Source organism: Heterodontus francisci, chromosome 16, assembly GCF_036365525.1.
Source record: "Heterodontus francisci isolate sHetFra1 chromosome 16, sHetFra1.hap1, whole genome shotgun sequence".
Taxonomy (NCBI): domain Eukaryota; kingdom Metazoa; phylum Chordata; class Chondrichthyes; order Heterodontiformes; family Heterodontidae; genus Heterodontus; species Heterodontus francisci.
In genome coordinates this window covers 12367015-12438090 of record NC_090386.1, presented here as the reverse complement: position 1 = coordinate 12438090, position 71076 = coordinate 12367015, and positions in this window count along the sequence as shown.

The following is a 71076-nucleotide window of genomic DNA, read 5'->3' as shown; positions in this document are numbered from 1 at the left end:
CGGAAACAGGGTGGTCAGTTACCCCGGAAACAGAGTGATCAGTTATCCTGGAAACAGGGCAGTCAGTTACCCCGGAAACAGGGCAGTCAGTTATCCTGGAAACAGGGCATTCAGTTACCCCGGAAACAGGGTGATCAGTTACCCTGGAAACAGGGAGATCAGTTACCCTGCAAACAGGGCATTCAGCTACCCGGAAACGGGGAGATCAGTTACCCTGGAAACAGGGCTTTCAGTTATCCTGGAAACAGGGTGGTCAGTGACCCTGGAAACAGGGTGGTCAGTTACCCCGGAAACAGGGTGATCAGTTATCCTGGAAACAGGGCGGTCAGTTACCCGGAAACAGGGTGATCAGTTACCCCGGAAACAGGGAGATCAGTTACCCTGGAAACAGCACTTTCAGTTATCCTGGAAACAGGGTGGTCAGTGACCCTGGAAACAGGGCGGTCAGTTACCCCGGAAACAGGGCAGTCAGTTACCCCGGAAACAGGGTGACCAGTTATCCTGGAAACAGGGCAGTCAGTTAGCCTGGAAACAGGGCAGTCAGTTACCCCTTAAACAGGGTAAGTCAGTTACCCTGGAAACAGGGCAGTCAGTTATCCCGGAAACAGGGCAGTCAGTTATCCCGGAAACAGGGTGATCAGTTTCCCTGGAAACAGGGCAGTCAGTTACCCCGGAAGCAGGGCAGTCAGTTACCCTGGAAACAGGGCAGTCATTTCTCCCGGAAACAGGGTGATCAGTTACCCTGGAAACTGGGCAGTCAGTTACCCCGGAAACAGGGCAGTCTGTTACCCTGGAATCTGGGCAGTCAGTTATCCCGGAAACAGGGCAGACAGTTATCCCGGAAACAGGGTGATCAGTTACCCTGGAAACAGGGCAGTCAGTTATCCCGGAAACAGGGCAGTCAGTTATCCCGGAAAAAGGGTGATCAGTTACCCTGGAAACTGGGCAGTCAGTTACCCTGGAAACAAGCCAGTCAGTTACCCCGGAAGCAGGGCAGTCAGTTACCCAGGAAACAGGGCAGACAGTTTTCCCGGAAACAGGGCAGTCAGTTACCCTGGAAACAGGGCTTTCAGTTATCCTGGAAACAGGGTGGTCAGTGACCCTGGAAACAGGATGGTCAGTTACTCCGGAAACAGGGTGATCTGTTATCCTGGAAACAGGGCGGTCAGTTACCCCGGAAACAGGGCAGTCAGTTACCCTGGAAACAGGGCAGTCAGTTAACCTGGAAACAGGGCAGTCAGTTATCCTGGAAACAGGGCGGTCAGTTACCCCGGAAATAGATAGGTCAGTTATCCTGGAAACAGGGCGGTCAGTTAGCCTGGAAACAGGGCAGTCAGTTACCCCGGAAGCAGGGCAGTCAGTTACCCTGGAAACAGGGCAGTCAGTTACCCGGAAACAGGGTGATCAGTTACCCCGGAAACAGGGAGATCAGTTACCCTGGAAACAGCACTTTCAGTTATCCTGGAAACAGGGTGGTCAGTGACCCTGGAAACAGGGCGGTCAGTTACCTCGGAAACAGGGCAGTCAGTTACCCCGGAAACAGGGTGACCAGTTATCCTGGAAACAGGGCAGTCAGTTAGCCTGGAAACAGGGCAGTCAGTTACCCCGCAAACAGGGTAAGTCAGTTACCCTGGAAACAGGGCAGTCAGTTATCCCGGAAACAGGGCAGTCAGTTATCCCGGAAACAGGGTGATCAGTTACCCTGGAAACAGGGCATTCAGTTACCCCGGAAGCAGGGCAGTCAGTTACCCTGGAAACAGGGCAGTCATTTCTCCCGGAAACAGGGTGATCAGTTACCCTGGAAACTGGGCAGTCATTTACCCTGGAAACAGGGCAGTCAGTTACCCCGGAAACAGGGCAGTCAGTTACCCTGGAAACTGGGCAGTCAGTTATCCCGGAAACAGGGCAGACAGTTATCCCGGAAACAGGGTGATCAGTTACCCTGGAAACAGGGCAGTCAGTTATCCCGGAAACAGGGCAGTCAGTTATCCCGGAAAAAGGGTGATCAGTTACCCTGGAAACTGGGCAGTCAGTTACCCTGGAAACAAGCCAGTCAGTTACCCCGGAAGCAGGGCAGTCAGTTACCCAGGAAACAGGGCAGACAGTTTTCCCGGAAACAGGGCAGTCAGTTACCCTGGAAACAGGGCTTTCAGTTATCCTGGAAACAGGGTGGTCAGTGACCCTGGAAACAGGATGGTCAGTTACTCCGGAAACAGGGTGATCTGTTATCCTGGAAACAGGGCGGTCAGTTACCCCGGAAACAGGGCAGTCAGTTACCCTGGAAACAGGGCAGTCAGTTAACCTGGAAACAGGGCAGTCAGTTATCCTGGAAACAGGGCGGTCAGTTACCCCGGAAATAGATAGGTCAGTTATCCTGGAAACAGGGCGGTCAGTTACCCCGGAAACAGGTCAGTCAGTTACACTGGAAACAGGGGAGTCAGTTATCCTGGAAACAGGGTGATCAGTTATCCTGGAAACAGGGCCGTCAGTTAGCCTGGAAACAGGGCAGTCAGTTACCCCGGAAACAGGGCAGTCAGTTACCCTGGAAACAGGGCAGTCAGTTATCCCGGAAACAGGGTAGTCAGTTATCCCGGAAACAGGGCAGTCAGTTACCCTGGAAACAGGGCAGTCAGTTATCCCGGAAACAGGGCAGTCAGTTACCCTGGAAACAGGGTGTTCAGTTACTCTGGAAACTGGGCAGTCAGTTACCCTGGAAACAGGGCAGTCAGTTACCCCGGAAACAGGACAGTCAGTTACCCTGGAAACTGGGCAGTCAGTTACCCTGGAAACAGCGCAGTCAGTTATCCCGGAATCGGGGTTATCAGTTACCCTGGAAACAGGGCAGTCAGTTATCCCGGAAACAGGGCGGTCAGTTATCCAGTAAACAGGGCAGTCAGTTATCCCGGAAATAGGGCGGTCAGTTATCCTGGAAACAGGGCGGTCAGTTACCCCGGAAACAGGGACATCTGTTACCCCGGAAACAGGGCAGTCAGTTACCCTGGAAACTGGGCAGTCAGTTACCCTGGAAACAGGATGGTCAGTTACACTGGAAACAGGGTGATCAGTTATCCTGGAAACAGGGCGGTCAGTTACCCCGGAAACAGGGCAGTCAGTTACCCCAGAAACAGGGCGGTCAGTAACCCTGGGAACAGATTAGTCAGTTACCCCGGAAACAGGGTGGTCAGTTACCCCGGAAACAGAGTGATCAGTTATCCTGGAAACAGGGCAGTCAGTTACCCCGGAAACAGGGCAGTCAGTTACCCTGGAAACAGGGCAGTCAGTTACCCCGGAAACAGGGTGATCAGTTACCCTGGAAACAGGGAGATCAGTTACCCTGGAAACAGGGCATTCAGCTACCCGGAAACGGGGAGATCAGTTACCCTGGAAACAGGGCTTTCAGTTATCCTGGAAACAGGGTGGTCAGTGACCCTGGAAACAGGGTGGTCAGTTACCCCGGAAACAGGGTGATCAGTTATCCTGGAAACAGGGCGGTCAGTTACCCCGGAAACAGGGCAGTCAGTTACCCCGGAAACAGGGTGATCAGTTATCCTGGAAACAGGGCAGTCTGTTAGCCTGGAAACAGGGCAGTCAGTTACCCCGGAAGCAGGGCAGTCAGTTACCCAGGAAACAGGGCAGTCAGTTACCCCGGAAACTGGGCAGTCAGTTACCCTGGAAACAGGGCAGTCAGTCACCCTGGAAACTGGTTAGTCAGTTACCCCGGAAACAGTGTGATCAGTTACCCCGGAAACAGGGCAGTCAGTTCCCCTGGAAACAGGGCAGTCAGTTACCCTGGCAACAGGGCAGTCAGTTAACCTGGAAACAGGGCAGTCACTTATCCTGGAAACAGGGAGGTCGGTTACCCCGGAAATAGGTAGGTCAGTTATCCTGGAAACAGGGCGGTCAGTTATCCCGGAAAGAGGGAGATCAGTTACCCCGGAAACAGGGCAGTCAGTTACCCCGGAAACAGGGCCGTCAGTTACCCTGGCAACAGGGCAGTCATTTCTCCCGGAAAAAGTGCAGTCAGTTATCCCGGAAACAGGGTGATCAGTTACCCTGGAAACTGGGCAGTCAGTTATCCTGGAAACAGGGCGGTCAGTTACCCCGGAAACAGGGAGATCTGTTACCCCGGAAACAGGGCAGTCAGTTACCCTGGAAACAGGATGGTCAGTTACACTGGAAACAGGGTGATCAGTTATCCTGGAAACAGGGCAGTCAGTTAGCCCGGAAACAGGGCAGTCAGTTACCCCAGAAACAGGGTGGTCAGTAACCCTGGAAACAGATTAGTCATTTGCCCCGGAAATAGGGTGGTCAGTTACCCCGGAAACAGAGTGATCAGTTACCCTGGAAACAGGGGAGTCAGTTATCCCGGAAACAGGGTGATCAGTTACCCTGGAAACAGGGCAGTCAGTTATCCCGGAAACAGGGCAGTCAGTTATCCCGGAAAAAGGGTGATCAGTTACCCTGGAAACTGGGCAGTCAGTTAACCTGGAAACAGGGCAGTCAGTTACCCCGGAAGCAGCGCAGTGAGTTACCCAGGAAACAGGTCAGTCAGTTACCCCGGAAACTGGGCAGTCAGTTACCCTGGAAACAGGGCAGTCAGTCATCCTGGAAACTGGTTAGTCAGTTAGCCCGGAAACAGGGTGATCAGTTACCCCGGAAACAGGGCAGTCAGTTCCCCTGGAAACAGGGCAGTCAGTTAGCCTGGAAACAGGGCGGTCAGTTACCCCGGAAAGAGGTAGGTCAGTTGTCCTGGAAATAGGGCGGTCAGTTACCCCGGATACAGGGCAGTCAGTTACACTGGAAACAGTGGAGTCAGTTATCCTGGAAACAGGGTAGTCAGTGACCCTGGAAACAGGGTGGTCAGTTACCCCGGAAACAGGGTGATCAGCTTTTCCTGGAAACAGGGCGGTCAGTTATCCCGGAAACAGGGCAGTCAGTTACCCCGGAAACAGGGTGATCAGTTATCCTGGAAACAGGGCAGTCAGTTAGCCTGGAAACAGGGCAGTCAGTTACCCCGGAAACAGGGCAGTCAGTTACCCTGGAAACAGGGCAGTCAGTTATCCCGGAAAGAGGGCAGTCAGTTATCCCGGAAACAGGGTGATCAGTTACCCTGGAAACAGGGCAGTCAGTTACCCCGGAAACAGGGCAGTCAGTAACCCTGGAAACAGGGCAGTCAGTTATCCCGGAAACAGGGCAGTCAGTTACCCTAGAAACAGGGTATTCAGTTACTCTGGAAACGGGGCAATCAGTTAACCTGGAAACAGGGCAGTCAGTTACCCCGGAAACAGGGCAGTCAGTTACCCTGGAAACTGGGCAGTCAATCACCCTGGAAACAGGGCAGTCAGTTATCCCGGAAACAGGGTTATCAGTTACCCTGGAAACAGGGCAGTCAGTTATCCCGGAAACAGGGCAGTCAGTTACCCTGGAAACAGGGCAGTTAGTTATCCCGGAAACAGGGCAGTCAGTTAACCTGGAAACAGGGCGGTCAGTTATCCAGTAAACAGGGCAGTCAGTTATCCCGGAAACAGGGCAGTCAGTTATCCTGGAAACAGGGCGGTCATTTACCCCGGTAAATGGGGCGGTCAGTTATCCTGGAAACAGGGAGATCTGTTACCACGGAAACAGGGCAGTCAGTTACCCCGGAAACTGGGCAGTCATTTACCCTGGAAACAGGATGGTCAGTTACCCTGGAAACAGGGTGATCAGTTATCCTGGAAACAGGGCGGTCAGTTACCCCGGAAACAGGGCAGTCAGTTACCCTGGAAACAGGTGAGTCAGTTATCCTGGAAACAGGGTGGTCAGTGACCCTGGAAACAGGGCAGTCAGTTACCCGGAAACAGGGTGATCAGTTACCCCGGAAACAGGGAGATCAGTTATCCTGGAAACAGGGCTTTCAGTTATCCTGGAAACAGGGGAGTCAGTTATCCTGGAAACAGGGTGGTCAGTGACCCTGGAAACAGGGTGGTCAGTTACCCCGGAAACAGGGTGATCAGTTATCCTGGAAACAGGGCGGTCAGTTATCCCGGAAACCGGGCAGTCAGTTACCCCGGAAACAGGGTGATCAGTTATCCTGGAAACAGGGCAGTCAGTTATCCTGGAAACAGGGCAGTCAGTTACCCCGGAAACAGCGAAGTCAGTTACCCTGGAAACAGGGCAGTCAGTTATCCCGGAAACAGGGCAGTCAGTTATCCCGGAAACAGGGTTATCAGTTACCCTGGAAACAGGGCAGTCAGTTACACCGGAAACAGGGCAGTCAGTTACCCTGGAAACAGGGCAGTCAGTTATCCCGGAAACAGGGCAGTCAGTTACCCCGGAAACAGGGCAGTCAGTTACCCAGGAATCTGGGCAGTCAATTACCCTGGAAACAGGGCAGTCAGTTACCCCGGAAACAGGGTTATCAGTTACCCTGGAAACAGGGCAGTCAGTTATCCCGGAAACAGGGCAGTCAGTTACCCTGGAAACAGGGCAGTTAGTTATCCCGGAAACAGGGCAGTCAGTTAACCTGGAAACAGGGCGGTCAGTTATCCAGTAAACAGGGCAGTCAGTTATCCCGGAAACAGGGCAGTCAGTTATCCTGGAAACAGGGCGGTCATTTACCCCGGTAAATGGGGCGGTCAGTTATCCTGGAAACCGGACGGTCAGTTACCCCGGAAACAGCGAGATCTGTTACCCCGGAAACAGGGCAGTCAGTTACCCTGGAAACTGGGCAGTCATTTACCCTGGAAACAGGATGGTCAGTTACCCTGGAAACAGGGTGATCAGTTATCCTGGAAACAGGGCGGTCAGTTACCCCGGAAATAGGGCAGTCAGTTACCCTGGAAGCAGGGGAGTCAGTTATCCTGGAAACAGGGTGGTCAGTGACCCTGGAAACAGGGCAGTCAGTTACCCGGAAACAGGGTGATCAGTTACCCCGGAAACAGGGAGGTCAGTTATCCTGGAAGCAGGGCTTTCAGTTATCCTGGAATCAGGGTGGTCAGTGACCCTGGAAACAGGGTGGTCAGTTACCCCGGAAACAGGGTGATCAGTTATCCTGGAAACAGGGCGGTCAGTTACCCCGGAAACAGGGCAGTCAGTTACCCCGGAAACAGGGTGATCAGTTATCCTGGAAACAGGTCAGTCATTTAATCTGGAAACAGGGCAGTCAGTTACCCCGGAAGCAGGGCAGTCAGTTACCCAGGAAACAGGGCAGTCAGTTACCCCGGAAACTGGGCAGTCAGTTACCCTGGAAACAGGGCAGTCAGTCACCCTGGAAACTGGTTAGTCAGTTACCCCGGAAACAGGGTGATCAGTTACCCCGGAAACAGGGCAGTGAGTTCCCCTGGAAACAGGGCAGTCAGTTACCCTGGAAACAGGGCAGTCAGTTAACCTGGAAACAGGGCAGTCTGTTATCCTGGAAACAGGGCGGTCAGTTACCCCGGAAATAGGTAGGTCAGTTATCCTGGAAACAGGGCGGTCAGTTACCCCGGAAACAGGGCAGTCAGTTACCCTCGAAACAGGGGAGTCAGTTATCCTGGAAACAGGGTGGTCAGTGACCCTGGAAACAGGGTGGTCAGTTACCCCGGAAACAGGGTGATCAGTTATCCTGGAAACAGGGCGGTCAGTTAACCCGGAAAGAGGGCAGTCAGTTACCCCGGAAACAGGGCAGTCAGTTACCCTGGAAACTGGGCAGTCTATTACCCTGGAAACAGGGCAGTCAGTTATCCCGGAAACAGGGTTATCAGTTACCCTGGAAACAGGGCAGTCAGTTATCCCGGAAACAGGGCAGTCAGTTACCCTGGAAACAGGGCAGTTAGTTATCCCGGAAACAGGGCAGTCAGTTATCCTGGAAACAGGGTGGTCAGTTATCCAGTAAACAGGGCAGTCAGTTATCCCGGAAACAGGGCAGTCAGTTATCCTGGAAACAGGGCGGTCATTTACCCCGGTAAATGGGGCGGTCAGTTATCCTGGAAACTGGGCGGTCAGTTACCCCGGAAACAGGGAGATCTGTTACCCCGGAAACAGGGCAGTCAGTTACCCTGGAAACTGGGCAGTCATTTACCCTGGAAACAGCATGGTCAGTTACCCTGGAAACAGGGTGATCAGTTATCCTGGAAACAGGGCGGTCAGTTACCCCGGAAACAGGGCAGTCAGTTCCCCTGGAAGTAGGGGAGTCAGTTATCCTGGAAACAGGGTGGTCAGTGACCCTGGAAACAGGGCAGTCAGTTACCCGGAAACAGGGTGATCAGTTACCCCGGAAACAGGGAGATCAGTTACCCTGGAAGTAGGGGAGTCAGTTACCCTGGAAACAGGGTGGTCAGTGACCCTGGAAACAGGGCAGTCAGTTACCCGGAAACAGGGTGATCAGTTACCCCGGAAACAGGGAGATCAGTTATCCTGGAAACAGGGCTTTCAGTGATCCTGGAAGCAGGGTGGTCAGTGACCCTGGAAACAGGGTGGTCAGTTACCCCGGAAACAGTTGATCAGTTATCCTGGAAACAGGGCGGTCAGTTACCCAGGAAACAGGGCAGTCAGTTACCCCGGAAACTGGGCAGTCAGTTACCCTGGAAACAGGGCAGTCAGTCACCCTGGAAACTGGTTAGTCAGTTACCCCGGAAACAGGGCGGTCAGTTACCCCGGAAATAGGTAGGTCAGTTATCCTGGAAACAGGGCGGTCAGTTACCCCGGAAACAGGGCAGTCAGTTACCCTGGAAACAGGGGAGTCAGTTATCCTGGAAACAGGGTGGTCAGTGACCCTGGTAACAGGGTGGTCAGTTACCCCGGAAACAGGGTGATCAGTTATCCTGGAAACAGGGCGGTCAGTTAACCCGGAAAGAGGGCAGTCAGTTACCCCGGAAACAGGGTGATCAGTTATCCTGGAAACAGGGAAGTCAGTTAGCCTGGAAACAGGGCAGTCAGTTACCCCGGAAACAGGGCAGTCAGTTACCCTGGAAAGAGGGCAGTCAGTTATCTTGGAAACAGGGCAGTCAGTTATCCCGGAAACAGGGTGATCTGTTACCCTGGAAACAGGTTATTCAGTTACTCTGGAAACTGGGCAGTCAGTTACCCTGGAAACAGGGCAGTCAGTTACCCCGGAAACAGGGTGATCAGTTATCCTGGAAACAGGGCAGTCAGTTATCCTGGAAACAGGGCAGTCATTTACCCCGCAAACAGCGAAGTCAGTTACCGTGGAAACAGGGCAGTCAGTTATCCCGGAAACAGGGCAGTCAGTTATCCCGGAAACAGGGTTATCAGTTACCCTGGAAACAGGGCAGTCAGTTAACCCGGAAACAGGGCAGTCAGTTATCCCGGAAACAGGGACGTCAGTTAGCCTGGAAACAGGGCAGTCAGTTACCCCGGAAACAGGGCAGTCAGTTACCCTGGAAACAGGGCAGTCAGTTATCCCGGGAACAGGGCAGTCAGTTATGCCGGAAACAGGTTGATCAGTTACCCTGGAAACAGGGCAGTCAGTTACCCCGGAAACAGGGCAGTCAGTTACCCTGGAAACAGGGCAGTCAGTTATCCCGGAAACAGGGCAGTCAGTTACCCTGGAAACTGGGTATTCAGTTACTCTGGAAACTGGGCAGTCAGTTACCCTGGAAACAGGGCAGTCAGTTACCCCGGAAACAGGGCAGTCAGTTACCCTGGAAACTGGGCAGTCAATTACCCTGGAAACAGGGCAGTCAGTTATCCCGGAAACAGGGTTCTCAGTTACCCTAGAAACAGGGTATTCAGTTACTCTGGAAACGGGGCAGTCAGTTACCCTGGAAACAGGGCAGTCAGTTACCCCGGAAACAGGGCAATCAGTTACCCCGGAAACAGGGCAGTCAGTTACCCTGGAAACTGGGCAGTCAATTACCCTGGAAACAGGGCAGTCAGTTATCCCGGAAACAGGGTGATCAGTTACCCTGGAAACAGGGCAGTTAGTTATCCCGGAAACAGGGTGATCAGTTATCCTGGAAACAGGGCGGTCAGTTATCCCGGAAACAGGGTGATCAGTTATCCTGGAAACAGGGCGGTCAGTTATCCCGGAAACCGGGCAGTCAGTTACCCCGGAAACAGGGTGATCAGTTATCCTGGAAACTGGGCAGTCAGTTATCCTGGAAACAGGGCAGTCAGTTACCCCGCAAACAGCGAAGTCAGTTACCCTGGAAACAGGGCAGTCAGTTATCCCGGAAATGGGGTTATCAGTTACCCTGGAAACAGGGCAGTCAGTTACCCCGGAAACAGGGCAGTCAGTTATCCCGGAAACAGGGTTATCAGTTACCCTGGAAACAGGGCAGTCAGTTACCCCGGAAACAGGGCAGTCAGTAACCCTGGAAACAGGGCAGTCAGTTATCCCGGAAACAGGGCAGTCAGTTACCCTAGAAACAGGGTATTCAGTTACTCAGGAAACGGGGCAGTCAGTTATCCTGGAAACAGGGGAGTCAGTTATCCTGGAAACAGGGTGGTCAGTGACCATGGAAACAGGGTGGTCAGTTACCCCGGAAACAGGGTGATCAGTTATCCTGGAAACAGGGCGGTCAGTTATCCCGGAAACCGGGCAGTCAGTTACCCCGGAAACAGGGTGATCAGTTATCCTGGAAACAGGGCAGTCAGTTATCCTGGAAACAGGGCAGTCAGTTACCCCGGAAACAGCGAAGTCAGTTACCCTGGAAACAGGGCAGTCAGTTATCCCGGAAACAGGGCAGTCAGTTATCCCGGAAACAGGGTTATCAGTTACCCTGGAAACAGGGCAGTCAGTTACACCGGAAACAGGGCAGTCAGTTACCCTGGAAACAGGGCAGTCAGTTATCCCGGAAACAGGGCAGTCAGTTACCCGAGAAACAGGGTATTCAGTTACTCAGGAAACGGGGCAGTCAGTTACCCTGGAAACAGGGCAGTCAGTTACCCCGGAAACAGGGCAGTCAGTTACCCCGGAAACAGGGCAGTCAGTTACCCTGGAAACTGGGCAGTCAATTACCCTGGAAACAGGGCAGTCAGTTACCCCGGAAACAGGGTTATCAGTTACCCTGGAAACAGGGCAGTCAGTTATCCCGGAAACAGGGCAGTCAGTTACCCTGGAAACAGGGCAGTTAGTTATCCCGGAAACAGGGCAGTCAGTTAACCTGGTAACAGGGCGGTCAGTTATCCAGTAAACAGGGCAGTCAGTTATCCCGGAAACAGGGCAGTCAGTTATCCTGGAAACAGGGCGGTCATTTACCCCGGTAAATGGGGCGGTCAGTTATCCTGGAAACCGGACGGTCAGTTACCCCGGAAACAGCGAGATCTGTTACCCCGGAAACAGGGCAGTCAGTTACCCTGGAAACTGGATGGTCAGTTACCCTGGAAACAGGGTGATCAGTTATCCTGGAAACAGGGCGGTCAGTTGCCCCGGAAATAGGGCAGTCAGTTACCCTGGAAGCAGGGGAGTCAGTTATCCTGGAAACAGGGTGGTCAGTGACCCTGGAAACAGGGCAGTCAGTTACCCGGAAACAGGGTGATCAGTTACCCCGGAAACAGGGAGGTCAGTTATCCTGGAAGCAGGGCTTTCAGTTATCCTGGAATCAGGGTGGTCAGTGACCCTGGAAACAGGGTGGTCAGTTACCCCGGAAACAGGGTGATCAGTTATCCTGGAAACAGGGCGGTCAGTTACCCCGGAAACAGGGCAGTCAGTTACCCCGGAAACAGGGTGATCAGTTATCCTGGAAACAGGTCAGTCAGTTAATCTGGAAACAGGGCAGTCAGTTACCCCGGAAGCAGGGCAGTCAGTTACCCAGGAAACAGGGCAGTCAGTTACCCCGGAAACTGGGCAGTCAGTTACCCTGGAAACAGGGCAGTCAGTCACCCTGGAAACTGGTTAGTCAGTTACCCCGGAAACAGGGTGATCAGTTACCCCGGAAACAGGGCAGTGAGTTCCCCTGGAAACAGGGCAGTCAGTTACCCTGGAAACAGGGCAGTCAGTTAACCTGGAAACAGGGCAGTCTGTTATCCTGGAAACAGGGCGGTCAGTTACCCCGGAAATAGGTAGGTCAGTTATCCTGGAAACAGGGCGGTCAGTTACCCCGGAAACAGGGCAGTCAGTTACCCTCGAAACAGGGGAGTCAGTTATCCTGGAAACAGGGTGGTCAGTGACCCTGGAAACAGGGTGGTCAGTTACCCCGGAAACAGGGTGATCAGTTATCCTGGAAACAGGGCGGTCAGTTAACCCGGAAAGAGGGCAGTCAGTTACCCCGGAAACAGGGCAGTCAGTTACCCCGGAAACAGGGCAGTCAGTTACCCTGGAAACTGGGCAGTCTATTACCCTGGAAACAGGGCAGTCAGTTATCCCGGAAACAGGGTTATCAGTTACCCTGGAAACAGGGCAGTCAGTTATCCCGGAAACAGGGCAGTCAGTTACCCTGGAAACAGGGCAGTTAGTTATCCCGGAAACAGGGCAGTCAGTTATCCTGGAAACAGGGTGGTCAGTTATCCAGTAAACAGGGCAGTCAGTTATCCCGGAAACAGGGCAGTCAGTTATCCTGGAAACAGGGCGGTCATTTACCCCGGTAAATGGGGCGGTCAGTTATCCTGGAAACTGGGCGGTCAGTTACCCCGGAAACAGGGAGATCTGTTACCCCGGAAACAGGGCAGTCAGTTACCCTGGAAACTGGGCAGTCATTTACCCTGGAAACAGCATGGTCAGTTACCCTGGAAACAGGGTGATCAGTTATCCTGGAAACAGGGCGGTCAGTTACCCCGGAAACAGGGCAGTCAGTTACCCTGGAAGTAGGGGAGTCAGTTATCCTGGAAACAGGGTGGTCAGTGACCCTGGAAACAGGGCAGTCAGTTACCCGGAAACAGGGTGATCAGTTACCCCGGAAACAGGGAGATCAGTTACCCTGGAAGTAGGGGAGTCAGTTACCCTGGAAACAGGGTGGTCAGTGACCCTGGAAACAGGGCAGTCTGTTACCCGGAAACAGGGTGATCAGTTACCCCGGAAACAGGGAGATCAGTTATCCTGGAAACAGGGCTTTCAGTTATCCTGGAAGCAGGGTGGTCAGTGACCCTGGAAACAGGGTGGTCAGTTACCCCGGAAACAGTTGATCAGTTATCCTGGAAACAGGGCGGTCAGTTACCCAGGAAACAGGGCAGTCAGTTACCCCGGAAACTGGGCAGTCAGTTACCCTGGAAACAGGGCAGTCAGTCACCCTGGAAACTGGTTAGTCAGTTACCCCGGAAACAGGGTGATCAGTTACCCCGGAAACAGGGCAGTCAGTTCCCCTGGAAACAGGGCAGTCAGTTACCCTGGAAACAGGGCAGTCAGTTAACCTGGAAACAGGGCAGTCTGTTATCCTGGAAACAGGGCGGTCAGTTACCCCGGAAATAGGTAGGTCAGTTATCCTGGAAACAGGGCGGTCAGTTACCCCGGAAACAGGGCAGTCAGTTACCCTGGAAACAGGGGAGTCAGTTATCCTGGAAACAGGGTGGTCAGTGACCCTGGTAACAGGGTGGTCAGTTACCCCGGAAACAGGGTGATCAGTTATCCTGGAAACAGGGCGGTCAGTTAACCCGGAAAGAGGGCAGTCAGTTACCCCGGAAACAGGGTGATCAGTTATCCTGGAAACAGGGAAGTCAGTTAGCCTGGAAACAGGGCAGTCAGTTACCCCGGAAACAGGGCAGTCAGTTACCCTGGAAAGAGGGCAGTCAGTTATCTTGGAAACAGGGCAGTCAGTTATCCCGGAAACAGGGTGATCTGTTACCCTGGAAACAGGTTATTCAGTTACTCTGGAAACTGGGCAGTCAGTTACCCTGGAAACAGGGTGATCAGTTACCCCGGAAACAGGGCAGTCAGTTACCCCGGAAACAGGGTGATCAGTTATCCTGGAAACAGGTCAGTCAGTTAATCTGGAAACAGGGCAGTCAGTTACCCCGGAAGCAGGGCAGTCAGTTACCCAGGAAACAGGGCAGTCAGTTACCCCGGAAACTGGGCAGTCAGTTACCCTGGAAACAGGGCAGTCAGTCACCCTGGAAACTGGTTAGTCAGTTACCCCGGAAACAGGGTGATCAGTTACCCCGGAAACAGGGCAGTGAGTTCCCCTGGAAACAGGGCAGTCAGTTACCCTGGAAACAGGGCAGTCAGTTAACCTGGAAACAGGGCAGTCTGTTATCCTGGAAACAGGGCGGTCAGTTACCCCGGAAATAGGTAGGTCAGTTATCCTGGAAACAGGGCGGTCAGTTACCCCGGAAACAGGGCAGTCAGTTACCCTCGAAACAGGGGAGTCAGTTATCCTGGAAACAGGGTGGTCAGTGACCCTGGAAACAGGGTGGTCAGTTACCCCGGAAACAGGGTGATCAGTTATCCTGGAAACAGGGCGGTCAGTTAACCCGGAAAGAGGGCAGTCAGTTACCCCGGAAACAGGGCAGTCAGTTACCCCGGAAACAGGGCAGTCAGTTACCCTGGAAACTGGGCAGTCTATTACCCTGGAAACAGGGCAGTCAGTTATCCCGGAAACAGGGTTATCAGTTACCCTGGAAACAGGGCAGTCAGTTATCCCGGAAACAGGGCAGTCAGTTACCCTGGAAACAGGGCAGTTAGTTATCCCGGAAACAGGGCAGTCAGTTATCCTGGAAACAGGGTGGTCAGTTATCCAGTAAACAGGGCAGTCAGTTATCCCGGAAACAGGGCAGTCAGTTATCCTGGAAACAGTGCGGTCATTTACCCCGGTAAATGGGGCGGTCAGTTATCCTGGAAACTGGGCGGTCAGTTACCCCGGAAACAGGGAGATCTGTTACCCCGGAAACAGGGCAGTCAGTTACCCTGGAAACTGGGCAGTCATTTACCCTGGAAACAGCATGGTCAGTTACCCTGGAAACAGGGTGATCAGTTATCCTGGAAACAGGGCGGTCAGTTACCCCGGAAACAGGGCAGTCAGTTACCCTGGAAGTAGGGGAGTCAGTTATCCTGGAAACAGGGTGGTCAGTGACCCTGGAAACAGGGCAGTCAGTTACCCGGAAACAGGGTGATCAGTTACCCCGGAAACAGGGAGATCAGTTACCCTGGAAGTAGGGGAGTCAGTTACCCTGGAAACAGGGTGGTCAGTGACCCTGGAAACAGGGCAGTCTGTTACCCGGAAACAGGGTGATCAGTTACCCCGGAAACAGGGAGATCAGTTATCCTGGAAACAGGGCTTTCAGTTATCCTGGAAGCAGGGTGGTCAGTGACCCTGGAAACAGGGTGGTCAGTTACCCCGGAAACAGTTGATCAGTTATCCTGGAAACAGGGCGGTCAGTTACCCAGGAAACAGGGCAGTCAGTTACCCCGGAAACTGGGCAGTCAGTTACCCTGGAAACAGGGCAGTCAGTCACCCTGGAAACTGGTTAGTCAGTTACCCCGGAAACAGGGTGATCAGTTACCCCGGAAACAGGGCAGTCAGTTCCCCTGGAAACAGGGCAGTCAGTTACCCTGGAAACAGGGCAGTCAGTTAACCTGGAAACAGGGCAGTCTGTTATCCTGGAAACAGGGCGGTCAGTTACCCCGGAAATAGGTAGGTCAGTTATCCTGGAAACAGGGCGGTCAGTTACCCCGGAAACAGGGCAGTCAGTTACCCTGGAAACAGGGGAGTCAGTTATCCTGGAAACAGGGTGGTCAGTGACCCTGGTAACAGGGTGGTCAGTTACCCCGGAAACAGGGTGATCAGTTATCCTGGAAACAGGGCGGTCAGTTAACCCGGAAAGAGGGCAGTCAGTTACCCCGGAAACAGGGTGATCAGTTATCCTGGAAACAGGGAAGTCAGTTAGCCTGGAAACAGGGCAGTCAGTTACCCCGGAAACAGGGCAGTCAGTTACCCTGGAAAGAGGGCAGTCAGTTATCTTGGAAACAGGACAGTCAGTTATCCCGGAAACAGGGTGATCTGTTACCCTGGAAACAGGTTATTCAGTTACTCTGGAAACTGGGCAGTCAGTTACCCTGGAAACATGGCAGTCAGTTACCCCGGAAACAGGGTGATCAGTTATCCTGGAAACAGGGCAGTCAGTTATCCTGGAAACAGGGCAGTCAGTTACCCCGCAAACAGCGAAGTCAGTTACCGTGGAAACAGGGCAGTCAGTTATCCCGGAAACAGGGCAGTCAGTTATCCCGGAAACAGGGTTATCAGTTACCCTGGAAACAGGGCAGTCAGTTACCCCGGAAACAGGGCAGTCAGTTATCCCGGAAACAGGGACGTCAGGTAGCCTGGAAACAGGGCAGTCAGTTACCCCGGAAACAGGGCAGTCAGTTACCCTGGAAACAGGGCAGTCAGTTATCCCGGGAACAGGGCAGTCAGTTATGCCGGAAACAGGTTGATCAGTTACCCTGGAAACAGGGCAGTCAGTTACCCCGGAAACAGGGCAGTCAGTTACCCTGGAAACAGGGCAGTCAGTTATCCCGGAAACAGGGCAGTCAGTTACCCTGGAAACAGGGTATTCAGTTACTCTGGAAACTGGGCAGTCAGTTACCCTGGAAACAGGGCAGTCAGTTACCCCGGAAACAGGGCAGTCAGTTACCCTGGAAACTGGGCAGTCAATTACCCTGGAAACAGGGCAGTCAGTTATCCCGGAAACAGGGCAGTCAGTTACCCTAGAAACAGGGTATTCAGTTACTCTGGAAACGGGGCAGTCAGTTACCCTGGAAACAGGGCAGTCAGTTACCCCGGAAACAGGGCAATCAGTTACCCCGGAAACAGGGCAGTCAGTTACCCTGGAAACTGGGCAGTCAATTACCCTGGAAACAGGGCAGTCAGTTATCCCGGAAACAGGGTGATCAGTTACCCTGGAAACAGGGCAGTTAGTTATCCCGGAAACAGGGTGATCAGTTATCCTGGAAACAGGGCGGTCAGTTATCCCGGAAACCGGGCAGTCAGTTACCCCGGAAACAGGGTGATCAGTTATCCTGGAAACAGGGCAGTCAGTTATCCTGGAAACAGGGCAGTCAGTTACCCCGCAAACAGCGAAGTCAGTTACCCTGGAAACAGGGCAGTCAGTTATCCCGGAAACAGGGCAGTCAGTTATCCCGGAAATGGGGTTATCAGTTACCCTGGAAACAGGGCAGTCAGTTACCCCGGAAACAGGGCAGTCAGTTATCCCGGAAACAGGGTTATCAGTTACCCTGGAAACAGGGCAGTCAGTTACCCCGGAAACAGGGCAGTCAGTAACCCTGGAAACAGGGCAGTCAGTTATCCCGGAAACAGGGCAGTCAGTTACCCTAGAAACAGGGTATTCAGTTACTCAGGAAACGGGGCAGTCAGTTACCCTGGAAACAGGGCAGTCAGTTACCCCGGAAACAGGGCAGTCAGTTACCCTGGAAACTGGGCAGTCAATTACCCTGGAAACAGGGCAGTCAGTTACCCCGGAAACAGGGTTGTCAGTTACCCTGGAAACAGGGCAGTCAGTTATCCCGGAAACAGGGCAGTCAGTTACCCTGGAAACAGGGCAGTTAGTTATCCCGGAAACAGGGCAGTCAGTTAACCTGGAAACAGGGCGGTCAGTTATCCAGTAAACAGGGCAGTCAGTTATCCCGGAAACAGGGCAGTCAGTTATCCTGGAAACAGGGCGGTCATTTACCCCGGTAAATGGGGCGGTCAGTTATCCTGGAAACCGGACGGTCAGTTACCCCGGAAACAGCGAGATCTGTTACCCCGGAAACAGGGCAGTCAGTTACCCTGGAAACTGGGCAGTCATTTACCCTGGAAACAGGATGGTCAGTTACCCTGGAAACAGGGTGATCAGTTATCCTGGAAACAGGGCGGTCAGTTACCCCGGAAATAGGGCAGTCAGTTACCCTGGAAGCAGGGGAGTCAGTTATCCTGGAAACAGGGTGGTCAGTGACCCTGGAAACAGGGCAGTCAGTTACCCGGAAACAGGGTGATCAGTTACCCCGGAAACAGGGAGGTCAGTTATCCTGGAAACAGGGCTTTCAGTTATCCTGGAATCAGGGTGGTCAGTGACCCTGGAAACAGGGTGGTCAGTTACCCCGGAAACAGGGTGATCAGTTATCCTGGAAACAGGGCGGTCAGTTACCCCAGAAACAGGGCAGTCAGTTACCCCGGAAACAGGGTGATCAGTTATCCTGGAAACAGGTCAGTCAGTTAGCCTGGAAACAGGGCAGTCAGTTACCCCGGAAACAGGGTGATCAGTTATCCTGGAAACAGGTCAGTCAGTTAGCCTGGAAACTGGGCAGTCAGTTAGCCAGGAAACAGGGCAGTCAGTTACCCCGGGAACAGGGCAGTCAGTTACCCTGGAAACAGGGCAGTCAGTTATCCCGGAAACAGGGCAGTCATTTATCCCGGAAACACGGTGATCAGTTACCCTGGAAACAGGGCAGTCAGTTATCCCGGAAACAGGGCAGTCAGTTACCCTAGAAACAGGGTATTCAGTTACTCTGGAAACGGGGCAGTCAGTTACCCTGGAAACAGGGCAGTCAGTTACCCCGGAAACAGGGCAATCAGTTACCCCGGAAACAGGGCAGTCAGTTACCCTGGAAACTGGGCAGTCAATTACCCTGGAAACAGGGCAGTCAGTTATCCCGGAAACAGGGTGATCAGTTACCCTGGAAACAGGGCAGTTAGTTATCCCGGAAACAGGGTGATCAGTTATCCTGGAAACAGGGCGGTCAGTTATCCCGGAAACCGGGCAGTCAGTTACCCCGGAAACAGGGTGATCAGTTATCCTGGAAACAGGGCAGTCAGTTATCCTGGAAACAGGGCAGTCAGTTACCCCGCAAACAGCGAAGTCAGTTACCCTGGAAACAGGGCAGTCAGTTATCCCGGAAACAGGGCAGTCAGTTATCCCGGAAATGGGGTTATCAGTTACCCTGGAAACAGGGCAGTCAGTTACCCCGGAAACAGGGCAGTCAGTTATCCCGGAAACAGGGTTATCAGTTACCCTGGAAACAGGGCAGTCAGTTACCCCGGAAACAGGGCAGTCAGTAACCCTGGAAACAGGGCAGTCAGTTATCCCGGAAACAGGGCAGTCAGTTACCCTAGAAACAGGGTATTCAGTTACTCAGGAAACGGGGCAGTCAGTTACCCTGGAAACAGGGCAGTCAGTTACCCCTGAAACAGGGCAGTCAGTTACCCTGGAAACTGGGCAGTCAATTACCCTGGAAACAGGGCAGTCAGTTACCCCGGAAACAGGGTTATCAGTTACCCTGGAAACTGGGCAGTCAGTTATCCCGGAAACAGGGCAGTCAGTTACCCTGGAAACAGGGCAGTTAGTTATCCCGGAAACAGGGCAGTCAGTTAACCTGGAAACAGGGCGGTCAGTTATCCAGTAAACAGGGCAGTCAGTTATCCCGGAAACAGGGCAGTCAGTTATCCTGGAAACAGGGCGGTCATTTACCCCGGTAAATGGGGCGGTCAGTTATCCTGGAAACCGGACGGTCAGTTACCCCGGAAACAGCGAGATCTGTTACCCCGGAAACAGGGCAGTCAGTTACCCTGGAAACTGGGCAGTCATTTACCCTGGAAACAGGATGGTCAGTTACCCTGGAAACAGGGTTTTCAGTTATCCTGGAAACAGGGCGGTCAGTTACCCCGGAAATAGGGCAGTCAGTTACCCTGGAAGCAGGGGAGTCAGTTATCCTGGAAACAGGGTGGTCAGTGACCCTGGAAACAGGGCAGTCAGTTACCCGGAAACAGGGTGATCAGTTACCCCGGAAACAGGGAGGTCAGTTATCCTGGAAACAGGGCTTTCAGTTATCCTGGAATCAGGGTGGTCAGTGACCCTGGAAACAGGGTGGTCAGTTACCCCGGAAACAGGGTGATCAGTTATCCTGGAAACAGGGCGGTCAGTTACCCCAGAAACAGGGCAGTCAGTTACCCCGGAAACAGGGTGATCAGTTATCCTGGAAACAGGTCAGTCAGTTAGCCTGGAAACAGGGCAGTCAGTTACCCCGGAAACAGGGTGATCAGTTATCCTGGAAACAGGTCAGTCAGTTAGCCTGGAAACTGGGCAGTCAGTTAGCCAGGAAACAGGGCAGTCAGTTACCCCGGGAACAGGGCAGTCAGTTACCCTGGAAACAGGGCAGTCAGTTATCCCGGAAACAGGGCAGTCATATATCCCGGAAACACGGTGATCAGTTACCCTGGAAACAGGGCAGTCAGTTACCCCGGAAACAGGGCAGTCAGTTACCCTGGAAACAGGGCAGTCATTTCTCCCGGAAAAAGGGTGATCAGTTACCCTGGAAACTTGGCAGTCAGTTAATCTGGAAACAGGGCAGTCAGTTACCCCGGAAGCAGGGCAGTCAGTTACCCAGGAAACAGGGCAGTCAGTTACCCCGGAAACTGGGCAGTCAGTTACCCTGGAAACAGGGCAGTCAGTCACCCTGGAAACTGGTTAGTCAGTTACCCCGGAAACAGGGTGATCAGTTACCCCGGAAACAGGGCAGTCAGTTCCCCTGGAAACAGGGCAGTCAGTTACCCTGGAAACAGGGCAGTCAGTTAACCTGGAAACAGGGCAGTCTGTTATCCTGGAAACAGGGCGGTCAGTTACCCCGGAAATAGGTAGGTCAATTATCCTGGAAACAGGGCGGTCAGTTACCCCGGAAACAGGGCAGTCAGTTACCCTGGAAACAGGGGAGTCAGTTATCCTGGAAACAGGGTGGTCAGTGACCCTGGAAACAGGGTGGTCTGTTACCCCGGAAACAGGGTGATCAGTTATCCTGGAAACAGGGCGGTCAGTTAACCCGGAAAGAGGGCAGTCAGTTACCCCGGAAACAGGGTGATCAGTTATCCTGGAAACAGAGATGTCAGTTAGCCTGGAAACAGGGCAGTCAGTTACCCCGGAAACAGGGCAGTCAGTTACCCTGGAAACAGGGCAGTCAGTTATCCCGGGAACAGGGCAGTCAGTTATGCCGGAAACAGGTTGATCAGTTACCCTGGAAACAGGGCAGTCAGTTAACCTGGAAACAGGGCAGTCAGTTACCCTGGAAACAGGGCAGACAGTTATCCCGGAAACAGGGCACTCAGTTACCCTGGAAACAGGGTATTCAGTTACTCTGGAAACTGGGCAGTCAGTTACCCTGGAAACAGGGCAGTCAGTTACCCCGGAAACAGGGCAGTCAGTTACCCTGGAAACTGGGCAGTCAATTACCCTGGAAACAGGGCAGTCAGTTATCCCGGAAACAGGGCAGTCAGTTACACTAGAAACAGGATATTCAGTTACTCTGGAAACGGGGCAGTCAGTTACCCTGGAAACAGGGCAGTCAGTTACCCCGGAAACAGGGCAGTCAGTTACCCTGGAAACTGGGCAGTCAATTACCCTGGAAACAGGGCGGTCAGTTATCCCGGAAACAGGGTTATCAGTTACCCTGGAAACAGGGCAGTCAGTTATCCCGGAAACAGGGCAGTCAGTTACCCTGGAAACAGGGCAGTTAGTTATCCCGGAAACAGGGCAGTCAGTTATCCTGGAAACAGGGCGGTCAGTTATCCAGTAAACAGGGCAGTCAGTTATCCCGGAAACAGGGCAGTCAGTTATCCTGGAAACAGGGCGGTCATTTACCCCGGAAACAGGGAGATCTGTTACCCTGGAAACTGGGCAGTCATTTACCCTGGAAACAGCATGGTCAGTTACCCTGGAAACAGGGTGATCAGTTATCCTGGAAACAGGGCGGTCAGTTACCCTGGAAGTAGGGGAGTCAGTTATCCTGGAAACAGGGTGGTCAGTGACCCTGGAAACATGGCAGTCAGTTACCCGGAAACAGGGTGATCAGTTACCCCGGAAACAGGGAGATCAGTTATCCTGGAAACAGGGCTTTCAGTTATCCTGGAAGCAGGGTGGTCAGTGACCCTGGAAACAGGGTGGTCAGTTACCCCGGAAACAGGTTGATCAGTTATCCTGGAAACAGGGCGGTCAGTTACCCAGGAAACAGGGCAGTCAGTTACCCCGGAAACTGGGCAGTCAGTTACCCTGGAAACAGGGCAGTCAGTCACCCTGGAAACTGGTTAGTCAGTTACCCCGGAAACAGGGCGATCAGTTACCCCGGAAACAGGGCAGTCAGTTACCCTGGAAACAGGGCAGTCAGTTACCCTGGAAACAGGGCAGTCAGTTAACCTGGAAACAGGGCAGTCTGTTATCCTGGAAACAGGGCGGTCAGTTACCCCGGAAATAGGTAGGTCAGTTATCCTGGAAACAGGGCGGTCAGTTACCCCAGAAACAGGGCAGTCAGTTACCCTGGAAACAGGGGAGTCAGTTATCCTGGAAACAGGGTGGTCAGTGACCCTGGAAACAGGGTGGTCAGTTACCCCGGAAACAGGGTGATCAGTTATCCTGGAAACAGGGCGGTCAGTTAACCCGGGAACAGGGCAGTCAGTTATGCCGGAAACAGGTTGATCAGTTACCCTGGAAACAGGGCAGCCAGTTATCCCGGAAACAGGGCAGTCAGTTAGCTGGAAACAGGGCAGTCAGTTATCCCGGAAACAGGGCAGTCAGTTACCCTGGAAACAGGGTATTCAGTTACTCTGGAAACTGGGCAGTCAGTTACCCTGGAAACATTGCAGTCAATTACCCCGGAAACAGGGGAGTCAGTTACCCTGGAAACTGGGCAGTCAATTACCCTGGAAACAGGGCAGTCAGTTATCCCGGAAACAGGGCAGTCAGTTACCCTAGAAACAGGGTATTCAGTTACTCTGGAAACGGGGCAGTCAGTTACCCTGGAAACAGGGCAGTCAGTTACCCCGGAAACAGGGCAGTCAGTTACCCCGGAAACAGGGCAGTCAGTTACCCTGGAAACTGGGCAGTCAATTACCCTGGAAACAGGGCAGTCATTTATCCCGGAAACAGGGTTATCAGTTACCCTGGAAACAGGGCAGTCAGTTATCCCGGAAACAGGGCAGTCAGTTACCCTGGAAACAGGGCAGTTAGTTATCCCGGAAACAGGGCAGTCAGTTATCCTGGAAACAGGGCTGTCAGTTATCCAGTAAACAGGGCAGTCATTTATCCCGGAAACAGGGCGGTCATTTATCCCGGTAAATGGGGCGGTCAGTTATCCTGGAAACTGGGCGGTCAGTTACCCCGGAAACAGGGAGATCTGTTACCCCGGAAACAGGGCAGTCAGTTACCCTGGAAACTGGGCAGTCATTTACCCTGGAAACAGCATGGTCAGTTACCCTGGAAACAGGGTGATCAGTTATCCTGGAAACAGGGCGGTCAGTTACCCCGGAAACAGGGCAGTCAGTTACCCTGGAAGTAGGGGAGTCAGTTATCCTGGAAACAGGGTGGTCAGTGACCCTGGAAACAGGGCAGTCAGTTACCCGGAAACAGGCTGATCAGTTACCCCGTAAACAGGGAGATCAGTTATCCTGGAAACAGGGCTTTCAGTTATCCTGGAAGCAGGGTGGTGAGTGACCCTGGAAACAGGGTGGTCAGTTACCCCGGAAACAGGTTGATCAGTTATCCTGGAAACAGGGCGGTCAGTTACCCCGGAAACAGGGCAGTCAGTTACCCCGGAAACAGGGTGATCAGTTATCCTGGAAACAGGTCAGTCAGTTAGCCAGGAAACAGGGCAGTCAGTTACCCCGGAAACAGGGCAGTCAGTTACCCTGGAAACAGGGCAGTCTGTTATCCTGGAAACAGGGCGGTCATTTACCCCGGAAATAGGTAGGTCAGTTATCCTGGAAACAGGGTGCTCAGTAACCCCGGAAACAGGGCAGTCAGTTACCCTGGAAACAGGGGAGTCAGTTATCCTGGAAACAGGGTGGTCAGTGACCCTGGAAACAGGGTGGTCAGTTACCCCGGAAACAGGGTAATCTGTTATCCTGGAAACAGGGCGGTCAGTTAACCCGGAAACAGGGCAGTCAGTTACCCCGGAAACAGGGTGATCAGTTATCCTGGAAACAGGGCAGTCAGTTAGCCTGGAAACAGGGCAGTCAGTTACCCCGGAAACAGGGCAGTCAGTTACCCTGGAAACAGGGCAGTCAGTTATCCCGGGAACAGGGCAGTCAGTTATCCCGGAAACAGGTTGATCAGTTACCCTGGAAACAGGCAGTCAGTTACCCCAGAAACAGGGCAGTCAGTTACCCTGGAAACAGGGCAGTCAGTTATCCCGGAAACAGGGCAGTCAGTTCCCCTGGAAACAGGGTATTCAGTTACTCTGGAAACTGGGCAGTCAGTTACCCTGGAAACAGGGCAGTCAGTTACCCAGGACAGAGGGCATTCAGTTACCCTGGAAACTGGGCAGTCAATTACCCTGGAAACAGGGCAGTCAGTTATCCCGGAATCAGGGTTATCAGTTACCCTGGAAACAGGGCAGTCAGTTATCCCGGAAACAGGGCGGTCAGTTATCCAGTAAACAGGGCATTCAGTTATCCCGGAAATAGGGCGGTCAGTTATCCTGGAAACAGGGCGGTCAGTTACCCCGGAAACAGAGAGATCTGTTAACCCGGAAACAGGGCAGTCAGTTACCCTGGAAACTGGGCAGTCAGTTACCCTGAAAACAAGATGGTCAGTTACACTGGAAACAGGGTGATCAGTTATCCTAGAAACAGGACGGTCAGTTACCCCGGAAACAGGGCAGTCAGTTACCCCAGAAACAGGGCGGTCAGTAACCCTGGGAACAGATTAGTCAGTTACCCCGGAAACAGGGTGGTCAGTTACCCCGGAAACAGAGTGATCAGTTATCCTGGAAACAGGGCAGTCAGTTACCCCGGAAACAGGGCAGTCAGTTACCCTGGAAACAGGGCAGTCAGTTATCCCGGAAACAGGGTTATCAGTTACCCTGGAAACAGGGCAGTCAGTTATCCCGGAAACAGGGCAATCAGTTACCCTGGAAACAGGGCAGTTAGTTATCCCGGAAACAGGGCAGTCAGTTATCCTGGAAACAGGGCGGTCAGTTATCCAGTAAACAGGGCAGTCAGTTATCCCGGAAACAGGGCGGTCATTTACCCCGGTAAATGGGGCGGTCAGTTATCCTGGAAACTGGGTGGTCAGTTACCCCGGAAACAGGGAGATCTGTTACCCCGGAAACTGGGCAGTCATTTACCCTGGAAACAGCATGGTCAGTTACCCTGGAAACAGGGTGATCAGTTATCCTGGAAACAGGGCGGTCAGTTACCCCAGAAGCAGGGCAGTCAGTTACCCTGGAAGTAGGGGAGTCAGTTATCCTGGAAACAGGGTGGTCAGTGACCCTGGAAACAGGGCAGTCAGTTACCCGGAAACAGGGTGATCAGTTACCCCGTAAACATGGAGATCAGTTATCCTGGAAACAGGGCTTTCAGTTATCCTGGAAGCAGGGTGGTCAGTGACCCTGGAAACAGGGTGGTCAGTTACCCCGGAAACAGGTTGATCAGTTATCCTGGAAACAGGGCGGTCTGTTACCCCGGAAACAGGGCAGTCAGTTACCCCGGAAACAGGGTGATCAGTTATCCTGGAAACAGGTCAGTCAGTTAGCCAGGAAACAGGGCAGTCAGTTACCCCGGAAACAGGGCAGTCAGTTACCCTGGAAACAGGGCAGTTAGTTATCCCGGAAACAGGGCAGTCATTTATCCTGGAAACACGGTGATCAGTTATCCCGGAAACAGGGCAGTCAGTTATCCTGGAAACAGGGCGGTCAGTTATCCAGTAAACAGGGCAGTCAGTTATTCCGGAAACAGGGCAGTCAGTTATCCTGGAAACAGGGCGGTCAGTTATCCAGTAAACAGGGCAGTCAGTTATCCCGGAAACAGGGCAGTCATTTACCCCGGTAAATGGGGCGGTCAGTTATCCTGGAAACTGGGTGGTCAGTTACCCCGGAAACAGGGAGATCTGTTACCCCGGAAACTGGGCAGTCATTTACCCTGGAAACAGCATGGTCAGTTACCCTGGAAACAGGGTGATCAGTTATCCTGGAAACAGGGCGGTCAGTTACCCCAGAAGCAGGGCAGTCAGTTACCCTGGAAGTAGGGGAGTCAGTTATCCTGGAAACAGGGTGGTCAGTGACCCTGGAAACAGGGCAGTCAGTTACCCGGAAACAGGGTGATCAGTTACCCCGTAAACATGGAGATCAGTTATCCTGGAAACAGGGCTTTCAGTTATCCTGGAAGCAGGGTGGTCAGTGACCCTGGAAACAGGGTGGTCAGTTACCCCGGAAACAGGTTGATCAGTTATCCTGGAAACAGGGCGGTCAGTTACCCCGGAAACAGGGCAGTCAGTTACCCCGGAAACAGGGTGATCAGTTATCCTGGAAACAGGTCAGTCAGTTAGCCAGGAAACAGGGCAGTCAGTTACCCCGGAAACAGGGCAGTCAGTTACCCTGGAAACAGGGCAGTTAGTTATCCCGGAAACAGGGCAGTCATTTATCCTGGAAACACGGTGATCAGTTATCCCGGAAACAGGGCAGTCAGTTATCCTGGAAACAGGGCGGTCAGTTATCCAGTAAACAGGGCAGTCAGTTATTCCGGAAACAGGGCAGTCAGTTATCCTGGAAACAGGGCGGTCATTTACCCCGGTAAATGGGGCGGTCACTTATCCTGGAAACCGGGCGGTCAGTTACCCCGGAAACAGGGAGATCTGTTACCCCGGAAACAGGGCAGTCAGTTACCCTGGAAACTGGGCAGTCATTTACCCTGGAAACAGCATGGTCAGTTACCCTGGAAACAGGGTGATCAGTTATCCTGGAAACAGGGCAGTCAGTTACCCCGGAAAAAGGGCAGTCAGTTACCCTGGAAGTAGGGGAGTCAGTTATCCTGGAAACAGGGTGGTCAGTGACCCTGGAAACAGGGCAGTCAGTTACCCGGAAACAGGGTGATCAGTTACCCCGGAAACAGGGAGATCAGTTATCCTGGAAACAGGGCTTTCAGTTATCCTGGAAGCAGGGTGGTCAGTGACCCTGGAAACAGGGTGGTCAGTTACCCCGGAAACAGGTTGATCAGTTATCCTGGAAACAGGGCGGTCAGTTACCCCGGAAACAGGGCAGTCAGTTACCCCGGAAACAGGGTGATCAGTTATCCTGGAAACAGGTCAGTCAGTTAGCCAGGAAACAGGGCAGTCAGTTACCCCGGAAACAGGGCAGTCAGTTTCCCTGGAAACAGGGCAGTCAGTTATCCCGGAAACAGGGCAGTCATTTATCCCGGAAACAGGGTGATCAGTTAGCCTGGAAACAGGGCAGTCAGTTACCCCTGAAACAGGGCAGTCAGTTACCCTGGAAACAGATTACTCAGTTACCCCGGAAACAGGGCAGTCAGTCACCCTGGAAACTGGTTAGTCAGTTACCCCGGAAACAGGGTGATCAGTTACCCCGGAAACAGGGCAGTGAGTTCCCCTGGAAACAGGGCAGTCAGTTACCCTGGAAACAGGGCAGTCAGTTAACCTGGAAACAGGGCAGTCTGTTATCCTGGAAACAGGGCGGTCAGTTACCCCGGAAATAGGTAGGTCAGTTATTTTGGAAACAGGGTGTTCAGTTACCCCAGAAAAAGGGTGATCTGTTATCCTGGAAACAGGGCGGTCAGTTAACCCGGAAACAGGGCAGTCAGTTACCCCGGGAAAAGGGTGATCTGTTATCCTGGAAACAGGGCGGTCAGTTAACCCGGAAACAGGGCAGTCAGTTACCCCGGAAACAGGGTGATCAGTTATCCTGGAAACAGGGCAGTCAGTTAGCCTGGCAACAGGGCAGTCAATTACCCCGGAAGCAGGGCAGTCAGTTACCCTGGAAACAGGGCAGTCAGTTATCCCGGGAACAGGGCAGTCATTTATCCCGGAAACAGGTTGATCAGTTACCCTGGAAACAGGGCAGTCAGTTACCCCGGAAACAGGGCAGTCAGTTACCCCGGAAACAGGGCAGTCAGTTACCCTGGAAACAGGGCAGTCAGTTATCCCGGAAACAGGGCAGTCAGTTACCCTGGAAACAGGGCAGTCAGTTATCCCGGAAACAGGGCAGTCAGTTATCCTGGAAACAGGGCGGTCATTTACCCCGGAAACAGGGAGATCTGTTACCCTGGAAACTGGGCAGTCATTTACCCTGGAAACAGCATGGTCAGTTACCCTGGAAACAGGGTGATCAGTTATCCTGGAAACAGGGCGGTCAGTTACCCTGGAAGTAGGGGAGTCAGTTATCCTGGAAACAGGGTGGTCAGTGACCCTGGAAACATGGCAGTCAGTTACCCGGAAACAGGGTGATCAGTTACCCCGGAAACAGGGAGATCAGTTATCCTGGAAACAGGGCTTTCAGTTATCCTGGAAGCAGGGTGGTCAGTGACCCTGGAAACAGGGTGGTCAGTTACCCCGGAAACAGGTTGATCAGTTATCCTGGAAACAGGGCGGTCAGTTACCCAGGAAACAGGGCAGTCAGTTACCCCGGAAACTGGGCAGTCAGTTACCCTGGAAACAGGGCAGTCAGTCACCCTGGAAACTGGTTAGTCAGTTACCCCGGAAACAGGGCGATCAGTTACCCCGGAAACAGGGCAGTCAGTTACCCTGGAAACAGGGCAGTCAGTTACCCTGGAAACAGGGCAGTCAGTTAACCTGGAAACAGGGCAGTCTGTTATCCTGGAAACAGGGCGGTCAGTTACCCCGGAAATAGGTAGGTCAGTTATCCTGGAAACAGGGCGGTCAGTTACCCCAGAAACAGGGCAGTCAGTTACCCTGGAAACAGGGGAGTCAGTTATCCTGGAAACAGGGTGGTCAGTGACCCTGGAAACAGGGTGGTCAGTTACCCCGGAAACAGGGTGATCAGTTATCCTGGAAACAGGGCGGTCAGTTAACCCGGGAACAGGGCAGTCAGTTATGCCGGAAACAGGTTGATCAGTTACCCTGGAAACAGGGCAGCCAGTTATCCCGGAAACAGGGCAGTCAGTTAGCTGGAAACAGGGCAGTCAGTTATCCCGGAAACAGGGCAGTCAGTTACCCTGGAAACAGGGTATTCAGTTACTCTGGAAACTGGGCAGTCAGTTACCCTGGAAACATTGCAGTCAATTACCCCGGAAACAGGGGAGTCAGTTACCCTGGAAACTGGGCAGTCAATTACCCTGGAAACAGGGCAGTCAGTTATCCCGGAAACAGGGCAGTCAGTTACCCTAGAAACAGGGTATTCAGTTACTCTGGAAACGGGGCAGTCAGTTACCCTGGAAACAGGGCAGTCAGTTACCCCGGAAACAGGGCAGTCAGTTACCCCGGAAACAGGGCAGTCAGTTACCCTGGAAACTGGGCAGTCAATTACCCTGGAAACAGGGCAGTCATTTATCCCGGAAACAGGGTTATCAGTTACCCTGGAAACAGGGCAGTCAGTTATCCCGGAAACAGGGCAGTCAGTTACCCTGGAAACAGGGCAGTTAGTTATCCCGGAAACAGGGCAGTCAGTTATCCTGGAAACAGGGCTGTCAGTTATCCAGTAAACAGGGCAGTCATTTATCCCGGAAACAGGGCGGTCATTTATCCCGGTAAATGGGGCGGTCAGTTATCCTGGAAACTGGGCGGTCAGTTACCCCGGAAACAGGGAGATCTGTTACCCCGGAAACAGGGCAGTCAGTTACCCTGGAAACTGGGCAGTCATTTACCCTGGAAACAGCATGGTCAGTTACCCTGGAAACAGGGTGATCAGTTATCCTGGAAACAGGGCGGTCAGTTACCCCGGAAACAGGGCAGTCAGTTACCCTGGAAGTAGGGGAGTCAGTTATCCTGGAAACAGGGTGGTCAGTGACCCTGGAAACAGGGCAGTCAGTTACCCGGAAACAGGCTGATCAGTTACCCCGTAAACAGGGAGATCAGTTATCCTGGAAACAGGGCTTTCAGTTATCCTGGAAGCAGGGTGGTGAGTGACCCTGGAAACAGGGTGGTCAGTTACCCCGGAAACAGGTTGATCAGTTATCCTGGAAACAGGGCGGTCAGTTACCCCGGAAACAGGGCAGTCAGTTACCCCGGAAACAGGGTGATCAGTTATCCTGGAAACAGGTCAGTCAGTTAGCCAGGAAACAGGGCAGTCAGTTACCCCGGAAACAGGGCAGTCAGTTACCCTGGAAACAGGGCAGTCTGTTATCCTGGAAACAGGGCGGTCATTTACCCCGGAAATAGGTAGGTCAGTTATCCTGGAAACAGGGTGCTCAGTAACCCCGGAAACAGGGCAGTCAGTTACCCTGGAAACAGGGGAGTCAGTTATCCTGGAAACAGGGTGGTCAGTGACCCTGGAAACAGGGTGGTCAGTTACCCCGGAAACAGGGTAATCTGTTATCCTGGAAACAGGGCGGTCAGTTAACCCGGAAACAGGGCAGTCAGTTACCCCGGAAACAGGGTGATCAGTTATCCTGGAAACAGGGCAGTCAGTTAGCCTGGAAACAGGGCAGTCAGTTACCCCGGAAACAGGGCAGTCAGTTACCCTGGAAACAGGGCAGTCAGTTATCCCGGGAACAGGGCAGTCAGTTATCCCGGAAACAGGTTGATCAGTTACCCTGGAAACAGGCAGTCAGTTACCCCAGAAACAGGGCAGTCAGTTACCCTGGAAACAGGGCAGTCAGTTATCCCGGAAACAGGGCAGTCAGTTCCCCTGGAAACAGGGTATTCAGTTACTCTGGAAACTGGGCAGTCAGTTACCCTGGAAACAGGGCAGTCAGTTACCCAGGACAGAGGGCATTCAGTTACCCTGGAAACTGGGCAGTCAATTACCCTGGAAACAGGGCAGTCAGTTATCCCGGAATCAGGGTTATCAGTTACCCTGGAAACAGGGCAGTCAGTTATCCCGGAAACAGGGCGGTCAGTTATCCAGTAAACAGGGCATTCAGTTATCCCGGAAATAGGGCGGTCAGTTATCCTGGAAACAGGGCGGTCAGTTACCCCGGAAACAGAGAGATCTGTTAACCCGGAAACAGGGCAGTCAGTTACCCTGGAAACTGGGCAGTCAGTTACCCTGAAAACAAGATGGTCAGTTACACTGGAAACAGGGTGATCAGTTATCCTAGAAACAGGACGGTCAGTTACCCCGGAAACAGGGCAGTCAGTTACCCCAGAAACAGGGCGGTCAGTAACCCTGGGAACAGATTAGTCAGTTACCCCGGAAACAGGGTGGTCAGTTACCCCGGAAACAGAGTGATCAGTTATCCTGGAAACAGGGCAGTCAGTTACCCCGGAAACAGGGCAGTCAGTTACCCTGGAAACAGGGCAGTCAGTTATCCCGGAAACAGGGTTATCAGTTACCCTGGAAACAGGGCAGTCAGTTATCCCGGAAACAGGGCAATCAGTTACCCTGGAAACAGGGCAGTTAGTTATCCCGGAAACAGGGCAGTCAGTTATCCTGGAAACAGGGCGGTCAGTTATCCAGTAAACAGGGCAGTCAGTTATCCCGGAAACAGGGCGGTCATTTACCCCGGTAAATGGGGCGGTCAGTTATCCTGGAAACTGGGTGGTCAGTTACCCCGGAAACAGGGAGATCTGTTACCCCGGAAACTGGGCAGTCATTTACCCTGGAAACAGCATGGTCAGTTACCCTGGAAACAGGGTGATCAGTTATCCTGGAAACAGGGCGGTCAGTTACCCCAGAAGCAGGGCAGTCAGTTACCCTGGAAGTAGGGGAGTCAGTTATCCTGGAAACAGGGTGGTCAGTGACCCTGGAAACAGGGCAGTCAGTTACCCGGAAACAGGGTGATCAGTTACCCCGTAAACATGGAGATCAGTTATCCTGGAAACAGGGCTTTCAGTTATCCTGGAAGCAGGGTGGTCAGTGACCCTGGAAACAGGGTGGTCAGTTACCCCGGAAACAGGTTGATCAGTTATCCTGGAAACAGGGCGGTCTGTTACCCCGGAAACAGGGCAGTCAGTTACCCCGGAAACAGGGTGATCAGTTATCCTGGAAACAGGTCAGTCAGTTAGCCAGGAAACAGGGCAGTCAGTTACCCCGGAAACATGGCAGTCAGTTACCCTGGAAACAGGGCAGTTAGTTATCCCGGAAACAGGGCAGTCATTTATCCTGGAAACACGGTGATCAGTTATCCCGGAAACAGGGCAGTCAGTTATCCTGGAAACAGGGCGGTCAGTTATCCAGTAAACAGGGCAGTCAGTTATTCCGGAAACAGGGCAGTCAGTTATCCTGGAAACAGGGCGGTCAGTTATCCAGTAAACAGGGCAGTCAGTTATCCCGGAAACAGGGCAGTCATTTACCCCGGTAAATGGGGCGGTCAGTTATCCTGGAAACTGGGTGGTCAGTTACCCCAGAAACAGGGAGATCTGTTACCCCGGAAACTGGGCAGTCATTTACCCTGGAAACAGCATGGTCAGTTACCCTGGAAACAGGGTGATCAGTTATCCTGGAAACAGGGCGGTCAGTTACCCCAGAAGCAGGGCAGTCAGTTACCCTGGAAGTAGGGGAGTCAGTTATCCTGGAAACAGGGTGGTCAGTGACCCTGGAAACAGGGCAGTCAGTTACCCGGAAACAGGGTGATCAGTTACCCCGTAAACATGGAGATCAGTTATCCTGGAAACAGGGCTTTCAGTTATCCTGGAAGCAGGGTGGTCAGTGACCCTGGAAACAGGGTGGTCAGTTACCCCGGAAACAGGTTGATCAGTTATCCTGGAAACAGGGCGGTCAGTTACCCCGGAAACAGGGCAGTCAGTTACCCCGGAAACAGGGTGATCAGTTATCCTGGAAACAGGTCAGTCAGTTAGCCAGGAAACAGGGCAGTCAGTTACCCCGGAAACAGGGCAGTCAGTTACCCTGGAAACAGGGCAGTTAGTTATCCCGGAAACAGGGCAGTCATTTATCCTGGAAACACGGTGATCAGTTATCCCGGAAACAGGGCAGTCAGTTATCCTGGAAACAGGGCGGTCAGTTATCCAGTAAACAGGGCAGTCAGTTATTCCGGAAACAGGGCAGTCAGTTATCCTGGAAACAGGGCGGTCATTTACCCCGGTAAATGGGGCGGTCACTTATCCTGGAAACCGGGCGGTCAGTTACCCCGGAAACAGGGAGATCTGTTACCCCGGAAACAGGGCAGTCAGTTACCCTGGAAACTGGGCAGTCATTTACCCTGGAAACAGCATGGTCAGTTACCCTGGAAACAGGGTGATCAGTTATCCTGGAAACAGGGCAGTCAGTTACCCCGGAAAAAGGGCAGTCAGTTACCCTGGAAGTAGGGGAGTCAGTTATCCTGGAAACAGGGTGGTCAGTGACCCTGGAAACAGGGCAGTCAGTTACCCGGAAACAGGGTGATCAGTTACCCCGGAAACAGGGAGATCAGTTATCCTGGAAACAGGGCTTTCAGTTATCCTGGAAGCAGGGTGGTCAGTGACCCTGGAAACAGGGTGGTCAGTTACCCCGGAAACAGGTTGATCAGTTATCCTGGAAACAGGGCGGTCAGTTACCCCGGAAACAGGGCAGTCAGTTACCCCGGAAACAGGGTGATCAGTTATCCTGGAAACAGGTCAGTCAGTTAGCCAGGAAACAGGGCAGTCAGTTACCCCGGAAACAGGGCAGTCAGTTTCCCTGGAAACAGGGCAGTCAGTTATCCCGGAAACAGGGCAGTCATTTATCCCGGAAACAGGGTGATCAGTTAGCCTGGAAACAGGGCAGTCAGTTACCCCTGAAACAGGGCAGTCAGTTACCCTGGAAACAGATTACTCAGTTACCCCGGAAACAGGGCAGTCAGTCACCCTGGAAACTGGTTAGTCAGTTACCCCGGAAACAGGGTGATCAGTTACCCCGGAAACAGGGCAGTGAGTTCCCCTGGAAACAGGGCAGTCAGTTACCCTGGAAACAGGGCAGTCAGTTAACCTGGAAACAGGGCAGTCTGTTATCCTGGAAACAGGGCGGTCAGTTACCCCGGAAATAGGTAGGTCAGTTATTTTGGAAACAGGGTGTTCAGTTACCCCAGAAAAAGGGTGATCTGTTATCCTGGAAACAGGGCGGTCAGTTAACCCGGAAACAGGGCAGTCAGTTACCCCGGGAAAAGGGTGATCTGTTATCCTGGAAACAGGGCGGTCAGTTAACCCGGAAACAGGGCAGTCAGTTACCCCGGAAACAGGGTGATCAGTTATCCTGGAAACAGGGCAGTCAGTTAGCCTGGCAACAGGGCAGTCAATTACCCCGGAAGCAGGGCAGTCAGTTACCCTGGAAACAGGGCAGTCAGTTATCCCGGGAACAGGGCAGTCATTTATCCCGGAAACAGGTTGATCAGTTACCCTGGAAACAGGGCAGTCAGTTACCCCGGAAACAGGGCAGTCAGTTACCCTGGAAACAGGGCAGTCAGTTATCCCGGAAACAGGGCAGTCAGTTACCCTGGAAACAGGGTATTCAGTTACTCTGGAAACTGGGCAGTCAGTTACCCTGCAAACAGGGCAGTCAGTTACCCAGGACAGAGGGCAGTCAGTTACCCTGGAAACTGGGGAGTCAATTACCCTGGAAACAGGGCAGTCAGTTATCCCGGAATCAGGGTTATCAGTTACCCTGGAAACAGGACAGTCAGTTATCCCGAAAACAGGGCGGTCAGTTATCCAGTAAACAGGGCAGTCAGTTATCCCGGAAATAGGGCGGTCAGTTATCCGGGAAACAGGGCGGTCAGTTACCCCGGAAACAGGGAGATCTGTTACCCCGGAAACAGGGCAGTCAGTTACCCTGGAAACTGGGCAGTCAGTTACCCTGGAAACAAGATGGTCAGTTACACTGGAAACAGGGTGATCAGTTATCCTGGAAACAGGGCGGTCAGTTACCCCGGAAACAGGGCAGTCAGTTACCCCAGAAACTGGGCGGTCAGTAACCCTGGGAACAGATTAGTCAGTTACCCCGGAAACAGGGTGGTCAGTTACCCCGGAAACAGAGTGATCAGTTATCCTGGAAACAGTGCAGTCAGTTACCCCGGAAACAGGGCAGTCAGTTACCCTGGAAACAGGGCAGTCAGTTACCCCGGAAACAGGGTGATCAGTTACCCTGGAAACAGGGAGATCAGTTACCCTGGAAACAGGGCATTCAGCTACCCGGAAACAGGGAGATCAGTTACCCTGGAAACAGGGCTTTCAGTTATCCTGGAAACAGGGTGGTCAGTGACCCTGGAAACAGGGAGGTCAGTTACCCCGGAAAAAGGGTGATCAGTTATCCTGGAAACAGGGCGGTCAGTTACCCCGGAAACAGGGCAGTCAGTTACCCCGGAAACAGGGTGATCAGTTATCCTGGAAATAGGGCAGTCAGTTAGCCTGGAAACAGGGCAGTCAGTTACCCCGGAAGCAGGGCAGTCAGTTCCCCAGGAAACAGGGCAGTCAGTTACCCCGGAAACTGGGCAGTCAGTTACCCTGGAAACAGGGCAGTCAGTCACCCTGGAAACTGGTTAGTCAGTTACCCCGGAAACAGTGTGATCAGTTACCCCGGAAACAGGGCAGTCAGTTCCCCTGGAAACAGGGCAGTCAGTTACCCTGGCAACAGGGCAGTCAGTTAACCTGGAAACAGGGCAGTCACTTATCCTGGAAACAGGGAGCTCAGTTACCCCGGAAATAGGTAGGTCAGTTATCCTGGAAACAGGGCGGTCAGTTATCCCGGAAAGAGGGAGATCAGTTACCCCGGAAACAGGGCAGTCAGTTACCCCGGAAACAGGGCAGTCAGTTACCCTGGCAACAGGGCAGTCATTTCTCCCGGAAAAAGTGCAGTCAGTTATCCCGGAAACAGGGTGATCAGTTACCCTGGAAACTGGGCAGTCAGTTACCCTGGAAACAGAGCAGTCAGTTATCCCGGAAACAGGGCAGTCAGTTACCCTGGAAACTGGGCAGTCAGTTACCCTGCAAACAGGGGAGTCAGTTATCCCGGAAACAGGGTGATCAGTTACCCTGGAAACAGGGCAGTCAGTTATTCCGGAAACAGGGCAGTCAGTTATCCCGGAAAAAGGGTGATCAGTTACCCTGGAAACTGGGCAGTCAGTTACCCGGGAAACAGGGCAGTCAGTTACCCCGGAAGCAGGGCAGTCAGTTACCCAGGAAACAGGACAGTCAGTTACCCTGGAAACATGGCAGTCAGTCACCCTGGAAACTGGTTAGTCAGTTAACCCGGAAACAGGGTGATCTGTTACCCCGGAAAGAGGGCTGTCAGTTCCCCTGGAAACAGGGCAGTCAGTTCCCCTGGAAACAGGGCAGTCAGTTAACCTGGAAATCGGTAGGTCAGTTATCCTGGAAACAGGGCGGTCAGTAACCCCGGAAACAGGGAGATCAGTTACCCCGGAAACAGGGCAGTCAGTTACCCTGGAAACAGGGGAGTCAGTTATCCTGGAAACAGGGTGGTCAGTGACCCTGGAAACAGAGTGGTCAGTTACCCCGGAAACAGGGTGATCAGTTATCCTGGAAACAGGGCGGTCAGTTACCCCGGAAACAGTGCAGTCAGTTACACCGGAAACAGGGTGATCAGTTATCCTGGAAACAGGGCAGTCAGTTAGCCAGGAAACAGGGCAGTCAGTTACCACGGAAACAGGGCAGTCAGTTACCCTGGAAAGAGGGCAGTCAGTTATCTTGGAAACAGGGCAGTCAGTTATCCCGGAAACAGGGTGATCTGTTACCCTTGCAACAGGTTATTCGGTTACTCTGGAAACTGGTCAGTCAGTTACCCTGGAAACAGGGCAGTCAGTTATCCCGGAAACAGGGTTATCAGTTACCCTGGAAACAGGGCAGTCAGTTACCCCGGAAATAGGTAGGTCAGTTATCCTGGAAACAGGGCGGTCAGTTATCCCGGAAAGAGGAAGATCAGTTACCCCGGAAACAGGGCAGTCAGTTACCCCGGAAACAGGGCAGTCAGTTACCCTGGCAACAGGACAGTCATTTCTCCCGGAAAAAGTGCAGTCAGTTATCCCGGAAACAGGGTGATCAGTTACCCTGGAAACTGGGCAGTCAGTTACCCTGGAAACAGGGCAGTCAGTTACCCCGGAAACAGGGCAGTCAGTTACCCTGGAAACTGGGCAGTCAGTTACCCTGCAAACAGGGGAGTCAGTTATCCCGGAAACAGGGTGATCAGTTACCCTGGAAACAGGGCAGTCAGTTATCCCGGAAACAGGGCAGTCAGTTATCCCGGAAAAAGGGTGATCAGTTACCCTGGAAACTGGGCAGTCAGTTACCCGGGAAACAGGGCAGTCAGTTACCCCGGAAGCAGGGCAGTCAGTTACCCAGGAAACAGGACAGTCAGTTACCCTGGAAACATGGCAGTCAGTCACCCTGGAAACTGGTTAGTAGGTTAACCCGGAAACAGGGTGATCTGTTACCCCGGAAACAGGGCTGTCAGTTCCCCTGGAAACAGGGCAGTCAGTTCCCCTGGAAACAGGGCAGTCAGTTAACCTGGAAATCGGTAGGTCAGTTATCCTGGAAACAGGGCGGTCAGTAACCCCGGAAACAGGGAGATCAGTTACCCCGGAAACAGGGCAGTCAGTTACCCTGGAAACAGGGGAGTCAGTTATCCTGGAAACAGGGTGGTCAGTGACCCTGGAAACAGAGTGGTCAGTTACCCCGGAAACAGGGTGATCAGTTATTTTGGAAACAGGGCGGTCAGTTACCCCGGAAACAGTGCAGTCAGTTACCCCGGAAACAGGGTGATCAGTTATCCTGGAAACAGGGCAGTCAGTTAGCCAGGAAACAGGGCAGTCAGTTACCACGGAAACAGGGCAGTCAGTTACCCTGGAAAGAGGGCAGTCAGTTATCTTGGAAACAGGGCAGTCAGTTATCCCGGAAACAGGGTGATCTGTTACCCTGGCAACAGGTTATTCGGTTACTCTGGAAACTGGTCAGTCAGTTACCCTGGAAACAGGGCAGTCAGTTCCCCTGGAAACAGGGCAGTCAGTTAACCTGGAGATCGGTAGGTCAGTTATCCTGGAAACAGGGCGGTCAGTAACCCCGGAAACAGGGAGATCAGTTACCCCGGAAACAGGGCAGTCAGTTACCCTGGAAACAGGGGAGTCAGTTATCCTGGAAACAGGGTGGTCAGTGACCCTGGAAACAGAGTGGTCAGTTACCCCGGAAACAGGGTGATCAGTTATTTTGGAAACAGGGCGGTCAGTTACCCCGGAAACAGTGCAGTCAGTTACCCCGGAAACAGGGTGATCAGTTATCCTGGAAACAGGGCAGTCAGTTAGCCAGGAAACAGGGCAGTCAGTTACCACGGAAACAGGGCAGTCAGTTACCCTGGAAAGAGGGCAGTCAGTTATCTTGGAAACAGGGCAGTCAGTTATCCCGGAAACAGGGTGATCTGTTACCCTGGCAACAGGTTATTCGGTTACTCTGGAAACTGGTCAGTCAGTTACCCTCGAAACAGGGCAGTCAGTTATCCCGGAAACAGGGTTATCAGTTACCCTGGAAACAGGGCAGTCAGTTATCCCGGAAACAGGGAAGTCAGTTACCCCGGAAACTGGGCAGTCAGTTACCACGGAAACAGGGTGATCAGTTACCCCGGAAACAGGGCAGTCAGTTATCCTGGAAACAGGGCAGTTAGTTATCCCGGAAACAGGGTGATAATTTACCCTGGAAACTGGGCAGTCAGTTACCCTGGAAACAGCGCGGTCAGTTACCCTGGAAACAGGGCAGTCAATTATCCTGGAAACAAGGTGATCAGTTACACTGGAAGGTGGGCTGTCAGTTACCCTGGAAACAGGGCAGTCAGTTACCCTGGAAACTGGGCAGTCAGTTACCCCGGAAACAGGGCAGTTAGTTACCCTGGAAACTGGGCAGTCAGTTACCCTGGAAATTGGGCAGTCAGTTCCCCCGGAAAGAGGGCATTTAGTTGCCCTGGAAACAGGTCAGTCAGTTACCCCGGAAACATGGTGATCCGTTGCACTGGAAACAGGGAGATCAGTTACCCTGGAAACAGGGCAGTCAGTTACCCCGGAAACAGGGCAGTCAGTTACCCGGAAACAGGGTGATCAGTTACCCCGGAAACAGGGAGATCAGTTACCCTGGAAACAGGGCTTTCAGTTATCCTGGAAACAGGGTGGTCAGTGACCCTGTAAACAGGGCGGTCAGTTACCCCGGAAACAGGGCAGTCAGTTACCCCGGAAACAGGGTGATCAGTTATCCTGGAAACAGGGCAGTCAGTTAGCCTGGAAACAGGGCAGTCAGTTACCCCAGAAACAGGGTAAGTCAGTTACCCTGGAACCAGGGCAGTCAGTTATCCCGGAAACAGGGCAGTCAGTTATCCCGGAAACAGGGTGATCAGTTACCCTGGAAACAGGGCAGTCAGTTACCCCGGAAACTGGGCAGTCAGTTACCCTGGAAACAGGGCAGTCAGTCACCCTGGAAACTGGGCAGTCAGTTACCCCGGAAACAGGGTGATCAGTTACCCCGGAAACAGGGCAGTCAGTTACCATGGAAACTGGGCAGTCTGTTACCCTGGAACAGGGAAGTCAGTTACCCCGGAAACTGGGCAGTCAGTTATCCCGGAAACAGGGCAGTTAGTTATCCCGGAAACAGGGTGATAATTTACCCTGGAAACTGGGCAGTCAGTTACCCTGGAAACAGGGCTGTCAGTTACCCTGGAAACTGGGCAGTCAGTTACCCCGGAAACAGGGCAGTTAGTTACCCTGGAAACTGGGCAGTCAGTTACCCTGGAAACTGGGCAGTCAGTTCCCCCGGAAACAGGGCGGTCAGTTGCCCTGGAAACAGGGCAGTCAGTTACCCCGGAAACATGGTGATCCGTTGCACTGGAAACAGTGTGGTAAGTGACCCTGGAAACAGGGCGGTCAGTTACCCTGGAAACAGGGGAGTCAGTTATCCTGGAAACGGGGTGGTCAGTGACCCCGGAAACAGGGTGATCAGTTATCCTGGAAACAGGGCGGTCGGTCAGTTACCCTGGAAACTGGGCAGACAGTTACCCCGGAAACAGGGTGATCAGTTATCCTGGAAACAGGGCAGTCAGTTAGCCTGGAAACAGGGCAGTCAGTTACCCCGGAAACAGGGTGATCAGTTACCCTGGAAACTGGGCAGTCAGTTATCCCGGAAACAGGGCAGTCAGTTATCCCGGAAAAAGGGTGATCAGTTACCCTGGAAACTGGGCAGTCAGTTAACCTGGAAACAGGGCAGTCAGTTACCCCGGAAGCAGGGCAGTCAATTACCCAGGAAACAGGGCAGTCAGTTACCCCGGAAAGTGGGCAGTCAGTTACCCTGGAAACAGGGCAGTCAGTCACCCTGGAAACTGGTTAGTCAGTTACCCCGGAAACAGGGTGATCATTTACCCCGGAAACAGGGCAGTCTGTTACCCTGGAAACTGGGCAGTCAGTTACCCCGGAAACAGGGCAGTTAGTTACCCTGGAAACTGGGCAGTCAGTTACCCTGGAAACTGGGCAGTCAGTTCCCCCGGAAACAGGGCGGTCAGTTGCCCTGGAAACAGGGCAGTCAGTTACCCCGGAAACATGGTGATCCGTAGCACTGGAAACAGTGTGGTAAGTGACCCTGGAAACAGGGCGGTCAGTTACCCTGGAAACAGGGGAATCAGTTATCCTGGAAACGGGGTGGTCAGTGACCCCGGAAACAGGGTGATCAGTTATCCTGGAAACAGGGCGGTCGGTCAGTTACCCCGGAAACAGGGCAGTCAGTTACCCCGGAAACAGGGTGATCAGTTATCCTGGAAACAGGGCAGTCAGTTAGCCTGGAAACAGGGCAGTCAGTTACCCCGGAAACAGGGTGATCAGTTACCCTGGAAACTGGGCAGTCAGTTATCCCGGAAACAGGGCAGTCAGTTATCCCGGAAAAAGGGTGATCAGTTACCCTGGAAACTGGGCAGTCAGTTAACCTGGAAACAGGGCAGTCAGTTACCCCGGAAGCAGGCCAGTCAATTACCCAGGAAACAGGGCAGTCAGTTACCCCGGAAAGTGGGCAGTCAGTTACCCTGGAAACAGGGCAGTCAGTCACCCTGGAAACTGGTTAGTCAGTTACCCCGGAAACAGGGTGATCATTTACCCCGGAAACAGGGCAGTCTGTTACCCTGGAAACAGGGCAGTCAGTTAACCTGGAAACAGGGCAGTCAGTTATCCTGGAAACAGGGCGGTCAGTTACCCCGGAAATAGGTAGGTCAGTTATCCTGGAAACAGGGCGGTCAGTTACCCCGGAAACAGGGCAGTCAGTTACCCTGGAAACAGGGGAGTCAGTTATCCTGGAAACAGGGTGGTCAGTTACCCCGGAAACAGGGTGATCAGTTGTCCTGGAAACAGGGCGGTCAGTTACCCCGGAAGCAGGGCAGTCAATTACCCAGGAAACAGGGCAGTCAGTTACCCCGGAAAGTGGGCAGTCAGTTACCCTGGAAACAGGGCAGTCAGTCACCCTGGAAACTGGTTAGTCAGTTACCCCGGAAACAGGGTGATCATTTACCCCGGAAACAGGGCAGTCTGTTACCCTGGAAACTGGGCAGTCAGTTACCCCGGAAACAGGGCAGTTAGTTACCCTGGAAACTGGGCAGTCAGTTACCCTGGAAACTGGGCAGTCAGTTCCCCCGGAAACAGGGCGGTCAGTTGCCCTGGAAACAGGGCAGTCAGTTACCCCGGAAACATGGTGATCCGTAGCACTGGAAACAGTGTGGTAAGTGACCCTGGAAACAGGGCGGTCAGTTACCCTGGAAACAGGGGAATCAGTTATCCTGGAAACGGGGTGGTCAGTGACCCCGGAAACAGGGTGATCAGTTATCCTGGAAACAGGGCGGTCGGTCAGTTACCCCGGAAACAGGGCAGTCAGTTACCCCGGAAACAGGGTGATCAGTTATCCTGGAAACAGGGCAGTCAGTTAGCCTGGAAACAGGGCAGTCAGTTACCCCGGAAACAGGGTGATCAGTTACCCTGGAAACTGGGCAGTCAGTTATCCCGGAAACAGGGCAGTCAGTTATCCCGGAAAAAGGGTGATCAGTTACCCTGGAAACTGGGCAGTCAGTTAACCTGGAAACAGGGCAGTCAGTTACCCCGGAAGCAGGCCAGTCAATTACCCAGGAAACAGGGCAGTCAGTTACCCCGGAAAGTGGGCAGTCAGTTACCCTGGAAACAGGGCAGTCAGTCACCCTGGAAACTGGTTAGTCAGTTACCCCGGAAACAGGGTGATCATTTACCCCGGAAACAGGGCAGTCTGTTACCCTGGAAACAGGGCAGTCAGTTAACCTGGAAACAGGGCAGTCAGTTATCCTGGAAACAGGGCGGTCAGTTACCCCGGAAATAGGTAGGTCAGTTATCCTGGAAACAGGGCGGTCAGTTACCCCGGAAACAGGGCAGTCAGTTACCCTGGAAACAGGGGAGTCAGTTATCCTGGAAACAGGGTGGTCAGTTATCCTGGAAACAGGGTGGTCAGTTACCCCGGAAACAGGGTGATCAGTTGTCCTGGAAACAGGGCGGTCAGTTACCCCGGAAACAGGGCAGTCAGTTACCCCGGAAACAGGGTGATCAGTTATCCTGGAAACAGGGCAGTCAGTTAGCCTGGAAACAGGGCAGTCAGTTACCCCGGAAACAGGGCAGTCAGTTACCCTGGAAACAGGGCAGTCAGTTATCCCGGAAACAGGGCATCAGTTATCCCGGAAACAGGGCAGTCAGTTACCCTTGAAACAGGGCAGTCAGTTATCCCGGAAACAGGGCAGTCAGTTACCCTGGAAACAGGGTATTCAGTTACCCCGGAAACAGGGCAGTCAGTTACCCTGGAAACCGAGCAGTCAGTTACCCTGGAAACAGGGCAGTCAGTTATCCTGGAAACAGAGTTATCAGTTACCCTGGAAACAGGGCAGTCAGTTATCCCGGAAACAGGGCAGTCAGTTAACCTGGAAACAGGGCAGTCAGTTATCCCGGAAACAGGGCAGTCAGTTAACCTGGAAACAGGGCAGTCAGTTATCCATTAAACAGGGCAGTCAGTTATCCCGGAAACAGGGCAGTCAGTTATCCTGGAAGCAGAGCGGTCAGTTACCACGGAAATAGGGCGGTCAGTTATCCTGGAAACAGGGAGATCTCTTACCCCGGAAACAGGGCAGTCAGTTACCCTGGAAACTGGGCAGTCAGTTACCCTGGAAATAGGATGGTCAGTTACACTGGAAACAGGGTGATCAGTTATCCTGGAAACAGGGCGGTCAGTTACCCTGGAAACAGGGCAGTCAGTTACCCCGGAAACAGGGTGATCAGTTACCCTGGAAACAGGGAGATCAGTTAACCTGGAGATCGGTAGGTCAGTTATCCTGGAAACAGGGCAGTCAGTTCCCCTGGAAACAGGGCAGTCAGTTAACCTGGAGATCGGTAGGTCAGTTATCCTGGAAACAGGGCGGTCAGTAACCCCGGAAACAGGGAGATCAGTTACCCCGGAAACAGGGCAGTCAGTTACCCTGGAAACAGGGGAGTCAGTTATCCTGGAAACAGGGCGGTCAGTTACCCCGGAAACAGGGCAGTCAGTTACCCTGGAAACAGGGGAGTCAGTTATCCTGGAAACAGGGTGGTCAGTTATTCTGGAAACAGGGTGGTCAGTTACCCCGGAAACAGGGTGATCAGTTGTCCTGGAAACAGGGCGGTCAGTTACCCCGGAAACAGGGCAGTCAGTTACCCCGGAAACAGGGTGATCAGTTATCCTGGAAACAGGGCAGTCAGTTAGCCTGGAAACAGGGCAGTCAGTTACCCCGGAAACAGGGCAGTCAGTTACCCTGGAAACAGGGCAGTCAGTTATCCCGGAAACAGGGCATCAGTTATCCCGGAAACAGGGCAGTCAGTTACCCTTGAAACAGGGCAGTCAGTTATCCCGGAAACAGGGCAGTCAGTTACCCTGGAAACAGGGTATTCAGTTACCCCGGAAACAGGGCAGTCAGTTACCCTGGAAACCGAGCAGTCAGTTACCCTGGAAACAGGGCAGTCAGTTATCCTGGAAACAGAGTTATCAGTTACCCTGGAAACAGGGCAGTCAGTTATCCCGGAAACAGGGCAGTCAGTTAACCTGGAAACAGGGCAGTCAGTTATCCCGGAAACAGGGCAGTCAGTTAACCTGGAAACAGGGCAGTCAGTTATCCATTAAACAGGGCAGTCAGTTATCCCGGAAACAGGGCAGTCAGTTATCCTGGAAGCAGAGCGGTCAGTTACCACGGAAATAGGGCGGTCAGTTATCCTGGAAACAGGGAGATCTCTTACCCCGGAAACAGGGCAGTCAGTTACCCTGGAAACTGGGCAGTCAGTTACCCTGGAAATAGGATGGTCAGTTACACTGGAAACAGGGTGATCAGTTATCCTGGAAACAGGGCGGTCAGTTACCCTGGAAACAGGGCAGTCAGTTACCCCGGAAACAGGGTGATCAGTTACCCTGGAAACAGGGAGATCAGTTAACCTGGAGATCGGTAGGTCAGTTATCCTGGAAACAGGGCAGTCAGTTCCCCTGGAAACAGGGCAGTCAGTTAACCTGGAGATCGGTAGGTCAGTTATCCTGGAAACAGGGCGGTCAGTAACCCCGGAAACAGGGAGATCAGTTACCCCGGAAACAGGGCAGTCAGTTACCCTGGAAACAGGGGAGTCAGTTATCCTGGAAACAGGGTGGTCAGTGACCCTGGAAACAGAGTGGTCAGTTACCCCGGAAACAGGGTGATCAGTTATTTTGGAAACAGGGCGGTCAGTTACCCCGGAAACAGTGCAGTCAGTTACCCCGGAAACAGGGTGATCAGTTATCCTGGAAACAGGGCAGTCAGTTAGCCAGGAAACAGGGCAGTCAGTTACCACGGAAACAGGGCAGTCAGTTACCCTGGAAAGAGGGCAGTCAGTTATCTTGGAAACAGGGCAGTCAGTTATCCCGGAAACAGGGTGATCTGTTACCCTGGCAACAGGTTATTCGGTTACTCTGGAAACTGGTCAGTCAGTTAGCCTGGAAACAGGGCAGTCAGTTATCCCGGAAACAGGGTTATCAGTTACCCTGGAAACAGGGCAGTCAGTTATCCCGGAAACAGGGAAGTCAGTTACCCCGGAAACTGGGCAGTCAGTTACCACGGAAACAGGGTGATCAGTTACCCCGGAAACAGGGCAGTCAGTTATCCTGGAAACAGGGCAGTTAGTTATCCCGGAAACAGGGTGATAATTTACCCTGGAAACTGGGCAGTCAGTTACCCTGGAAACAGCGCGGTCAGTTACCCTGGAAACAGGGCAGTCAATTATCCTGGAAACAAGGTGATCAGTTACACTGGAAGGTGGGCTGTCAGTTACCCTGGAAACAGGGCAGTCAGTTACCCTGGAAACTGGGCAGTCAGTTACCCCGGAAACAGGGCAGTTAGTTACCCTGGAAACTGGGCAGTCAGTTACCCTGGAAATTGGGCAGTCAGTTCCCCCGGAAAGAGGGCATTTAGTTGCCCTGGAAACAGGTCAGTCAGTTACCCCGGAAACATGGTGATCCGTTGCACTGGAAACAGGGAGATCAGTTACCCTGGAAACAGGGCAGTCAGTTACCCCGGAAACAGGGCAGTCAGTTACCCGGAAACAGGGTGATCAGTTACCCTGGAAACAGGGCTTTCAGTTATCCTGGAAACAGGGTGGTCAGTGACCCTGTAAACAGGGCGGTCAGTTACCCCGGAAACAGGGCAGTCAGTTACCCCGGAAACAGGGTGATCAGTTATCCTGGAAACAGGGCAGTCAGTTAGCCTGGAAACAGGGCAGTCAGTTACCCCAGAAACAGGGTAAGTCAGTTACCCTGGAAACAGGGCAGTCAGTTATCCCGGAAACAGGGCAGTCAGTTATCCCGGAAACAGGGTGATCAGTTACCCTGGAAACAGGGCAGTCAGTTACCCCGGAAACTGGGCAGTCAGTTACCCTGGAAACAGGGCAGTCAGTCACCCTGGAAACTGGGCAGTCAGTTACCCCGGAAACAGGGTGATCAGTTACCCCGGAAACAGGGCAGTCAGTTACCATGGAAACTGGGCAGTCTGTTACCCTGGAACAGGGAAGTCAGTTACCCCGGAAACTGGGCAGTCAGTTATCCCGGAAACAGGGCAGTTAGTTATCCCGGAAACAGGGTGATAATTTACCCTGGAAACTGGGCAGTCAGTTACCCTGGAAACAGGGCTGTCAGTTACCCTGGAAACTGGGCAGTCAGTTACCCCGGAAACAGGGCAGTTAGTTACCCTGGAAACTGGGCAGTCAGTTACCCTGGAAACTGGGCAGTCAGTTCCCCCGGAAACAGGGCGGTCAGTTGCCCTGGAAACAGGGCAGTCAGTTACCCCGGAAACATGGTGATCCGTTGCACTGGAAACAGTGTGGTAAGTGACCCTGGAAACAGGGCGGTCAGTTACCCTGGAAACAGGGGAGTCAGTTATCCTGGAAACGGGGTGGTCAGTGACCCCGGAAACAGGGTGATCAGTTATCCTGGAAACAGGGCGGTCGGTCAGTTACCCTGGAAACAGGGCAGTCAGTTACCCCGGAAACAGGGTGATCAGTTATCCTGGAAACAGGGCAGTCAGTTAGCCTGGAAACAGGGCAGTCAGTTCCCCCGGAAACAGGGTGATCAGTTACCCTGGAAACTGGGCAGTCAGTTATCCCGGAAACAGGGCAGTCAGTTATCCCGGAAAAAGGGTGATCAGTTACCCTGGAAACTGGGCAGTCAGTTAACCTGGAAACAGGGCAGTCAGTTACCCCGGAAGCAGGGCAGTCAATTACCCAGGAAACAGGGCAGTCAGTTACCCCGGAAAGTGGGCAGTCAGTTACCCTGGAAACAGGGCAGTCAGTCACCCTGGAAACTGGTTAGTCAGTTACCCCGGAAACAGGGTGATCATTTACCCCGGAAACAGGGCAGTCTGTTACCCTGGAAACAGGGCAGTCAGTTAACCTGGAAACAGGGCAGTCAGTTATCCTGGAAACAGGGCGGTCAGTTACCCCGGAAATAGGTAGGTCAGTTATCCTGGAAACAGGGCGGTCAGTTACCCCGGAAACAGGGCAGTCAGTTACCCTGGAAACAGGGGAGTCAGTTATCCCGGAAACAGGGTGATCAGTTACCCAGGAAACAGGGCAGTCAGTTACCCCGGAAACTGGGCAGTCAGTTACCCTGGAAACAGGGCAGTCAGTCACCCTGGAAACTGGGCAGTCAGTTACCCCGGAAACAGGGTGATCAGTTACCCTGGAAACAGGGCAGTCAGTTACCATGGAAACTGGGCAGTCTGTTACCCTGGAACAGGGAAGTCAGTTACCCTGGAAACAGGGCGGTCATTTACCCTGGAAACAGGGCAGTCAATTATCCTGGAAACAGGGTGATCAGTTACACTGGAAGGTGGGCTGTCAGTTACCCTGGAAACAGGGCTGTCAGTCACCCTGGAAACTGGGCAGTCAGTTACCCCGGAAACAGGGCAGTTAGTTACCCTGGAAACTGGGCAGTCAGTTACCCTGGAAACTGGGCAGTCAGTTCCCCCGGAAACAGGGCGGTCAGTTGCCCTGGAAACAGGGCAGTCAGTTACCCCGGAAACATGGTGATCCGTAGCACTGGAAACAGTGTGGTAAGTGACCCTGGAAACAGGGCAGTCAGTTACCCCGGAAGCAGGGCAGTCAATTACCCAGGAAACAGGGCAGTCAGTTACCCCGGAAAGTGGGCAGTCAGTTACCCTGGAAACAGGGCAGTCAGTCACCCTGGAAACTGGTTAGTCAGTTACCCCGGAAACAGGGTGATCATTTACCCCGGAAACAGGGCAGTCTGTTACCCTGGAAACAGGGCAGTCAGTTAACCTGGAAACAGGGCAGTCAGTTATCCTGGAAACGGGGCGGTCGGTCAGTTACCCCGGAAACAGGGCAGTCAGTTACCCCGGAAACAGGGTGATCAGTTATCCTGGAAACAGGGCAGTCAGTTAGCCTGGAAACAGGGCAGTCAGTTACCCCGGAAACAGGGTGATCAGTTACCCTGGAAACTGGGCAGTCAGTTATCCCGGAAACAGGGCAGTCAGTTATCCCGGAAAAAGGGTGATCAGTTACCCTGGAAACTGGGCAGTCAGTTAACCTGGAAACAGGGCAGTCAGTTACCCCGGAAGCAGGCCAGTCAATTACCCAGGAAACAGGGCAGTCAGTTACCCCGGAAAGTGGGCAGTCAGTTACCCTGGAAACAGGGCAGTCAGTCACCCTGGAAACTGGTTAGTCAGTTACCCCGGAAACAGGGTGATCATTTACCCCGGAAACAGGGCAGTCTGTTACCCTGGAAACAGGGCAGTCAGTTAACCTGGAAACAGGGCAGTCAGTTATCCTGGAAACAGGGCGGTCAGTTACCCCGGAAATAGGTAGGTCAGTTATCCTGGAAACAGGGCGGTCAGTTACCCCGGAAACAGGGCAGTCAGTTACCCTGGAAACAGGGGAGTCAGTTATCCTGGAAACAGGGTGGTCAGTTATCCTGGAAACAGGGTGGTCAGTTACCCCGGAAACAGGGTGATCAGTTGTCCTGGAAACAGGGCGGTCAGTTACCCCGGAAACAGGGCAGTCAGTTACCCCGGAAACAGGGTGATCAGTTATCCTGGAAACAGGGCAGTCAGTTAGCCTGGAAACAGGGCAGTCAGTTACCCCGGAAACAGGGCAGTCAGTTACCCTGGAAACAGGGCAGTCAGTTATCCCGGAAACAGGGCATCAGTTATCCCGGAAACAGGGCAGTCAGTTACCCTTGAAACAGGGCAGTCAGTTATCCCGGAAACAGGGCAGTCAGTTACCCTGGAAACAGGGTATTCAGTTACCCCGGAAACAGGGCAGTCAGTTACCCTGGAAACCGAGCAGTCAGTTACCCTGGAAACAGGGCAGTCAGTTATCCTGGAAACAGAGTTATCAGTTACCCTGGAAACAGGGCAGTCAGTTATCCCGGAAACAGGGCAGTCAGTTAACCTGGAAACAGGGCAGTCAGTTATCCCGGAAACAGGGCAGTCAGTTAACCTGGAAACAGGGCGGTCAGTTATCCCGGAAACAGGGCAGTCAGTTATCCTGGAAGCAGAGCGGTCAGTTACCACGGAAATAGGACGGTCAGTTATCCTGGAAACAGGGAGATCTCTTACCCCGGAAACAGGGCAGTCAGTTACCCTGGAAACTGGGCAGTCAGTTACCCTGGAAATAGGATGGTCAGTTACACTGGAAACAGGGTGATCAGTTATCCTGGAAACAGGGCGTTCAGTTACCCCGGAAACAGGGCAGTCAGTTACCCCGGAAACAGGGTGATCAGTTACCCTGGAAACAGGGAGATCAGTTAACCTGGAAACAGGGCAGTCAGTTACCCGGAAACAGGGTAATCAGTTACCCCGGAAACAGGGAGATCAGTTACCCTGGAAACAGGGCTTTCAGTTATCCTGGGAACAGGGTGGTCAGTGACCCTGGAAACAGGGTGGTCAGTTATCCTGGAAACAGGGCGGTCAGTTACCCCGGAAACGGGGCAGTCAGTTACCCCGGAAACAGGGTGATCAGTTATCCTGGAAACAGGGGAGTCAGTTACCCTGGAAACAGGGCAGTCAGTTATCCCGGAAACAGTGCAGTCATTTATCCCGGAAACAGGGTGATCAGTTACCCTGGAAACAGGGCAGTCAGTTACCCCGGAAACAGTGCAGTCAGTTACCCTGGAAACAGGGCAGTCATTTCTCCCGGAAACAGGGCAGTCAGTTTTCCCGGAAACAGGGTGATCAGTTACCCTGGAAACTGGGCAGTCAGTTACCCTGGAAACAGGGCAGTCAGTTACCCCGGAAACTGGGCAGTCAGTTACCCTGGAAACAGGGCAGTCAGTCACCCTGGAAACTGGTTAGTCAGTTACCCCGGAAACAGGGTGATCATTTACCCCGGAAACAGGGCAGTCAGTTCCCCAGGAAACAGGGCAGTCAGTTACCCTGGAAACAGGGCAGTCAGTTAACCTGGAAACAGGGCAGTCAGTTATCCTGGAAACAGGGCGGTCAGTTACCCCGGAAATAGGTAGGTCAGTTATCCTGGAAACAGGGTGATCAGTTACGCTGGAAACAGGGGAGTCAGTTATCCTGGAAACAGAGTGGTCAGTGACCCTGGAAACAGGGTGGTCAGTTACCCCGGAAACAGGGTGATCAGTTATCCTGGAAACAGGGCGGTCAGTTACCCCGGAAACAGGGCAGTCAGTTACCCCGGAAACAGGGTGATCAGTTATCCTGGAAACAGGGCAGTCAGTTAGCCTGGAAACAGGGCAGTCAGTTACCCCGGAAACAGGGTGATCAGTTATCCTGGAAACAGGGCGGTCAGTTACCCCGGAAACAGGGCAGTCATTTACCCCGGAAACAGGGTGATCAGTTATCCTGGAAACAGGGCAGTCAGTTAGCCTGGAAACAGGGCAGTCAGTTACCCCGGAAACAGGGCAGTCAGTTACCCTGGAAACAGGGCAGTCAGTTATCCCGGAAACAGGGCAGTCATTTATCCCGGAAACAGGGTGATCAGTTACCCTGGAAACAGGGCAGTCAGTTACCCCGGAAACAGGGCAGTCAGTTACCCTGGAAACAGGGCAGTCATTTCTCCCGGAAACAGGGCAGTCAGTTATCCCGGAAACAGGGTGATCAGTTACCCTTGTAACTGGGCAATCAGTTACCCTGGAAACTGGGCAGTCAGTTACCCCGCAAACAGGGCAGTCAGTTACCCTGGAAACTGGGCAGTCAGTTACCATGGAAACCGGGGAGTCAGTTATCCCGGAAACAGGGTGATCAGTTACCCTGGAAACAGGGCATTCACTTATCCCTGAAACAGGGCCGTCAGTTATCCCGGAAAAAGGGTGATCAGTTACCCTGGAAACTGGGCAGTCAGTTAACCTGGAAACAGGGCAGTCATTTACCCCGGAAGCAGGGCAGTCAGTTACCCAGGAAACAGGGCAGTCAGTTACCCCGGAAACTGGGCAGTCAGTTACCCTGGAAATAGGTAGGTCAGTTATCCTGGAAACAGGGCGGTCAGTTACCCCGGAAACAGGGCAGTCAGTTACCCTGGAAACAGGGGAGTCTGTTATCCTGGAAATAGGGTGGTCAGTGACCCTGGAAACAGGGTGGTCAGTTACCCCGGAAACAGGGTGATCAGTTATCCTGGAAACAGGGCGGTCAGTTATCCCGGAAACAGGGCAGTCAGTTACCCCGGAAACAGGGCGATCAGTTATCCTGGAAACAGGGCAGTCAGTTAGCCTGGAAACAGGGCAGTCAGTTACCCCGGAAACAGGGCAGTCAGTTAACCTGGAAAAAGGCAGTCAGTTATCCCGGAAACAGGGCAGTCAGTTACCCTGGAAACAGGGCAGTCAGTCACCCTGGAAACTGGTTAGTCAGTTACCCCGGAAACAGGGTGATCATTTACCCCGGAAACAGGGCAGTCAGTTCCCCTGGAAACAGGGCATCAGTTACCCTGGAAACAGGGCAGTCAGTTAACCTGGAAACAGGGCAGTCAGTTATCCAGGAAACAGGGCGGTCAGTTACCCCGGAAATAGGTAGGTCAGTTATCCTGGAAACAGTGTGATCAGTTACGCTGGAAACAGGGGAGTCAGTTATCCTGGAAACAGAGTGGTCAGTGAGCCTGGAAACAGGGTGGTCAGTTACCCCGGAAACAGGGTGATCAGTTATCCTGGAAACAGGGCGGTCAGTTACCCCGGAAACAGGGCAGTCAGTTACCCCGGAAACAGGGTGATCAGTTATCCTGGAAACAGGGCAGTCAGTTAGCCTGGAAACAGGGCAGTCAGTTACCCCGGAAACAGGGTGATCAGTTACCCTGGAAACAGGGGAGTCAGTTATCCTGGAAACAGGGTGGTCAGTGACCCTGGAAACAGGGTGGTCAGTTACCCCGGAAACAGGGTGATCAGTTATCCTGGAAACAGGGCGGTCAGATATCCCGGAAACAGGGCAGTCAGTTACCCCGGAAACAGGGCAGTCATTTACCCCGGAAACAGGGTGATCAGTTATCCTGGAAACAGGGCAGTCAGTTAGCCTGGAAACATGGCAGTCAGTTACCCCGGAAACAGGGTGATCAGTTATCCTGGAAACAGGGCGGTCAGTTACCCCGGAAACAGGGCAGTCATTTACCCCGGAAACAGGGTGATCAGTTATCCTGGAAACAGGGCAGTCAGTTAGCCTGGAAACAGGGCAGTCAGTTACCCCGGAAACAGGGCAGTCAGTTACCCTGGAAACAGGGCAGTCAGTTATCCCGGAAACAGGGCAGTCATTTATCCCGGAAACAGGGTGATCAGTTACCCTGGAAACAGGGCAGTCAGTTACCCCGGAAACAGGGCAGTCAGTTACCCTGGAAACAGGGCAGTCATTTCTCCCGGAAACAGGGCAGTCAGTTATCCCGGAAACAGGGTGATCAGCTACCCTTGTAACTGGGCAATCAGTTACCCTGGAAACTGGGCAGTCAGTTACCCCGCAAACAGGGCAGTCAGTTACCCTGGAAACTGGGCAGTCAGTTACCATGGAAACCGGGGAGTCAGTTATCCCGGAAACAGGGTGATCAGTTACCCTGGAAACAGGGCATTCACTTATCCCTGAAACAGGGCCGTCAGTTATCCCGGAAAAAGGGTGATCAGTTACCCTGGAAACTGGGCAGTCAGTTAACCTGGAAACAGGGCAGTCATTTACCCCGGAAGCAGGGCAGTCAGTTACCCAGGAAACAGGGCAGTCAGTTACCCCGGAAACTGGGCAGTCAGTTACCCTGGAAATAGGTAGGTCAGTTATCCTGGAAACAGGGCGGTCAGTTACCCCGGAAACAGGGCAGTCAGTTACCCTGGAAACAGGGGAGTCAGTTATCCTGGAAACAGGGTGGTCAGTGACCCTGGAAACAGGGTGGTCAGTTACCCCGGAAACAGGGTGATCAGTTATCCTGGAAACAGGGCGGTCAGATATCCCGGAAACAGGGCAGTCAGTTACCCCGGAAACAGGGCGATCAGTTATCCTGGAAACAGGGCAGTCAGTTAGCCTGGAAACAGGGCAGTCAGTTACCCCGGAAACAGGGCAGTCAGTTAACCTGGAAAAAGGCAGTCAGTTACCCTGGAAACTGGGCAGTCAGTTACCATGGAAACCGGGGAGTCAGTTATCCCGGAAACAGGGTGATCAGTTACCCTGGAAACAGGGCATTCACTTATCCCTGAAACAGGGCCGTCAGTTATCCCGGAAAAAGGGTGATCAGTTACCCTGGAAACTGGGCAGTCAGTTAACCTGGAAACAGGGCAGTCATTTACCCCGGAAGCAGGGCAGTCAGTTACCCAGGAAACAGGGCAGTCAGTTACCCCGGAAACTGGGCAGTCAGTTACCCTGGAAATAGGTAGGTCAGTTATCCTGGAAACAGGGCGGTCAGTTACCCCGGAAACAGGGCAGTCAGTTACCCTGGAAACAGGGGAGTCTGTTATCCTGGAAACAGGGTGGTCAGTGACCCTGGAAACAGGGTGGTCAGTTACCCCGGAAACAGGGTGATCAGTTATCCTGGAAACAGGGCAGTCAGTTACCCCGGAAACAGGGCGATCAGTTATCCTGGAAACAGGGCAGTCAGTTAGCCTGGAAACAGGGCAGTCAGTTACCCCGGAAACAGGGCAGTCAGTTAACCTGGAAAAAGGCAGTCAGTTATCCCGGAAACAGGGCAGTCAGTTACCCTGGAAACAGGGCAGTCAGTCACCCTGGAAACTGGTTAGTCAGTTACCCCGGAAACAGGGTGATCATTTACCCCGGAAACAGGGCATTCAGTTCCCCTGGAAACAGGGTGATCAGTTACCCCGGAAACAGGGCAGTGAGTTACCCTGGAAACAGGGCAGTCAGTTAACCTGGAAACAGGGCAGTCAGTTAACCTGGAAACAGGGCAGTCTGTTATCCTGGAAACAGGGCGGTCAGTTACCCCGGAAATAGGTAGGTCAGTTATTTTGGAAACAGGGTGTTCAGTTACCCCGGAAACAGGGCAGTCAGTTACCCTGGAAACAGGGGAGTCAGTTATCCTGGAAACAGGGTGGTCAGTGACCCTGGAAACAGGGTGGTCAGTTACCCCGGAAACAGGGTGATCTGTTATCCTGGAAACAGGGCGGTCAGTTAACCCGGAAACAGGGCAGTCAGTTACCCCGGAAACAGGGTGATCAGTTATCCTGGAAACAGGGCAGTCAGTTAGCCTGGCAACAGGGCAGTCAGTTACCCCGGAAACAGGGCAGTCAGTTACCCTGGAAACAGGGCAGTCAGTTATCCCGGGAACAGGGCAGTCAGTTATCCCGGAAACAGGTTGATCAGTTACCCTGGAAACAGGGCAGTCAGTTACCCCGGAAACAGGGCAGTCAGTTACCCTGGAAACAGGGCAGTCAGTTATCCCGGAAACAGGGCAGTCAGTTACCCTGGAAACAGGGTATTCAGTTACTCTGGAAACTGGGCAGTCAGTTACCCTGGAAACAGGGCAGTCAGTTACCCAGGACAGAGGGCAGTCAGTTACCCTGGAAACTGGGGAGTCAATTACCCTGGAAACAGGGCAGTCAGTTATCCCGGAATCAGGGTTATCAGTTACCCTGGAAACAGGACAGTCAGTTATCCCGGAAACAGGGCGGTCAGTTATCCAGTAAACAGGGCAGTCAGTTATCCCGGAAATAGGGCGGTCAGTTATCCTGGAAACAGGGCGGTCAGTTACCCTGGAAACAGGGAGATCTGTTACCCCGGAAACAGGGCAGTCAGTTACCCTGGAAACTGGGCAGTTAGTTACCCTGGAAACAAGATGGTCAGTTACACTGGAAACAGGGTGATCAGTTATCCTGGAAACAGGGCGGTCAGTTACCCCGGAAACAGGGCAGTCAGTTACCCCAGAAACAGGGTGGTCAGTAACCCTGGGAACAGATTAGACAGTTACCCCGGAAACAGGGTGGTCAGTTACCCCGGAAACAGAGTGATCAGTTCTCCTGGAAACAGTGCAGTCAGTTACCCCGGAAACAGGGCAGTCAGTTACCCTGGAAACAGGGCAGTCAGTTACCCCGGAAACAGGGTGATCAGTTACCCTGGAAACAGGGAGATCAGTTACCCTGGAAACAGGGCATTCAGCTATCCGGAAACAGGGAGATCAGTTACCCTGGAAACAGGGCTTTCAGTTATCCTGGAAACAGGGTGGTCAGTGACCCTGGAAACAGGGTGGTCAGTTACCCCGGAAACAGGGTGATCAGTTATCCTGGAAACAGGGCGGTCAGTTACCCCAGAAACAGGGCAGTCAGTTACCCCGGAAGCAGGGTGATCAGTTATCCTGGAAACAGGGCAGTCAGTTAGCCTGGAAACAGGGCAGTCAGTTACCCCGGAAGCAGGGCAGTCAGTTACCCAGGAAACAGGGCAGTCAGTTACCCCGGAAACTGGGCAGTCAGTTACCCTGGAAACAGGGCAGTCAGTCACCCTGGAAACTGGTTAGTCAGTTACCCCGGAAACAGTGTGATCAGTTACCCCGGAAACAGGGCAGTCAGTTCCCCTGGAAACAGGGCAGTCAGTTACCCTGGCAACAGGGCAGTCAGTTAACCTGGAAACAGGGCAGTCACTTATCCTGGAAACAGGGAGCTCAGTTACCCCGGAAATAGGTAGGTCAGTTATCCTGGAAACAGGGCGGTCAGTTATCCCGGAAAGAGGGAGATCAGTTACCCCGGAAACAGGGCAGTCAGTTACCCCGGAAACAGGGCAGTCAGTTACCCTGGCAACATGGCAGTCATTTCTCCCGGAAAAAGTGCAGTCAGTTATCCCGGAAACAGGGTGATCAGTTACCCTGGAAACTGGGCAGTCCGTTACCCTGGAAACAGGGCAGTCAGTTACCCCGGAAACAGGGCAGTCAGTTACCCTGGAAACTGGGCAGTCAGTTACCCTGCAAACAGGGGAGTCAGTTATCCCGGAAACAGGGTGATCAGTTACCCTGGAAACAGGGCAGTCAGTTATCCCGGAAACAGGGCAGTCAGTTATCCCGGAAACAGGGTGATCAGTTATCCTGGAAACAGGGCGGTCAGATATCCCGGAAACAGGGCAGTCAGTTACCCCGGAAACAGGGCGATCAGTTATCCTGGAAACAGGGCAGTCAGTTAGCCTGGAAACAGGGCAGTCAGTTACCCCGGAAACAGGGCAGTCAGTTAACCTGGAAAAAGGCAGTCAGTTACCCTGGAAACTGGGCAGTCAGTTACCATGGAAACCGGGGAGTCAGTTATCCCGGAAACAGGGTGATCAGTTACCCTGGAAACAGGGCATTCACTTATCCCTGAAACAGGGCCGTCAGTTATCCCGGAAAAAGGGTGATCAGTTACCCTGGAAACTGGGCAGTCAGTTAACCTGGAAACAGGGCAGTCATTTACCCCGGAAGCAGGGCAGTCAGTTACCCAGGAAACAGGGCAGTCAGTTACCCCGGAAACTGGGCAGTCAGTTACCCTGGAAATAGGTAGGTCAGTTATCCTGGAAACAGGGCGGTCAGTTACCCCGGAAACAGGGCAGTCAGTTACCCTGGAAACAGGGGAGTCTGTTATCCTGGAAACAGGGTGGTCAGTGACCCTGGAAACAGGGCAGTCAGTTACCCCGGAAACAGGGTGATCAGTTATCCTGGAAACAGGGCAGTCAGTTAGCCTGGAAACAGGGCAGTCAGTTACCCCGGAAACAGGGCAGTCAGTTAACCTGGAAAAAGGCAGTCAGTTATCCCGGAAACAGGGCAGTCAGTTACCCTGGAAACAGGGCAGTCAGTCACCCTGGAAACTGGTTAGTCAGTTACCCCGGAAACAGGGCGATCATTTACCCCGGAAACAGGGCAGTCAGTTCCCCTGGAAACAGGGCATCATTTACCCTGGAAACAGGGCAGTCAGTGAACCTGGAAACAGGGCAGTCAGTTATCCTGGAAACAGGGCGGTCAGTTACCCCGGAAATAGGAAGGTCAGTTATCCTGGAAACAGGGTGATCAGTTACGCTGGAAACAGGGGAGTCAGTTATCCTGGAAACAGAGTGGTCAGTGACCCTGGAAACAGGGTGGTCAGTTACCCCGGAAACAGGGTGATCAGTTATCCTGGAAACAGGGCGGTCAGTTACCCCGGAAACAGGGCAGTCAGTTACCCCGGAAACAGGGTGATCAGTTATCCTGGAAACAGGGCAGTCAGGTAGCCTGGAAACAGGGCAGTCAGTTACCCCGGAAACAGGGTGATCAGTTATCCTGGAAACAGGGCGGTCAGTTACCCCGGAAACAGGGCAGTCATTTACCCCGGAAACAGGGTGATCAGTTATCCTGGAAACAGGGCAGTCAGTTAGCCTGGAAACAGGGCAGTCAGTTACCCCGGAAACAGGGCAGTCAGTTACCCTAGAAACAGGGCAGTCAGTTATCCCGGAAACAGGGCAGTCATTTATCCCGGAAACAGGGTGATCAGTTACCCTGGAAACAGGGCAGTCAGTTACCCCGGAAACAGGGCAGTCAGTTACCCTGGAAACAGGGCAGTCATTTCTCCCGGAAACAGGGCAGACAGTTATCCCGGAAACAGGGTGATCAGTTACCCTTGTAACTGGGCAATCAGTTACCCTGGAAACTGGGCAGTCAGTTACCCCGCAAACAGGGCAGTCAGTTACCCTGGAAACTGGGCAGTCAGTTACCATGGAAACCGGGGAGTCAGTTATCCCGGAAACAGGGTGATCAGTTACCCTGGAAACAGGGCATTCACTTATCCCTGAAACAGGGCCGTCAGTTATCCCGGAAAAAGGGTGATCAGTTACCCTGGAAACTGGGCAGTCAGTTAACCTGGAAACAGGGCAGTCACTTACCCCGGAAGCAGGGCAGTCAGTTACCCAGGAAACAGGGCAGTCAGTTACCCCGGAAACTGGGCAGTCAGTTACCCTGGAAATAGGTAGGTCAGTTATCCTGGAAACAGGGCGGTCAGTTACCCCGGAAACAGGGCAATCAGTTACCCTGGAAACAGGGGAGTCAGTTATCCTGGAAACAGGGTGGTCAGTGACCCTGGAAACAGGGTGGTCAGTTACCACGGAAACAGGGTGATCAGTTATCCTGGAAACAGGGCGGTCAGTTATCCCGGAAACAGGGCAGTCAGTTACCCCGGAAACAGGGCGATCAGTTATCCTGGAAACAGGGCAGTCAGTTAGCCTGGAAACAGGGCAGTCAGTTACCCCGGAAACAGGGCAGTCAGTTAACCTGGAAAAAGGCAGTCAGTTATCCCGGAAACAGGGCAGTCAGTTACCCTGGAAACAGGGCAGTCAGTCACCCTGGAAACTGGTTAGTCAGTTACCCCGGAAACAGGGCGATCATTTACCCCGGAAACAGGGCAGTCAGTTCCCCTGGAAACAGGGCATCATTTACCCTGGAAACAGGGCAGTCAGTGAACCTGGAAACAGGGCAGTCAGTTATCCTGGAAACAGGGCGGTCAGTTACCCCGGAAATAGGAAGGTCAGTTATCCTGGAAACAGGGTGATCAGTTACGCTGGAAACAGGGGAGTCAGTTATCCTGGAAACAGAGTGGTCAGTGACCCTGGAAACAGGGTGGTCAGTTACCCCGGAAACAGGGTGATCAGTTATCCTGGAAACAGGGCGGTCAGTTACCCCGGAAACAGGGCAGTCAGTTACCCCGGAAACAGGGTGATCAGTTATCCTGGAAACAGGGCAGTCAGGTAGCCTGGAAACAGGGCAGTCAGTTACCCCGGAAACAGGGTGATCAGTTATCCTGGAAACAGGGCGGTCAGTTACCCCGGAAACAGGGCAGTCATTTACCCCGGAAACAGGGTGATCAGTTATCCTGGAAACAGGGCAGTCAGTTAGCCTGGAAACAGGGCAGTCAGTTACCCCGGAAACAGGGCAGTCAGTTACCCTAGAAACAGGGCAGTCAGTTATCCCGGAAACAGGGCAGTCATTTATCCCGGAAACAGGGTGATCAGTTACCCTGGAAACAGGGCAGTCAGTTACCCCGGAAACAGGGCAGTCAGTTACCCTGGAAACAGGGCAGTCATTTCTCCCGGAAACAGGGCAGACAGTTATCCCGGAAACAGGGTGATCAGTTACCCTTGTAACTGGGCAATCAGTTACCCTGGAAACTGGGCAGTCAGTTACCCCGCAAACAGGGCAGTCAGTTACCCTGGAAACTGGGCAGTCAGTTACCATGGAAACCGGGGAGTCAGTTATCCCGGAAACAGGGTGATCAGTTACCCTGGAAACAGGGCATTCACTTATCCCTGAAACAGGGCCGTCAGTTATCCCGGAAAAAGGGTGATCAGTTACCCTGGAAACTGGGCAGTCAGTTAACCTGGAAACAGGGCAGTCACTTACCCCGGAAGCAGGGCAGTCAGTTACCCAGGAAACAGGGCAGTCAGTTACCCCGGAAACTGGGCAGTCAGTTACCCTGGAAATAGGTAGGTCAGTTATCCTGGAAACAGGGCGGTCAGTTACCCCGGAAACAGGGCAATCAGTTACCCTGGAAACAGGGGAGTCAGTTATCCTGGAAACAGGGTGGTCAGTGACCCTGGAAACAGGGTGGTCAGTTACCACGGAAACAGGGTGATCAGTTATCCTGGAAACAGGGCGGTCAGTTATCCCGGAAACAGGGCAGTCAGTTACCCCGGAAACAGGGCGATCAGTTATCCTGGAAACAGGGCAGTCAGTTAGCCTGGAAACAGGGCAGTCAGTTACCCCGGAAACAGGGCAGTCAGTTAACCTGGAAAAAGGCAGTCAGTTATCCCGGAAACAGGGCAGTCAGTTATCCCGGAAACAGGGTGATCAGTTACCCTGGAAACAGGGCAGTCAGTTACCCCGGAAACAGGGCAGTCAGTTACCCTGGAAACAGGGCAGTCAGTTATCCCGGAAACAGGGCAGTCAGTCACCCTGGAAACTGGTTAGTCAGTTACCCCGGAAACAGGGTGATCAGTTACCCCGGAAACAGGGCAGTGAGTTCCCCTGGAAACAGGGCAGTCAGTTAAACTGGAAACAGGGCAGTCTGTTATCCTGGAAACAGGGCAGTCAGTTACCCCGGAAATAGGTAGGTCAGTTATTTTGGAAACAGGGTGTTCAGTTACCCCGGAAACAGGGCAGTCAGTTACCCTGGAAACAGGGGAGTCAGTTATCCTGGAAACAGGGTGGTCAGTGACCCTGGAAACAGGGTGGTCAGTTACCCCGGAAACAGGGTGATCTGTTATCCTGGAAACAGGGCGGTCAGTTAACCCGGAAACAGGGCAGTCAGTTACCCCGGAAACAGGGTGATCAGTTATCCTGGAAACAGGGCAGTCAGTTAGCCTGGCAACAGGGCAGTCAGTTACCCCGGAAACAGGGCAGTCAGTTACCCTGGAAACAGGGCAGTCAGTTATCCCGGGAACAGGGCAGTCAGTTATCCCGGAAACAGGTTGATCAGTTACCCTGGAAACAGGGCAGTCAGTTACCCCGGAAACAGGGCAGTCAGTTACCCTGGAAACAGGGCAGTCAGTTATCCCGGAAACAGGGCAGTCAGTTACCCTGGAAACAGGGTATTCAGTTACTCTGGAAACTGGGCAGTCAGTTACCCTGGAAACAGGGCAGTCAGTTACCCAGGACAGAGGGCAGTCAGTTACCCTGGAAACTGGGGAGTCAATTACCCTGGAAACAGGGCAGTCAGTTATCCCGGAATCAGGGTTATCAGTTACCCGGGAAACAGGACAGTCAGTTATCCCGGAAACAGGGCGGTCAGTTATCCAGTAAACAGGGCAGTCAGTTATCCCGGAAATAGGGCGGTCAGTTATCCTGGAAACAGGGCGGTCAGTTACCCCGGAAACAGGGAGATCTGTTACCCCGGAAACAGGGCAGTCAGTTACCCTGGAAACTGGGCAGTCAGTTACCCTGGAAACAAGATGGTCAGTTACACTGGAAACAGGGTGATCAGTTATCCTGGAAACAGGGCGGTCAGTTACCCCGGAAACAGGGCAGTCAGTTACCCCAGAAACAGGGTGGTCAGTAACCGTGGGAACAGATTAGACAGTTACCCCGGAAACAGGGTGGTCAGTTACCCCGGAAACAGAGTGATCAGTTATCCTGGAAACAGTGCAGTCAGTTACCCCGGAAACAGGGCAGTCAGTTACCCTGGAAACAGGGCAGTCAGTTACCCCGGAAACAGGGTGATCAGTTACCCTGGAAACAGGGAGATCAGTTACCCTGGAAACAGGGCATTCAGCTACCCGGAAACAGGGAGATCAGTTACCCTGGAAACAGGGCTTTCAGTTATCCTGGAAACAGGGTGGTCAGTGACCCTGGAAACAGGGTGGTCAGTTACCCCGGAAACAGGGTGATCAGTTATCCTGGAAACAGGGCGGTCAGTTACCCCGGAAACAGGGCAGTCAGTTACCCCGGAAACAGGGTGATCAGTTATCCTGGAAACAGGGCAGTCAGTTAGCCTGGAAACAGGGCAGTCAGTTACCCCGGAAGCAGGGCAGTCAGTTACCCAGGAAACAGGGCAGTCAGTTACCCCGGAAACTGGGCAGTCAGTTACCCTGGAAACAGGGCAGTCAGTCACCCTGGAAACTGGTTAGTCAGTTACCCCGGAAACAGTGTGATCAGTTACCCCGGAAACAGGGCAGTCAGTTCCCCTGGAAACAGGGCAGTCAGTTACCCTGGCAACAGGGCAGTCAGTTAACCTGGAAACAGGGCAGTCACTTATCCTGGAAACAGGGAGCTCAGTTACCCCGGAAATAGGTAGGTCAGTTATCCTGGAAACAGGGCGGTCAGTTATCCCGGAAAGAGGGAGATCAGTTACCCCGGAAACAGGGCAGTCAGTTACCCCGGAAACAGGGCAGTCAGTTACCCTGGCAACAGGGCAGTCATTTCTCCCGGAAAAAGTGCAGTCAGTTATCCCGGAAACAGGGTGATCAGTTACCCTGGAAACTGGGCAGTCAGTTACCCTGGAAACAGGGCAGTCAGTTACCCCGGAAACAGGGCAGTCAGTTACCCTGGAAACTGGGCAGTCAGTTACCCTGCAAACAGGGGAGTCAGTTATCCCGGAAACAGGGTGATCAGTTACCCTGGAAACAGGGCAGTCAGTTATCCCGGAAACAGGGCAGTCAGTTATCCCGGAAAAAGGGTGATCAGTTACCCTGGAAACAGGACAGTCAGTTACCCCGGAAACTGGGCAGTCAGTTACCCTGGAAACAGGGCAGTCAGTCACCCTGGAAACTGGTTAGTCAGTTAACCCAGAAACAGGGTGATCTTTTACCCCGGAAACAGGGCTGTCAGTTCCCCTGGAAACAGGGCAGTCAGTTCCCCTGGAAACAGGGCAGTCAGTAAACCTGGAAATCGGTAGGTCAGTTATCCTGGAAACAGGGCGGTCAGTAACCCCGGAAACAGGGAGATCAGTTACCCCGGAAACAGGGCAGTCAGTTACCCTGGAAACAGGGGAGTCAGTTATCCTGGAAACAGGGTGGTCAGTGACCCTGGAAACAGGGTGGACAGTTACCCCGGAAACAGGGTGATCAGTTATCCTGGAAACAGGGCGGTCAGTTACCCCGGAAACAGTGCAGTCAGTTACCCCGGAAACAGGGTGATCAGTTATCCTGGAAACAGGGCAGTCAGTTAGCCAGGAAACAGGGCAGTCAGTTACCCTGGAAAGAGGGCAGTCAGTTATCTTGGAAACAGGGCAGTCAGTTATCCCGGAAACAGGTTGATCTGTTACCCTGGCAACAGGTTATTCAGTTACTCTGGAAACTGGGCAGTCAGTTACCCTGGAAACAGGGCAGTCAGTTATCCCGGAAACAGGGTTATCAGTTACCCTGGAAACAGGGCAGTCAGTTATCCCGGAAACAGGGAAGTCAGTTACCCCGGAAACTGGGCAGTCATTTACCCCGGAAACAGGGTGATCAGTTACCCCGGAAACAGGGCAGTCAGTTATCCTGGAAACAGGGCAGTTAGTTATCCCGGAAACAGGGTGATAATTTACCCTGGAAACTGGGCAGTCAGTTACCCTGGAAACAGGGCGGTCAGTTACCCTGGAAACAGGGCAGTCAATTATCCTGGAAACAGGGTGATCAGTTACACTGGAAGGTGGGCTGTCAGTTACCCTGGAAACAGGGCAGTCAGTTACCCTGGAAACTGGGCAGTCAGTTACCCCAGAAACAGGGCAGTTAGTTACCCTGGAAACTGGGCAGTCAGTTACCCTGGAAACTGGGCAGTCAGTTCCCCCGGAAAGAGGGCATTTAGTTGCCCTGGAAACAGGTCAGTCAGTTACCCCGGAAACATGGTGATCCGTTGCACTGGAAACAGGGAGATCAGTTACCCTGGAAACAGGGCAGTCAGTTACCCCGGAAACAGGGCAGTCAGTTACCCGGAAACAGGGTGATCAGTTACCCCGGAAACAGGGAGATCAGTTACCCTGGAAACAGGGCTTTCAGTTATCCTGGAAACAGGGTGGTCAGTGACCCTGGAAACAGGGCGGTCAGTTACCCCGGAAACAGGGCAGTCAGTTACCCCGGAAACAGGGTGATCAGTTATCCTGGAAACAGGGCAGTCAGTTAGCCTGGAAACAGGGCAGTCAGTTACCCCGGAAACAGGGTAAGTCAGTTACCCTGGAACCAGGGCAGTCAGTTATCCCGGAAACAGGGCAGTCAGTTATCCCGGAAACAGGGTGATCAGTTACCCTGGAAACAGGGCAGTCAGTTACCCCGGAAACTGGGCAGTCAGTTAGCCTGGAAACAGGGCAGTCAGTTATCCCGGAAACAGGGCAGTCATTTATCCCGGAAACAGGGTGATCAGTTACCCTGGAAACAGGGCAGTCAGTTACCCCGGAAACAGGGCAGTCAGTTACCCTGGAAACAGGGCAGTCATTTCTCCCGGAAACAGGGCAGTCAGTTATCCCGGAAACAGGGTGATCAGTTACCCTTGTAACTGGGCAATCAGTTACCCTGGAAACTGGGCAGTCAGTTACCCCGCAAACAGGGCAGTCAGTTACCCTGGAAACTGGGCAGTCAGTTACCATGGAAACCGGGGAGTCAGTTATCCCGGAAACAGGGTGATCAGTTACCCTGGAAACAGGGCATTCACTTATCCCTGAAACAGGGCCGTCATTTATCCCGGAAAAAGGGTGATCAGTTACCCTGGAAACTGGGCAGTCAGTTAACCTGGAAACAGGGCAGTCATTTACCCCGGAAGCAGGGCAGTCAGTTACCCAGGAAACAGGGCAGTCAGTTACCCCGGAAACTGGGCAGTCAGTTACCCTGGAAATAGGTAGGTCAGTTATCCTGGAAACAGGGCGGTCAGTTACCCCGGAAACAGGGCAGTCAGTTACCCTGGAAACAGGGGAGTCTGTTATCCTGGAAACAGGGTGGTCAGTGACCCTGGAAACAGGGTGGTCAGCTACCCCGTTAACAGGGTGATCAGTTATCCTGGAAACAAGGCGGTCAGTTATCCCGGAAACAGGGCAGTCAGTTACCCCGGAAACAGGGCGATCAGTTATCCTGGAAACAGGGCAGTCAGTTAGCCTGGAAACAGGGCAGTCAGTTACCCCGGAAACAGGGCAGTCAGTTAACCTGGAAAAAGGCAGTCAGTTATCCCGGAAACAGGGCAGTCAGTTACCCTGGAAACAGGGCAGTCAGTCACCCTGGAAACTGGTTAGTCAGTTACCCCGGAAACAGGGTGATCATTTACCCCGGAAACAGGGCAGTCAGTTCCCCTGGAAACAGGGCATCAGTTACCCTGGAAACAGGGCAGTCAGTTAACCTGGAAACAGGGCAGTCAGTTATCCAGGAAACAGGGCGGTCAGTTACCCCGGAAATAGGTAGGTCAGTTATCCTGGAAACAGGGTGATCAGTTACGCTGGAAACAGGGGAGTCAGTTATCCTGGAAACAGAGTGGTCAGTGACCCTGGAAACAGGGTGGTCAGTTACCCCGGAAACAGGGTGATCAGTTATCCTGGAAACAGGGCGGTCAGTTACCCCGGAAACAGGGCAGTCAGTTACCCCGGAAACAGGGTGATCAGTTATCCTGGAAACAGGGCAGTCAGTTAGCCTGGAAACAGGGTGATCAGTTACCCTGGAAACAGGGGAGTCAGTTATCCTGGAAACAGGGTGGTCAGTGACCCTGGAAACAGGGTGGTCAGTTACCCCGGAAACAGGGTGATCAGTTATCCTGGAAACAGGGCGGTCAGATATCCCGGAAACAGGGCAGTCAGTTACCCCGGAAACAGGGCAGTCATTTACCCCGGAAACAGGGTGATCAGTTATCCTGGAAACAGGCCAGTCAGTTAGCCTGGAAACAGGGCAGTCAGTTACCCCAGAAACAGGGCAGTCAGTTACCCTGGAAACAGGGCAGTCAGTTATCCCGGAAACAGGGCAGTCATTTATCCCGGAAACAGGGTGATCAGTTACCCTGGAAACAGGGCAGTCAGTTACCCCGGAAACAGGGCAGTCAGTTACCCTGGAAACAGGGCAGTCATTTCTCCCGGAAACAGGGCAGTCAGTTATCCCGGAAACAGGGTGATCAGTTACCCTTGTAACTGGGCAATCAGTTACCCTGGAAAATGGGCAGTCAGTTACCCCGCAAACAGGGCAGTCAGTTACCCTGGAAACTGGGCAGTCAGTTACCATGGAAACCGGGGAGTCAGTTATCCCGGAAACAGGGTGATCAGTTACCCTGGAAACAGGGCATTCACTTATCCCTGAAACAGGGCCGTCAGTTATCCCGGAAAAAGGGTGATCAGTTACCCTGGAAACTGGGCAGTCAGTTAACCTGGAAACTGGGCAGTCATTTACCCCGGAAGCAGGGCAGTCAGTTACCCAGGAAACAGGGCAGTCAGTTACCCCGGAAACTGGGCAGTCAGTTACCCTGGAAATAGGTAGGTCAGTTATCCTGGAAACAGAGCGGTCAGTTACCCCGGAAACAGGGCAGTCAGTTACCCTGGAAACAGGGGAGTCAGTTATCCTGGAAACAGGGTGGTCAGTGACCCTGGAAACAGGGTGGTCAGTTACCCCGGAAACAGGGTGATCAGTTATCCTGGAAACAGGGCGGTCAGATATCCCGGAAACAGGGCAGTCAGTTACCCCGGAAACAGGGCGATCAGTTATCCTGGAAACAGGGCAGTCAGTTAGCCTGGAAACAGGGCAGTCAGTTACCCCGGAAACAGGGCAGTCAGTTAACCTGGAAAAAGGCAGTCAGTTACCCTGGAAACTGGGCAGTCAGTTACCATGGAAACCGGGGAGTCAGTTATCCCGGAAACAGGGTGATCAGTTACCCTGGAAACAGGGCATTCACTTATCCCTGAAACAGGGCCGTCAGTTATCCCGGAAAAAGGGTGATCAGTTACCCTGGAAACTGGGCAGTCAGTTAAACTGGAAACAGGGCAGTCATTTACACCGGAAGCAGGGCAGTCAGTTACCCAGGAAACAGGGCAGTCAGTTACCCCGGAAACTGGGCAGTCAGTTCCCCTGGAAACAGGGCAGTCAGTAAACCTGGAAATCGGTAGGTCAGTTATCCTGGAAACAGGGCGGTCAGTAACCCCGGAAACAGGGAGATCAGTTACCCCGGAAACAGGGCAGTCAGTTACCCTGGAAACAGGGGAGTCAGTTATCCTGGAAACAGGGTGGTCAGTGACCCTGGAAACAGGGTGGACAGTTACCCCGGAAACAGGGTGATCAGTTATCCTGGAAACAGGGCGGTCAGTTACCCCGGAAACAGTGCAGTCAGTTACCCCGGAAACAGGGTGATCAGTTATCCTGGAAACAGGGCAGTCAGTTAGCCAGGAAACAGGGCAGTCAGTTACCCTGGAAAGAGGGCAGTCAGTTATCTTGGAAACAGGGCAGTCAGTTATCCCGGAAACAGGTTGATCTGTTACCCTGGCAACAGGTTATTCAGTTACTCTGGAAACTGGGCAGTCAGTTACCCTGGAAACAGGGCAGTCAGTTATCCCGGAAACAGGGTTATCAGTTACCCTGGAAACAGGGCAGTCAGTTATCCCGGAAACAGGGAAGTCAGTTACCCCGGAAACTGGGCAGTCATTTACCCCGGAAACAGGGTGATCAGTTACCCCGGAAACAGGGCAGTCAGTTATCCTGGAAACAGGGCAGTTAGTTATCCCGGAAACAGGGTGATAATTTACCCTGGAAACTGGGCAGTCAGTTACCCTGGAAACAGGGCGGTCAGTTACCCTGGAAACAGGGCAGTCAATTATCCTGGAAACAGGGTGATCAGTTACACTGGAAGGTGGGCTGTCAGTTACCCTGGAAACAGGGCAGTCAGTTACCCTGGAAACTGGGCAGTCAGTTACCCCAGAAACAGGGCAGTTAGTTACCCTGGAAACTGGGCAGTCAGTTACCCTGGAAACTGGGCAGTCAGTTCCCCCGGAAAGAGGGCATTTAGTTGCCCTGGAAACAGGTCAGTCAGTTACCCCGGAAACATGGTGATCCGTTGCACTGGAAACAGGGAGATCAGTTACCCTGGAAACAGGGCAGTCAGTTACCCCGGAAACAGGGCAGTCAGTTACCCGGAAACAGGGTGATCAGTTACCCCGGAAACAGGGAGATCAGTTACCCTGGAAACAGGGCTTTCAGTTATCCTGGAAACAGGGTGGTCAGTGACCCTGGAAACAGGGCGGTCAGTTACCCCGGAAACAGGGCAGTCAGTTACCCCGGAAACAGGGTGATCAGTTATCCTGGAAACAGGGCAGTCAGTTAGCCTGGAAACAGGGCGGTCAGTTACCCCGGAAACAGGGCAGTCAGTTACCCTGGAAACAGGGGAGTCTGTTATCCTGGAAACAGGGTGGTCAGTGACCCTGGAAACAGGGTGGTCAGCTACCCCGTTAACAGGGTGATCAGTTATCCTGGAAACAAGGCGGTCAGTTATCCCGGAAACAGGGCAGTCAGTTACCCCGGAAACAGGGCGATCAGTTATCCTGGAAACAGGGCAGTCAGTTAGCCTGGAAACAGGGCAGTCAGTTACCCCGGAAACAGGGCAGTCAGTTAACCTGGAAAAAGGCAGTCAGTTATCCCGGAAACAGGGCAGTCAGTTACCCTGGAAACAGGGCAGTCAGTCACCCTGGAAACTGGTTAGTCAGTTACCCCGGAAACAGGGTGATCATTTACCCCGGAAACAGGGCAGTCAGTTCCCCTGGAAACAGGGCATCAGTTACCCTGGAAACAGGGCAGTCAGTTAACCTGGAAACAGGGCAGTCAGTTATCCAGGAAACAGGGCGGTCAGTTACCCCGGAAATAGGTAGGTCAGTTATCCTGGAAACAGGGTGATCAGTTACGCTGGAAACAGGGGAGTCAGTTATCCTGGAAACAGAGTGGTCAGTGACCCTGGAAACAGGGTGGTCAGTTACCCCGGAAACAGGGTGATCAGTTATCCTGGAAACAGGGCGGTCAGTTACCCCGGAAACAGGGCAGTCAGTTACCCCGGAAACAGGGTGATCAGTTATCCTGGAAACAGGGCAGTCAGTTAGCCTGGAAACAGGGTGATCAGTTACCCTGGAAACAGGGGAGTCAGTTATCCTGGAAACAGGGTGGTCAGTGACCCTGGAAACAGGGTGGTCAGTTACCCCGGAAACAGGGTGATCAGTTATCCTGGAAACAGGGCGGTCAGATATCCCGGAAACAGGGCAGTCAGTTACCCCGGAAACAGGGCAGTCATTTACCCCGGAAACAGGGTGATCAGTTATCCTGGAAACAGGCCAGTCAGTTAGCCTGGAAACAGGGCAGTCAGTTACCCCAGAAACAGGGCAGTCAGTTACCCTGGAAACAGGGCAGTCAGTTATCCCGGAAACAGGGCAGTCATTTATCCCGGAAACAGGGTGATCAGTTACCCTGGAAACAGGGCAGTCAGTTACCCCGGAAACAGGGCAGTCAGTTACCCTGGAAACAGGGCAGTCATTTCTCCCGGAAACAGGGCAGTCAGTTATCCCGGAAACAGGGTGATCAGTTACCCTTGTAACTGGGCAATCAGTTACCCTGGAAAATGGGCAGTCAGTTACCCCGCAAACAGGGCAGTCAGTTACCCTGGAAACTGGGCAGTCAGTTACCATGGAAACCGGGGAGTCAGTTATCCCGGAAACAGGGTGATCAGTTACCCTGGAAACAGGGCATTCACTTATCCCTGAAACAGGGCCGTCAGTTATCCCGGAAAAAGGGTGATCAGTTACCCTGGAAACTGGGCAGTCAGTTAACCTGGAAACTGGGCAGTCATTTACCCCGGAAGCAGGGCAGTCAGTTACCCAGGAAACAGGGCAGTCAGTTACCCCGGAAACTGGGCAGTCAGTTACCCTGGAAATAGGTAGGTCAGTTATCCTGGAAACAGAGCGGTCAGTTACCCCGGAAACAGGGCAGTCAGTTACCCTGGAAACAGGGGAGTCAGTTATCCTGGAAACAGGGTGGTCAGTGACCCTGGAAACAGGGTGGTCAGTTACCCCGGAAACAGGGTGATCAGTTATCCTGGAAACAGGGCGGTCAGATATCCCGGAAACAGGGCAGTCAGTTACCCCGGAAACAGGGCGATCAGTTATCCTGGAAACAGGGCAGTCAGTTAGCCTGGAAACAGGGCAGTCAGTTACCCCGGAAACAGGGCAGTCAGTTAACCTGGAAAAAGGCAGTCAGTTACCCTGGAAACTGGGCAGTCAGTTACCATGGAAACCGGGGAGTCAGTTATCCCGGAAACAGGGTGATCAGTTACCCTGGAAACAGGGCATTCACTTATCCCTGAAACAGGGCCGTCAGTTATCCCGGAAAAAGGGTGATCAGTTACCCTGGAAACTGGGCAGTCAGTTAAACTGGAAACAGGGCAGTCATTTACACCGGAAGCAGGGCAGTCAGTTACCCAGGAAACAGGGCAGTCAGTTACCCCGGAAACTGGGCAGTCAGTTCCCCTGGAAACAGGGCAGTCAGTAAACCTGGAAATCGGTAGGTCAGTTATCCTGGAAACAGGGCGGTCAGTAACCCCGGAAACAGGGAGATCAGTTACCCCGGAAACAGGGCAGTCAGTTACCCTGGAAACAGGGGAGTCAGTTATCCTGGAAACAGGGTGGTCAGTGACCCTGGAAACAGGGTGGACAGTTACCCCGGAAACAGGGTGATCAGTTATCCTGGAAACAGGGCGGTCAGTTACCCCGGAAACAGTGCAGTCAGTTACCCCGGAAACAGGGTGATCAGTTATCCTGGAAACAGGGCAGTCAGTTAGCCAGGAAACAGGGCAGTCAGTTACCCTGGAAAGAGGGCAGTCAGTTATCTTGGAAACAGGGCAGTCAGTTATCCCGGAAACAGGTTGATCTGTTACCCTGGCAACAGGTTATTCAGTTACTCTGGAAACTGGGCAGTCAGTTACCCTGGAAACAGGGCAGTCAGTTATCCCGGAAACAGGGTTATCAGTTACCCTGGAAACAGGGCAGTCAGTTATCCCGGAAACAGGGAAGTCAGTTACCCCGGAAACTGGGCAGTCATTTACCCCGGAAACAGGGTGATCAGTTACCCCGGAAACAGGGCAGTCAGTTATCCTGGAAACAGGGCAGTTAGTTATCCCGGAAACAGGGTGATAATTTACCCTGGAAACTGGGCAGTCAGTTACCCTGGAAACAGGGCGGTCAGTTACCCTGGAAACAGGGCAGTCAATTATCCTGGAAACAGGGTGATCAGTTACACTGGAAGGTGGGCTGTCAGTTACCCTGGAAACAGGGCAGTCAGTTACCCTGGAAACTGGGCAGTCAGTTCCCCCGGAAAGAGGGCATTTAGTTGCCCTGGAAACAGGTCAGTCAGTTACCCCGGAAACATGGTGATCCGTTGCACTGGAAACAGGGAGATCAGTTACCCTGGAAACAGGGCAGTCAGTTACCCCGGAAACAGGGCAGTCAGTTACCCGGAAACAGGGTGATCAGTTACCCCGGAAACAGGGAGATCAGTTACCCTGGAAACAGGGCTTTCAGTTATCCTGGAAACAGGGTGGTCAGTGACCCTGGAAACAGGGCGGTCAGTTACCCCGGAAACAGGGCAGTCAGTTACCCCGGAAACAGGGTGATCAGTTATCCTGGAAACAGGGCAGTCAGTTAGCCTGGAAACAGGGCAGTCAGTTACCCCGGAAACAGGGTAAGTCAGTTACCCTGGAACCAGGGCAGTCAGTTATCCCGGAAACAGGGCAGTCAGTTATCCCGGAAACAGGGTGATCAGTTACCCTGGAAACAGGGCAGTCAGTTACCCCGGAAACAGGGTGATCAGTTATCCTGGAAACAGGGCGGTCAGTTACCCCGGAAACAGGGCAGTCAGTTACCCCGGAAACAGGGTGATCAGTTATCCTGGAAACAGGGCAGTCAGTTAGCCTGGAAACAGGGTGATCAGTTACCCTGGAAACAGGGGAGTCAGTTATCCTGGAAACAGGGTGGTCAGTGACCCTGGAAACAGGGTGGTCAGTTACCCCGGAAACAGGGTGATCAGTTATCCTGGAAACA